We start from the raw sequence: 72089 nt of genomic DNA on the forward strand, positions 1-72089 counted from the left end.
CCCCCTATGAAACCTTATATTATAAACCTCCTGATTACTAGCTTCTTAAAGTGTTTGGCTGCACTTTCTTTCCCTTCCTTCGATTGTTTAATGACCATAAACTTCAATACCGGTCTCATGAATGCGTATTCTTAGGCTACTCTTCCTTGCACAAAGGATATCTCTGTCTCCATCACACAATAAGTCGCATTTATGTCTCCAGGCATGAAGTTTTTAATGAAACTGCCTTTCCTTTCCTAGATAGCTCTTAATCAATCACTTTTCCTCCACTCTCTTCTTCTCCTATCGTTTCCATTCCCATTCTTATCAGTCCCGTTAGCCTATCCTCCCTACATCAGGCCACTGCCAATTCTCACAGCAACTTTGTTCATCACCATGATCCCTCCCCCTCCCCCCCATCTATCTTCTTCCATCCCATTTCTATCCTTCTAACCTACACCCGAACCTACACCACCTAACCAACCTACTCCTCACCTTCCTTAATCACCTGAATCATCAACCAATCCACCAATTTCCATCATTCCCTCGCCTTTACCACCACTCACCTCTACCCTCCCAACTCCCTTTGTTTCCCCACACCTGAACCTTCCCACCACTTTAGGCCTACCAGAATCCCTACCTCTCACAACCAATAACCATCCCATGATTACACGGTAAAAAATAGGCATTTTTAAACCAAAGGCTTGGTTATCCGAGGTCATTGACTTGGACAAAACATAACCAAGATCCTACAAGGAAGCCCTTCTTCATCCAAGATGGAAGCAAGCAATGCTTAAGGAATATGAAGCTCCCATACGAAATAATACATGGTCTCTCACACCTCTGCCCCAGGATCACAAGGTAATTGGCAGTAAGTGGGTGTTCAGACTCAAACAGACTCCATCAAGTGAGATTGCTCAATTCAAGGCTCGTTTGGTTGCTCAAGGGTTCAACCAAGACTATGGCATTGATAACTTTGAGACCTTCAGTCTAGTTGTCAAGCCTACTACCATTCGACTTGTTCTATCCATTGCTTTATCTCATAATTGGATCATTAGGCAACTTGACGTACACAAGGCCTTCCTCAATGGCGACTTATCTGAGGAAGTATATATCAAGCAACCACTTGGTTTCATAAGTGATCAACACCTCGAGCATGTATTACTTCTGCATAAGGTGTTGTATGGTCTCAAACAGAGTCCTTGCGCATGGTTTTCAAAGCTCAGTACCTGTCTGATGCAATGGGGCTTCTCGAATGCAAAATTTGATATGTCCATGTTCATTTTCCACAACTCACATACTTTAATCATCTTTCTCATTTATGTTGTTGATATTATTGTAACTGGCAATAGTTCTGCAACCATCCAGCACTTCATTACCTGTTTAAACACTCAATTTGCACTTAAAGATCTAGGTGACCTATCCTTTTTCCTTGGCATTCAGGTAGCTTGTTCATCAGATCATTTACATTTATCTTAGTCCAAGTACATCCAAGCCTACTTGAACGTGCATAACTCACTGACTGCAAGCCCATTCACTCTCCAATGGCCGTTAGCACCTTCTTGTCCCTCACTGATGGACAATCACTGGACAACCCCTCTGAATACAGAAGCTTAGTCGGAGCCCTCCAATATTGTACGCTGACCAGACTAGACATCAGTTTCAATGTCAATAAGCTCTGTCAGTTCATGCACGCCCCAACAACTTCACACCTTCAAGTAGGAAAATGCCTCATTTGGTACCTCAAAGGCACGACCAATCATGGTATTCTTCTAACAAAATCCTCTATTTTGGCTTTAACTTGCTACACAGATGCCAATTGGGCCAGCTTCCCGGATGACAGACGAAGCACAAGTGGATTCTGTATCTTTCTTGTTTCCAACCTCATCTCATGGAGCTCTTCCAAGCAAAAGGTAGTCTCTCGATCCAGTGCCAAATTAGAATATCGTGGTTGGTCCAATGCTGCCGCTAAGGTCTTCTGGATCCAATCAGTTCTATCTGAAATTGGTGTCAATCGCATCTCCACCCCTCTGCTGCTCTATGACAACCTTAGTGCCACATACATGGCCGTCAATCTTGTGCTTCACAACCAGACAAAACATCTTGAGATTGAACTTTATTTTCTCAGAGAAAAGGTTGCATCCAAACAGATTTCAGTTAGGTTCCTTCCCTCCGAAGATGAACTGGCCGACATCATGACAAAAACTTTACAAAGTCCTCGTTTTCTTACTTTGAAGACCAAGCTTACAATCGCGGCAACTCCTCGTTCGCTTGCGGGGGGATGATAAAAGAGTCGTTCACGTCTACTGATTACAACAAATTCTTCCTTCGTTTTCTGCTGCTTTCCTTTAGCATTTCATGTTCCATTATTTTGGTTGTTATTTTCTACTTTCTCTCTCATGGTTGTTATATTAAACCAGTGTTATTATGCCATGTGGCAATATATACGTTAATAAATAGCTACTACATGACGGGCTCTTATTATCACGAAAGGTCGATCGTATAGTAAATTTCTTTCTTTTCTTCTCTCGTTTACTCTCTCGACTTCTCGTATAGTCGCTTGTCTCTATCGTCTACACTCTATCGTTTACACTCTCGGCTCTATCGTATAGTGTCTTGCCTCTATCATTTACACACTCAATTCTGTCGTGTAATCTCCTTCTCTTATCATCTACACTTTCATCTCTGTCGTGTAGACTTCTGCTTCTGTCGTTTAGTCTCTTGACAACAATCGTTTAGTCTCCGCTTCTCTTTATCGTTTACAATTACATCTTACTACTTACGTACCACTGATCCCTCTAATGAACAATCCATTTATGGTCCTACCATAACCAAGCTCCTCTTAGGTCAGTAAGAAGATGGGTACCCTTTGTTCAAGACTCGAAATTAACACTTAAGAGAACTATTATTCTACTTACCCTAAAGGCAAGGAGTGAATTCAATCTTGCGTAGTTATGCTCCCAACTTCCTACTCGAACATGTCCCTAAAATGATAGGCTTATTGAGTCGATGACTCGAGCCACCCTTGATGGAACTCTTTTAAAAGAGTACCTATGAGCAGAAGCAAAATTTTCAAATTTATTATGACAGAATTTCCACAATATATTCAAACATACAGATATGCATTCACAACGCTAAATTACTGGCACACTTAGAGGATAAATAAATAAGAGACCGAGAGAACATACCAGTTTAAGATTTTTCTTCACTTGAAATCTCTCTCTCGCTAGAACAGCAAGTAATCGTTCAGCAATTCTACAATCATCTACCACGAGCGACTTCACACGAACACAAGGAAACAGGATCGACACCACTACTCGGAGCCCTCAGTATTCTTGGAGTGAGAATCCAAAGGGTAGGCTTTGTTCGGAGTTTTTAGAGGCGAGGAGGAAGAAAGATCGTATACAATGATCAGGCAAGTGGGAGTAAGACTCGTCTATCGTATAGACAAAATGCTTGATCGTTTAGGTAAAGTATACGAACGTATAGGAAAAGCTAAGTGATCATCTATATAATCGTTTAGTAAAGCTTGGGCGCTAAATGATGCATTGTGAATATGATGAAATAATGGTGTACATTGCGATGGTGATGTATGCGTTGTACATGCAAGTTTTCCTAACAAAATCCAAGTATAAATCCTACTAGGTTTCCTGAAAAGCCCAGGGTCGAACACAGGGACTATGGAGATAGTATGTGATGGTGATTTCTGATTCCTTTGCAGCGACAAATAACACAATGAGTTAGTTTGTATGTTTGTTTAAGGTATAGATTCTATGTGGCAGAATTGAGAAAACAGTTAATAACAACGAAAGTTACAATGAGTATGCGGGGAACGGGTTGATAAGGGATTTAGTTAACACTTTTTAAGATTGCATTCAAGTTATACGATCATGCTACACACATACAACAACAAGTCATCTCTCAATGCAAATGCTATAGCTCCTAGTTTTAGGACACATGCGATGTATACGATGATGTCTATAGGACTTACCTCTAAGCCTCTATTCTTGTCTATGCGATGATGAATGACACACACATACACAAGACGACCGCATACTACCATAACCTATTCTAGGGTGCATGCGATGCATGTTAGCAAACAAAACTTATCTCTAAGTTTCTATCTCTTGCTTATGCGATTCTAATCTAACTTTCTCAAGTCTAGATTCTAACCTAGCTCTCTCAAGTCCAAGTTCTTTCTTTATACTCTCTCTCGAGTAGCTCTAGAGGGGTGATGGGCACATACATAAGACAAGATCGCATAAAATGAAGATCTTAGGTCATGCTAGCTAAGTGCTTCTCAACCCATTCGGAAGTTTAGTTACTCATACCTAATGTAAAGAGAGTGAACAGATGTAGAGATGCAAATTCCACTTTATAAATAAAATCAGAATACAGAATGACAATGGAAAGTAAGAATAGGGAGCCTGGTAGCAATGTGTTGCTTCCCAAGGCTTTTATACTGTGTTTTTCTCTACTCTACCCATAAGAATATTCTTGCTTTCGTAAAAGTCGGCACTCTCTTCATTCTCTACGCTTCCTGGCACTCTCTTGAGCTGACTAGGAACGATCTTTCGGTGTCTTTTCTCTTCACTCACCTCTGCCTCTAAGTATATAAAATTATAGACTATGACTATCTATGTATATGGTGAAAAAGAACTCCAAAATTCTAACTTCTGAACTCGAACAGAACTTCTTCAACGAAGGTGGCCTTTGGCATTTATAGAGCTTCAAGGTGCAGGGTTTTTCTCTCAAATGATTGCTTTGATAGGATGTCATTAAATCTCTGTCTGATGCGTCGATTAATTGTCACCGAAAAGTTAAAGTGTACTTGCTACAGTGTGTCGTTAACGGCTTGTCAACTAAATTCGGATTCGACAGTCATCAGCTTTCTGTCCCATCGTGATTTACTAAGTTTTTACCTTGATGCATCATCTTTATGCGACCACCTTCTTGAGCAGATCTTCGCAAACGCATACAATCGCATAGCTTTGCGGTCGTAATCCTCTAAGGCACTCGAACACCGAATTTCTTGGATCACAATTCTGCCTTGCGCCAACGCATTTTCCTGCACAAAATACGTAAATTAGCTGCTTTAATGCGATGGGCGCATGTGATCGCAATGTTCTCAACTTAATTCTTTTGGACACGATTTTACATATTTTTACTGTCGCAATCCTACATTGTTTTACATCTTTGCGTTGTAATAATGTGCATTTCTGCCTGTTATCATACCCCCAAATTTAAAACAATGCTTGTCCTCAAGCATAAACTAAAGATTTTCTCTAGAGAGTCAGCCGCCTTTTTCTTTCCTAGATTTCTCGAGGTGCCTCATTCAAATCTTATGTACCCAAGTCTCCTTAATTCCTATCCTAGTCTTTTCTTAAAATATTTCTAAAATTTAGGGACCGTAAGTTTAACCTTCAAAAAGACTTTACTAGTTTCCAGGGCATCGCATGATTTATTTCAAAAAAAACTTTTTTCAACTGGGGTGTTCTACAATGATTTTTATCCTTGCGTAGTTTAGATATTCTTTTTATGACCTTGCGCTGATCCGAGTGCTTAGCCTTCATTTTGGCTTGCCCCCACGGGTGTTATGCGAGCATCCAACTACGAGCAAGGCGCACTTTCTCAGTCTAAACTCATGCCCATTTGGCAATGGAGTTGCGATCATTTTATTTATGTGTTGATCACGATTCCTACCTTCGTTCTGGCTTTCCCCCATGGGTATCATGCGAACATCTAACTACGAGTAGGATTCGATCACAACGTTATACTTTTTTTTTTCTTAGAATGCCTAAAAGTAGTAAGGTTGAAAATAAATACCGCACCCCCAAATTTAAACGCAGCAATGTCCTCATTGCTGAAAGATTGAAAGAATACATGTGATGCTCTTAGGAAGTTTCGTAAAAGTCAATTTGAAAGAAAGCTGGTGGACTACTAACTTTTAGAAATATTTCATGAATTAATTGTCCTAAACGTAAGTTGATTTTAGTACATGCGATGAGAAATAGAGACATGCATTTCATCATTGAAATCATAATTGGCATAAAAACAATGCGGTGACTTACTAGAGTAATCAATATTTAATGATTGCGCCGACTAAAGAGGATGCGATGATAAAATTATCAAAGTTAAAAATGAGATGCGAGAGTGCAAAATTTGGAATAAACAGAGTCAAAGATTGATACAACCCCCAAATTTACTTTGTTACCCGCATCATTTGTCATTGCATCCTTCTTTGCGACAAGCTGATTTCTTTGATTGCAGTGGTTGACCGAACTAGTCGCGTCTTTCAGTTATCATGTAGCTCCTCCGCAATCGTTCACCACGATCATTGAAAAAGAAAAACATTGAGAGGGTAAAAAATATAAATGACAGAGGTCTCTCTCTCTTTTTTTTTTTTTTTTTTTGAGATGCAAGGAGTAATAAGGATATAGAAATGATAACAGATATAAAAGATAGATTTAAGTTCATGAAATGAAGATTTCAAAAGGATACTTAAAAAAGATTGCGTCCCTGATGAATTTGAATTGCATGATTGTGCAGGGATTGCTTATTTCTTTCAATCTGGCTCTTTACGTCCAAGGCAATTTTCTCTTTTTTTCTCGATCTTCTGGGATCTTGATTGCCTCAATCCGGAGCTTTTTTTCATTAACGTTCATCACGATTTCTTCCTCGTGCACATCAATTTGAGCGCGACCGGTCGATAGGAATGGTCGTCCCAATATGATGGGCGCATCTTCGCTTATTTTATGGTCCAGAATGATGAAGTCTGCCGGTAAAATGAATTTTTCAATTGTGACCGCGACTTCCTTCAATTCTCCCTCAGGGTGTACACGGGATCTGTCCGTAAGAGGAGAGTCTCCGTCGTGGGCGTTAGTTTTCCCATATTCAATCGTTTGAAAATTGATAGCAGCATTAAGTTTATACTTGCCCCAAGATCGCATAGTGCTTGACCAATGTAGACCCTTCCAATTGCACAGGGTATCGTGAAGCTTCCTGAGTCACACATTTCTGGTGGGATCATGGTATTAAACCTTTGCGTTACTGCCAATATAGCGATCTTTTCTTCATCATTCTATTTCTTTTTCAATCTTTGGGGGAATGGTGGTAGCTGTACTTCTTCTGTTCCGTGTTCTAGGGGCTTGAGGGTAGACGCAACTTCTGGGTTCATCTTCTCGAGCTCTTCTAAATCATATGTCAACGGGTTCTTGGTTTTCACTACATTTGGGTTGGTTCTGGTGGGCTCTTCCCCTTCTTTCGCTGTCGTTTTTTCGCTTAGCAAGGAGATTGCTAGGCATTGTTCCTTTCCTACACCCCCAGAGTTGCAAGAGAGCTCTGTTGAGCTCGACAACGCTCTTTATGGTCTACTTTTGAGCTCATCTGCAATCTGTTCTATCTGAATTTCAAGATTGCGGATAGACATTGCTTGATTCTGGAGTACTGTTTCATCTTTCTCAATATATTGTGGCGCCTACGAACTACTGGCTTGATTCTACATTTGACCATTTATTCGTGGAAAAAATTTTGGCGGCCCTTCCTTTTGCACCATAGATTGATAGCTTTGTTATTGATTTTTTCACGTGAAATTGAGATGGTTTCTCCACCTGGGGTTGTACGTATCAGAGAAAGGGTTATTCTTTATGAAGCATACTAACTGCAAATTCCTTGGGCATTCTTTAATCGGATGTGCTTCTCCATAGGTGACACAACTCGTGGTCGTTTGAACGATTGCGTTGACCTGCCCTTTATGTGTTCCCGTACTATTGTTTGCGATGTCTTGTATTGGATTCATCATCGCATTCATTTTGTTTTGTAGGGATGCGATGGCCCCACTACTTGCGTCACTATCTTTAATTCTCAGTCGTTGATCGCTTTCTCTTCAGTCTTTCTGATTTTTTGAAATACAATCAAGTATATTTTTTGCCTCGTCATATGTCTTGTCGAGCAGACTACCAGCTGTTGCTGCATTGGCAATTGTTTGCGATGCAGGGTTCAATCTGTAGTAGAAAATTTTCATTTGGAGACAATCAGGTAAGTCATTGTGCGGACTAGCTTGCACCAGTCTTTTAAACCTCGCCCAGGCGTCACTGAGTGATTCGTCGATATCTTGTTCAAAATTAATGATCAGCTTCCTCCGTCTTGAATTTTCTATCGAGGGGAAGTACTTCTTCATGAACTTTTCAACCACCTGTTCCCACAATGTAATCTCCCCTAGTTCGAGAGAATAAGCCCATTTTTGTGCTTGGTCACACAATGAAAACGGGAACAACATTAGTCGAACCTCTTCAGCGGAGATTTTTGGGAACACAAACGTATTGCAGATTTCAATAAAACTTCGAAGGTGGGCGTGCGGATCCTCGCCACGCCTACCACCAAACTGTTTGGCAGTTTGAATCATTTTCAGCATCATCGGCTTCATCTCGAACTTTAATCCGTCCAAGGCTAGCCTCATGATTCCTAGTGAGAAATCGTAAAGGTTGGGCGACACACAATCCTGATGGGCCTATTGCAGTCGTTTGCCATGATATTATTTACATTTCTTGCTTTGTCTTCCAGTTGTACCGCCATGTTGGGATTTCTCTCTTGTTGTTGATATAGGTGCTTGTCTCTTCTTCTTTTTCGGAAAGTTCTTTCAATCTTTGGGTCATAATCAGGCTCAGGAACTTGTCCTTCACTCATACGACGCCTGCTTCTTCCCTTACCAAGGGAGAGGCAATGCACAGAGATGGAAAGTCTGCAAAGAAAATCAAAAAGTTACCGTTAGCACAATATGTACTGCCGTAGTCTCCGACAACGACGCCAAAAACTTGATGCGTGGTGAATATGATGAAATAATGGTGTATAGTGCGATGGTGGTGTATGCGTTGTACATGCAAATTTTCCTAGCAAAATCCAAGTATAAATCCTACTAGGTTGCTTGGTAAGCCTAGGGTTGAACATAGGGACTATGGAGACAGTATTCGACGGTGATTTTTGATTCCTTTGCGGTGACAAATAACACAATGAGTTGGTTGGTATGTTTGTTTAAGGTATAGATTCTATGTGGCAAAATTGAGAAAAGAGTTAATAATAATGAAAGTTACGATGAGTATGCGGGGAACGGGTTGAGAAGGGATTTAGCTAACACTTTCTAAGATTGCGTTCAAGTTATACGATCATGCTACACACATACAACAGCAAGTAATCTCTCAATGCAAATGCTATAGCTCCTAGTTTTAGGACACATGCGATGTATACGATGATGTCTATAGGACTTTCGTCTAAGCCTTTATTCTTGTCTATGCGATGATGAATGACATACACATACACAAGGCGACCACATACTACTATAACCTATTTCTAGGGTGCATGCGATGCATGTTTGCAAACAGAACTTATCTCTAAGTTTCTATCTCTTGCTTATGCGGCTCTAATCTAACTTTCTCAAGCTTAGATTCTAACCTAGCTCTCTCAAGTCTAGGTTCTTTCTTTAGACTTTCTCTCGAGTAGCTCTAAAGAGGTGATGGACGCATACATAAGACAAGATGATCGCTTAAAATGAAGATCTTAGGTCATGCTAGCTAAGTGCTTCTCAACCCATTCGGAAGTTTAGTTACTCATGCGTAATGTAAAAAGAGTAAACAAATGTAGAGATGCAAATTCCATTTTATAAATGAAATCAGAATACAGAATGACAAGGAAGTAAGGATAGGGAGCCTGGTAGCAATGTGTTGCTTCCCAAGGCTTTTACATTGTGTTTTTCTCTATTTTGCCCAAAAGAATATTCTTGTTTTCGCAAGAGTCGACCCTCTCTCTATTCTCAACGCTTCCTGGCACTCACTCGAGCTGACCAGGAATGATCTTTCGACGTCTTTTCTCTTCATTCGCCTCCGCCTCTAAGTATATAAAATTACAGTCTACGACTATCTATGTATATGGCAGAAAAGAACTCCAAAATTCTAACTGCTGAACTCGAATAGAACTCCTTCAACGAAGGTGGCCTTGGGCATTTATAGAGCTTCAGGGTGAAGGGATTTACTCTTAAATGATTGCTCTAATGGGACGTCATTAAATCTCTGTCTGATGCGCCGATTAATTGTCATCGAAAAGTTAAGTGTACTTGCTACAGTGTTTCGTTAACGGCTTGTCAACTAAATTCGGATTCGACCGTCATCAGCTTTCTGTCCCATCATGATTTATTAAGCTTTCACCTTGATGCGCTGTCTCTATGCGACTACCTTCTTGAGCAGATCTTCGCGAACGCATACGATCGCATAGTTTTGCGATCGTAATCTTCTAATGCACTCGGACGCTGAATTCGTTGGATAGAAATTCTGCCTTGTGCCAACCCATTTTCCTGCACAAAATACGTAAATCAGCTGCTTTAATGCAATGAGTGCATGCGATCACAATGTTCTCAACTTAATGCTTTTGGACACGATTTTACATATTTTTACCGTCGCAATCCTACATTGTTTTACATCTTTGCGTGGTAGTAACGTGCATTTTTGCCCGTTATCACTAAACGATCGTTAGTAAAAATAAGTGTTCGTTTAGTGAAAGATAAGCGATTGTTTAGTAAGTAGCGTGCGCGGGTGTAAGTGATCATTTAACACTATCGTATAGGCTCTGATTTACTATGCGATGACCTCCTCGAATTGCAATACACTGTGAGCTCTTTAAGCGTCTCAAAACGATTCTTCATCTTACTCATTAGTTACGAAAACAGAAGAGACACCGGCCAATTATACCATAACTGTCCAATTAATAAATAATAAATATAATCACATTATATTCATAACCTATGGTTTAATATCATATATTAACCATAGTATTTTTCCTCCACTAGATATAAATCATATTTATATCCAAGTTTCTCCAAATTAATATATCTCATACATAAAGTCAATTATATCATATACAATTGACTAGTTCAATTATATCATATATAATCGAACTCGCTCTTGTCAATTTGAACATTTCAAACTGACTAAAAAATTGATTCTCAACTTGTTTCCAAGCTACCAAGAGAACCTTATGGATCTATGGCTCGGAGCTCCAATGGTACATGAATAACTGACTAAACTCTTTAGCCACGATATCCACCATCTGTTAACTGCCAGACATTCCACTAAAGACCGACAACTGAACTCTTCTTACCACAGATATATTTCTATGTCCATCGGATATAACCAATCATCAGTACGATGACCTTTCACAGATGCTCGTAAGTACAACTGGGCCAATTTACTATTTTTCCCCTGTAATTACATCTTACTTCTTAAGTACCACTGATCCCCCTAATGAACAATACAACATAGTTCTAATATGTGTGAACACCTCGCGGGCCATGAGAAGGTGTATGGCGCCATATTGTTCAAGCCTCAGGATCAACCCTTAAGGGAGCAATCTATCTACTTACCCCTGCTTTGGGGAAGGAGTGAACTCCATCTTGTGTGGCTGAGTTCCTAGCTCCCAAATCAGACAAATTCTCAAAGTGGTAGGTTTGAGTTACTGCTCTGGCCACTCACACCCAAGCAAATCAAAGGACCGCCCTCAATGGTAGGAGTTCTCAACTCACTCAGGATTGAGGTCATGTTACCTAAGGTCATCCTAGTGAAATGAAGTCTCTGTCATGAATGAGGTTATATGACGAGACGTTAACACTTCGTGGTCAGGTTTTATACAAACTTTTTGTATAGGACACCTCCACTCGCATGTCCTTTATACGAATATTTAGGATCAGATCATCTGTGACAAGTCACAACACTTGTAACTATTCCACAAAGTGGGCTGCATCCGTAGCATTACAAGGATAAGGTTTTCCTCCTATATCCATATATTACAGATTATTTTGGTTATCACTTAAGTCATGATCCACCTATATGTCACCACATATATGTTTAAGTTACATAAAGACAACTTGGAATTTTAAGTTTATTGATTTGTGGTAAAGCAAATAAAACATCCAAATGTGCAAAGTCAAGAAGTGAAGTAAATATCATATATTATACATCACAAGCGTTCGTACAAAATGTGTTTACAAACTACAGGACACGAGACTTTAGGGCATCAACCCCAACAACTCTCACCCGTACAAATCAAAGGACTGCCCTCATAGATAAGAGTCCATAAGTCACTCAGGATTGAGATTGAGTTACTTGGTTCTCCTATGAAATATTAATCTCTTCAGCCAATACCGTTACAAATAGAGATTAAATATTTCGCGATCCAATCTCATACATCTCATTGTATTTTGCGATCCAGTCTTATACAATCTCATTGTATAGGATACTCCCAGTCGCATATCTCTACACGAACGATTCAGATTACATCGTCTATAACACTTACATAGTGGGTCGTATCCATAGTGTTACCAGGATAAGGCACCCAACCTTATCCATATACTATTGACCATTAGGTTATTACTTGAACATTATCCATTTGTATGTCTACTACATACTGTTTACTCTCAGGAAATAACCTTGAATTTGGATAACTCATTACTGCATATTTAAAATAATACATTATTATCAAATAACTAATTAAAGACGGGGCTTTAAGGCATAAATCCCAACATGTGAAAAGGAAGTAAAGCTAAAACATCATTCAACAAAGATAATTGTTTAGGTGATGGGTGACCAAAATGTTGATGCCAAAGGTCTGCAGAAATCGAGCAAGCAGCTGCAACAGGGACGAACAAATAATCACTAGGGTCAAGCAAATAAAAGCCATTGGAATAATTAGCCTTGCCAATTGTCTTCAATTGGTAATTGTCATGTATGAGGCACTGATTAGCAGAAAAATCAATAGAAATTTCACCATTGTTGAAGTAAACAACTCAATGAGATGAGATTATAGGAGAACTGTGGGATGAATAACACAACATGAACTATTAATCTCATAAATTAATGGATTTACAAAGAAAGATTAAATATTTTGCGGTCTAGTCGTATACAAACTCTTTGTATAGGATACCTCCACTCACATGCACATGAACGGTTTGGATCAAACCATTTGTAACTATTACAAAGTGGGTTGTATCCATAGTGTAACTAGGATAAGACAACCAACCTTGTCCATATATTATAGACCGTTGGGTTATTTCTTGAACAAGATCTACGTGTATGTCAACTACATATAATAATCTTGGATTTTTCTAATTAATGGATGGATTAATATTGCATAATTACTTATTAAATTAATAAACTAATTAATTACGAAGCATTAGGTTACAAATCTTAACAAAAAATGTTAGAGATATTTTATTGATATGATACTCTTTTAAGTATATATTCATAGAAAACAAATCATAACATAATATAGTTGTAACTGATATATCACAAATAATGGAAAATACAGTATTTATTAATCACTATATATTTCCACATTTTTTTTTTTTTTTGACAATATAAAAAGTGGGAAAATCGAATCTCAAATTTTAAGATTGACAGTTCAAATTCATACCAGTTAAGTTATTCAATTAGTATCTAAGATTCTAAGTAGTGTATTTTTTCATGTCTAAAACATGTTCATAAAAAACAACTAGATTTAATGTTAACAAATTAGCTAGGGAATATATTACTCAAATAAATAATAAAGCTAGGAAACATTTTATATATTAATTTAGTCTTTACAATACTTTGTGTTGAGATTAAAGACAAAACAAGACTAAAGAGGATACATATTTGAGATGGTAATTAACCTGAAAATGTTTGTAGTGATTGAGAACATATTTTAATTGTTGGAGAAAAACTAAAGATAAAATCACAATATTCTAAAGCTTAGAGAGATTCGATTGTAATTTTCAATATTATATTATAGTAGAACATGCAGTTAAAAAGAGAGAAAAGAAAAAATATATAAATAATTTGCAAATGCCCATATCTTACTTGGCCACACATACTCATTATTTTGGCAGAGATGAACTCAGACACAAACAAGAAAGAAACATAAAAAGGCAAAGTAAAAGAAAAAAAGACAATGCAAAAAGAAGATTATACATGATGGGAGAGTTTGAGGAGGCTCGAAAGAGAATTCATATTTTGGTTCTAAAGTTGCTAATTTAGTATTAATTTAGTTCTTTTAAATAAATATTGCAATTTTACCATCGTTTCAATTTTCGCTAACTCGTCGATATTAGAAGTGATAATTTATTGAAAAGATTAAAATTGCAATACTTTTTCAAATTTAAGATTAAGATCGTAACACTCTTCTAAATTACTGGATGGAACTCAAAATTTAGTATTGAAGTTAATACTACAACTTAATGATCTGTTTGGTAGAAAATCTGAAAACATAAATTTGAAAGCAATTCATTTAATGAAAACATAAAAATATTGATTTTAGAATTTGCAACGTTTTTGTATCACATAATCTAAAAACAGTCTTAATAGAATTTAAATTGTCTGTCAAATACATATTTACTGAACTAAGTGAATTTGAAAAACATAAAATAAAATTTGGATTGTCATCTTAATGTGTTTTATATGTGTATATAATTGCTGTGTGTTGTCTCTATCAAGGGCAATGTACTAAGCATTTATTATTTCCTTTCAAACCTTACAATTTTTAGCTTGCTTCTAGTTCTATCCAACACGCTACCTTCCATTCTTTTTCTCTTCTTTTTCTCATCCTTTCATTTTCATTTTCTTTTCAGCACAATAGGAAAAAAAGGGTTCAAATTTAGCTACAATTTGGTTTTTAAAAGCTTTTTTTTTTTTTTTTAATATCTATTCTATTTGATGGTGTAAAAAAAAATTAAGATCTCGTTTAGTAATAATTTTATTTTCTATTTTTATTTTTAAAAATTAAATCTATAGACACTATTTCCGTCTCTAAATTTCTTCATTTGTTATCTAATTTTCAACAATAGTTTTAAAATAAGTCAAATTTTGAGAATTAAAAAATGTAGCTTTCAAAAGGTTATTTTTGGAATTTGAAATTTGGCTAATAATTTAACTATTGGACTTCATAAATATGTAAATTATGGTAAGAAATGTGGATGAAATAAATTTAATTTTCAAAAATAAAAACAAAAAATCAAATGGTTATCAAATGAGACCTAAAAATATGGTTTTCTTTTCCTACTCATGGGTGGGGATGAGTATGGAAAAACTGAATCATGCCATCAAAGATTGAAATCAAAATTTATGTAATTTTAAAATTTTTCTTTCTCTAAATAACCATGGTTTTTTATAATTAATTTTGGAAATACTATTTTCACAACAATTTTTTTTCCACCTAAGTGTTTTCAATTTTTTTTTTAAAAATAATTTGGTTAAGAAATTTAATGTTTTTAATTAAGAGAGGGTGAACCCCATAGTAAATAAATTGTGACTAATAACAATGCTAATTTGAGATAAAGGTCACACAAATTAACATTCTAAAGGTGATGGTTCAGTTTATCACCTTAAATGATTGAACTAAGAAAATATTTAAATACACAACAATCTCTCCAACTTATTAATTACTTAATCACACGTTAATTGTAATGAGTTTACATTCATGTATTAATTATAATGACCTTCAATCTCAAAGAGAATGAAATTCTTTTAATTATATTTACTAGACATTGATACTACTGTAATAAAAAAAAATCCATTACCGTTGTATACTTCCATAGAAAAACGTAATAAAAAGAGTAAATGATGAAAAGTTGGTAAAAAAAGAGAAATGTGGGTTCCACATAATAATAAAACATAATTGGATTGATAACTTTTTCCTCCTCAATAGGATTACTGAGGATTAAACGTAAATATAAAAGAAAAGTTTGTCACGTGACAACTCGTTAGAGATACCTAAATAATTTTCACCTATTATATATATATATATAATATGAGAAAAAGTTGGATATAAAAACAAGGATAAAAGCAGGGTGATGTAGGGATATATAAAAAGGTTGGATTTTGAGGCTTGCACTTTCATCAACAATTCCCTAAACGCCAATAACATTCTCTCTCTCTCTCTCTCTCTCTCTCTGTCTCTACTCCGATTAACCTCCATGGAAGGCAGCGGCGGGAAGCAGAGCTCGGACAGGTACCTGCCACCGGGGTTCCGGTTCCACCCGACGGACGAAGAGCTGATCGGGCATTACCTTTTGAAGAAGGTGCTGAACTCCAATTTCTCTACGCCCGCCATTGCCCATGTGGACCTTAACAAGTCCGAGCCATGGGACCTCCCTGGTCAGCCTCTCTCTCTCTCTCTCAACGGATTTCTTTTAGCCTTTGACCTCATCTATGAATTTTGAACCTCTCTTTCAAAAATATTCTTATTCTTTCCAAAATTATGGAATTATTATTGTTTTTTTTTTTTTTATCATTCAGCTCCATTTAATAATTATTTCGTTTTTTTAAAAAATAAAACCTAATTTTAAAATAAGTTTTTAAATGTTACTTTTTTTAGTTTAAAAATTTTGGTTTAAATTTTATAAATCATTGATAAAAAATTAGATAACAAATAAAAAAAAATTTAAAATAGAAGTAGTGTTTATATGCTTAATTTTAAAAAACAAAAGAAAACGAAATAGTTATGAAATGGAACTTTAGCTTTTTATTTTTAAAATCAAGTTTATTTTCTCTCTATTTTTTTAACGATACTTTGTATTTTTCTTAAAGGAAAAAAGTTTGATTCTTACTTAGATTCTATAAATAATTACAAGATAGTTTTCTTTATTTTCAAAATTTTATTTCTGTTTTTCTTTTTTGAAAACTTTGGTAAAAGTTAGATAACAAAGAATAAAATTTAGAGGTGGAAGTAATGGTTATAAATTTGAATTTACAAAAACCAAGGTATCGTTTGATAATCTTTTTATTTTTGAAAATTATTATTTTCTCATTTCTTTAAAATGGTTTGGAGTTGAATTCTTAATCAAATTTAAAAATCTAAAACTAATTTATAATTTTTTTAAAAAATTTTCAAAAATTTATTTGGTTTTTGAAAATATTATATTGATTAAAAAATAAAAACTAAAAGTTAGGGAAAAAAAAACTAAATTGGCTGTTAGAATTTTGTATGGAAATTGAGATTCCCAACGATAACATAGCGGTGTGGCGTAATCCAAAAATTTATTTTAACAGGCTCCGAGTCCTAATTTTAGTAAGAAATTTTTAAGCATATTTTTACTTCTACCACATATAGTTTTGAAATGAAAGTTTCAAGACATAATTTTGTAACTTTTGAAAGAAATATAATTTGTTTGTCGTTATTGAGATGAAAATAAAAATAAAAATTAATAAAACATGTTGTAAAGTTAATTAAAAGCTGTGAGGGGTTAAACAGAGAAAGCATCGATGGGAGAGAAGGAGTGGTATTTCTTCAGCTTAAGAGACCGGAAATACCCAACCGGGTTGAGAACGAACCGGGCGACGGAAGCCGGGTACTGGAAGGCTACCGGAAAAGACCGGGAAATAATGAGCTCAAAAACCAACTCCTTAATAGGGATGAAGAAAACCCTTGTTTTTTACCAAGGCAGAGCTCCAAAAGGCCAAAAATCCAACTGGGTTATGCATGAATTTCGTCTCGCCGGAAAATTCTCTTACCATTTTCTCTCCGCCGCTACCTCCAAGGTTCTCTCTCTCTCCTCTTCCCAGTCGCCGTCGACGTTGATAGTTTAATTAATTCTTTTTTATTTACTTTAAATAAATTTTGATCATATCAACGTCCACTCACCCATCTCTTTCCACTGTCTATTTTCAATTTCATGCTTGCATTAATGAATCAATTTATTGGTTTTTTTTTTTTTAAAAAAAAAAAAAAAACTAAATCCATCCGAATAGGACACTGATAAATATAACAACCAAACTCATTAACAATGCTGTTAACGAGAGTTTACTAATGATAGATTTAATTATATTTATAATTTTTTTAAATGTGTTGTTATATATTTAATTATTAAGTCTAACAGTACTCTCCATTAATTACTCTTGAATTCGTTATAATTTATGTAAGAGGGTGGGTTTTGATTTTGTTTTCTAAATATATAATTAATTAACTTTTTTTCAAATAGAAATAAAGTTTTTTTTAATTAGATGCCGATTAAATTATAAATTTAGTTATTGATTTGGTATTTTTTTTTAGCATAGTACCCATATTTGATACCTAAATTTTTAAAAATGTTTAATAAATTCTTAAATTTTTAATTTTTGTATCTAATAGGTATCTGATTTATTCAATTTTTTTTTTAAAAAAATTGAAAACCGATCTATTAGATTTACATTTAAACTACATGTGTCTAATGGAACATAAAAGTTTCAATGTTATGTATTTTATAGATTCGTGAATTTAAAAATATATATTGAATAAGGGCGCATTTGGATTGACATTAAAAAAAAAAATTCATTTTTATTTAAGATCTTTTAATAAAAACCAGTTTACAAAACACTTTAAATTGGTTGTCAAAACAATTCAATTTTTTTAAAAAAAATAAAAAATCACTTATTTTTAAAATTAAATACTTGAAAGTTATACTAAACAAATCTTAAGACAATAAACTATTAGATACAAAATTAAAAATTTTAGAAATAATTACAAGATTAATGGAAAGTTTAAAGATTTATTAGACACTTTTTAAAAATTACAAACTTCGGAAAGTATATAAATCTATTTTTTACTTTAAAGCTTATAGATATTTAAAAAATAAAAAATAAACAAGTTTACTTAATTTACTAAAGCAACCAGTAAATATCGTTCTAGTAGGTGAAGTAATGATAAAAAATTTTAATTATATTAATGGTTTATAATATATGGTATTTCAGAGCATTTATTGCACCTTATTTTGATGGAGGACCAATTTCAATGGTGTGGTTTTAATTTCTTTTATATTGAATATGGTTTTAATGTTTGAGAATAATAATAATAATTTCATAAATGAAATTTATGTTATGTCCCATTCCATTTATTTTCCTCATCAATTTTATAGACCTATGAGTGGTGTGTATTTATTCATCTATTTTAATTCTTTTGAACCTTCTTAAATTTAGCTACATGAAAGGAAACGTACTCATCCTTGTTTATTATTTATTACTTTTTTCTTTTCTTTTATTTTATTTTCTTTTTTTTAAGAAAAAATCATTCTTCTTTATATATCTTTGAGTTTATCTTTATTTTAAAATGTTAAATTTACACTTTAAAATTTTCCCATGCAACTAAATCTTTATGATAAATATGAAAATACATAGATAAATTCGACTAAAAAATTATTGTTTCATATTATACAAAGACTAAATTACATATATAGTTTTTTTTTTCAAAAAATATAAATTTAATTTTTGAACTTTTATGCATGTGTTTGTTTAGTTTGTGAAGTTTCAAAAGTATTAATAGATTTCTAAACTTTCAATTTTGTATCTAATAAATTCCAAATTCAAAATTTATCAAAATCATTTGATCAATGAGATATATATATATATATATATTTTTGTGTATGATGAAACTTTGAAATGTCGAAAAAAATTGTCGATATAGTAGATTTGTGAATTTTAAAATTTTTTGAAAGTTAAATTTATAATGTTGAAAATTTAAAAAGATTAAATAGATATAAAACTCAAAGTTTAAAGACAAAATTTGTAAGTTAGGTCTCATTTGGTAACCTTTGAGCTTTTGTTTTAAATTTTTGAAAATTAATCTAACTTTCTCTTAATTTCTTACATGGTTTACGTATATATTAAGTAAAAGAGTTAAATTTTTAGTCAAAATTCTTAAGATAAAAATAAGTTTTCATTTTTTTTATCTTTTATTTTTAAAAATTGAAAATAAAAAGTCATACGATCACAACAAACAAAGGTCTCAACTTTTTCAAAAATGGACGGTCCTTGATTTTGATAAAAGTTATTTATGTAGATTTCCTTTTGCACAAATTTGGCATTACATTTATGCACCAAAACTTGAAAATAAGAGCTCTTCAAAGGAAAAGAAAATGCATATCAAGATTATATTCATCCTATGTCCACTTTTCCTTTAAGAAAATTGCATATCTTTTTAGGAAAAAACTCCACTGTACCATCTCTTGTGTAGCTTCTATTGTACTCAATGAAAAATTGATACGTGTCAACTTCTTTTAAAATTTTAAAACAAAAAATTAAAATATATCTTTTTTACTAAAAAAAAGGAAGTATAAATCTTATGTGCAGCCTAGGTTACATTTAATATTACTCATCTTTTTGTTCATATTACATATGTGTGTTTTTGTGATGTACTATTTAATTTTTTTTTCCCTTGAGTTCATGATAATTATTTGGATGGAACACAAATCAAATTACATTTTTTTTTGTTTTGACATTTTGTAACTTTAATCTTAATTAAGTTTTTATGTTTAGAAAAGTTTTATAATAATCAATATTCCTAGAATAAAATCAATTACCAAACATCACTATCATATAAAAATGTGTTATAAGCATAGTTTTGTACATATCAACTGCAATTTCAATTAATGTGCAAATGATGTTGAAAATTACAACATTTATATCTGATTGAGACAGATCCCAAAATACACGATTATTTTGCATAATTTTACAAATATTTTGGCTCTATTAAATTTTTCTCCACACAAAATTTTGAAAATACGATAACACTGGTTGTTCGAATGGAAGTTTGATAAACTTTAGAAATTAAAAAAAAAAAAAAAAAACCTACTTTGAAGATTTATTAAAAATTTAAAAATTTAAATTAATATCTTTTTGGTCCCTAGATTTTGGGTCTAGGTCTAGTTTCTATTAGTCTAGAGTTTAAAATATTGTCCACTTAGTCCTTGAGTCTTGAATTTAGTTTTAATTTAGTCACTAGATTTTAAAATGACGCAATTTTACCCTTGACATTTGAATTTTGCTTCAATTTGGTCCCTATGTCTCGAAATTTATTTTTCATTAAGTACTCATTTTCTATCTTTTAGAGTTTATTTATGTTAATAAATTAAAAATCGTTAAAGATTATAATTAATTAATTTTTATTATTTTTTTTATCAATTTTAAAATTAAATTTAAAATTTCACTTCTAATTAATTTTAATTAATTAATAGAAATTGACGTCAATAATTGAAAGTAAGTATTTAATGAAAAATTGATATTAAAATTATAAAATCTTGAAATCTACCAAATTGAAATAAAATTCAAATCTCAAGTGTAAAATTATAAGTTTTTGAAATTTAGAGACTAAATTGAAACAAAATTTAAAGATTGTTTTTTAGAACTTAGAGATCAAATAGAAATCAGAGTCAAAATCTAGAGGCTAAAAAGTATTATTTCTTTATTAAAAAAAATGAAATAAATCTTAAATATTGGATCAAAATGATATGTATAAATTTTGGATATTAGAGAAGAAATTTATGACATGCACTGCTTGGGAACCAGGATGAATGGGTGATATCCAGAGTTTTCAAGAAAACAGGCTCCGGCAACGGCACCGCCATGCACGGCGGCACAATGAAAAAGACTCGCCCAAATCCCGAACCCAGTTCTCCTTCCTCGGTGTCTCTGCCTCCTCTTCTCGACTCATCCCCCTACCCCTCCGCCGCTGCCGACGCCGCCGACGGCGACAGCACAAGGGAGCACGAGCTGCACGTGACCTGTTTCTCCACCAACAACCTTAACTACTCCGGCTTGGCCTTTCCGAGCCCCCAGGAGAATCTGCAGGCTCCGTTCTTCTCCCCCGTGGGTCCGTCGCTGGTTCATCTCGTCGCCGGCACCGCCGACTTGGATGGTCGTGGCGGTGGTCCGACACGGGACAGTTCTGCCGACATGACTTCTTATATGTGGACATATTGAAAATTCTCTCAGTAGAATCTGATATTAAATGACCTTTTAAAATTTCCTTTTATCAAATAAGTTGTGGACAAATGAAAAAAAGGACCTTTTCTTTAACTAATTTAAAAAAATATTTGTATATTATTGTATAATTCATTCAAAAAGGGGAAAAATACTTAGATGCAGTCGGGGTTGCATCCATATATTGTGTAGCCTCTGCTGTACTCAATAAAAAATTGACACATAGTAATTTTTTATTTTAAAAACCATTTTTTTTGTGTGTATATGGAACTGGGAGTATGAAGATTAAGTGCAACTTAACAATTCCCCTTCAAAAAAATTTGTGAACTTTGCCATTGCTCTCAAAGGTTGAGAGATTAAATTAAACTTTTAATAAATGTTCAAACCTACCCTTAATCCCTGCTATATTAAAAGACGCTATGTGGGGAGAATCTTTACATGTCCCTCTTGTCCTTACATTTTTCATAAATTTCCATATTGCACTTTATCGAGTGGTTGTGACTTTCTAAGTGTAGATATCCATTTGAAAGATAGAGGTGGTAATTTTTTCAATCTCATCAAGGAAGAGAGCCAAAGAGAGGGAGGAGATCGAAAGTGAGAGAGAGTGAGTGAAAGGCCCAATCTGCATCACAAGGTTCCGTTCTAGTAATTTCACCCACATATGACATAAGAAAAATGATAAAAATGTTAAAATTTATAAAGTAGGTAACATCTCATTTCAACCTAATACTTTGAGTCATATGTACGATTATACCATTTTTTTCCAAAAAAGAAATAATAACATTTTCAAAATTTAGAAATGAACAAAAGAAAACCATAAATAAAAAGATCAAATTATAGAAAACATCCATGATTTTTCAAGAATTTTATTAATACCCTTAATCTTTTTACGTTAGTTTTGGACCAAAACAACTTTTAATACTTTGCTTAAAAAATACCTATAAACTTTCTTTCTTTTTTCTTTTTTATTTTTTTATTTTTTATTAATACCCTTAATTAAAAAAAAATGAAGGTCAAACATACTTATATCATTATTATATGGACAAAGATCGTGAATAAGTTATTTCAAATATATTCATGAACTTTCAAAGTTGAATCACTACCATTAACCTTTAACAAAAGTTAAAAAAATATCATCGTTGGACGAAATCCATTTATCTATACCTCTTTAGCTCCCTATTCCATTTTTTACCATTTACTTCAATCTATAGTCTAACACCTTACCATTTGTTTATCTTTTTTCCTTTCTTCGATCTCTAAAATTTCCCTCACTTGTTTTTATTTTCCCCATCTTTCAAAATTTTATATAAACAAGATAAGCTTTCTCATTTTTTAGCATGCCAAACATAATTAGCAAAAAAATTTAACACAAAAACAATCAATTATTTTCAAGTCATCTCTACAAGAAAAAGAGGCTCTTCCGACACCTAAAATCACCGTCCGGAGATTCGTTGTCGGGGGAGAGGGTCTCGGCCGACTACGTAAGTAGCATCAAGAGTTAGCAATAACTCTCGACGCCATATATAAGTCGTTGGGAGATATTTTTGATCTCCCGATGAGTAGACAATATGCTTTGGAAGTTAGCAATAACTCACGACAGCTGGACAGTATGCGTTGGGAATTAGCCAAACTCCCGACGAGTTAAATAATTCATCGGGAGTTTGTTAGAAACTCCTGTTGGATCTCCCGACAGCTCACGATAACCGTTGGGAGATGAGTTCTAAAATTTCCAAATCTAATAAGGCAGATCAGATCTGCCTTCTTCTTCAAAACCCTAGGTTCATCTACCAGATGAAAGAGAGAGTAGCGCGTTGTTCGTCTTCCGCTGTTGTTCTTTCATAACTGTTCACAGGTTCGTCGTCCATTCGTCTGATCGATCTTCGTTCTATCATCCATTTGTCCACTGCCCTGTTGCTACTGTTCTTTGCCTGTTCGTCGTCTTTGCCGGTAAATTCGTTCCTTATCCGTTGGTCGTCTTCTGCCGATAATGTCTTCTCTTTTTTTTTTTTTTTATTTAAAGAAATTGATATCTTAACTAAAATAGTGTTTTTCTAATAACAGTGGAAAGTTTACTCCATATGATAAAAATTAATTATTCCCATAGTATTATTTACATGGAAATTTAGGAATTCTTATCAGTTTTTTTTTTCCAAATTACTTTTTTCATTTTCTCTTTGTCTTCTTCAAGTTATTATATTTTGAACGAATTAGAGACTTTTTATTATATCTATTACAAGATCACTGTGACACAGAAGATTTAAACATTGGACTTTTTTTTATTTTTTATTTTTTTAATAATAACACTTTAGCCAATTGAACTATATTTGCTTTAACTTTTACTATCATGATTTAATAAAACCGAAAGATCAACCATAGTTTTTTTTTTTTAAAAAAAAAACCTTATATCTAATTCAAAGTATTACTTTAAAAAAAATAAATAAAGAATTAAGGTAAAAGTATGTGTTTCTTTTCATCATTTGATTCTCCATAACAACACATAGAGCCAAAAGTAATAAATATATTTGGGATCTTTTTATTTCTTTCAATTTTGCTTGTCAAATTTGAATTGTCAAACACTTGGATTGAAAACACCTTGCTTGTCAGAGTCACTAACATTAATGTAAGAATTCCTAATTTTTCATAGATGGAAGTAACATCCATGAGCTTAAATTTCAAAATCAAATAGCTATTAAGATACTTTTTTTAAACAAAATCCTTTGTGCTAATTGTATTCCTCCACCAATTTCAATTATTTTTAATGCATGACGAATGTGATGATATGAACTTTCGACATTTTAGTTAATACAAGTTATTGTTTTGGATTACAAGTTGGTCAGAAAAGGTTTATTTTTAAGGATGAATAAAGAATTGATCAAACTAAGAAATAAGTTATCAAGTATAGAGAAGAAGTATCCCAATTTTTAGATGTGGCAAAGTTTCATGTTAATGATTTCAGACGAATAAGATGTCCATGCAAGAATTGTATGAATTCAATGTGGGAAACATTAGATGTTGTGGAGCGACATCTATTAACATATGAAATATCTCCTTCATACTGTGAATGAGTATATCATGGAAAGTCAGCTAACTTATCTAGAGGTTTTGAAAGTCATACAACTCATTCAATACATAATGTTGAAGTAAATAGTATAGAGGGCAATATTGTTGAAGAAAATGAGATGTTGAATCATATAAACGATCTACAAGTTCCAATTGAAAATGAAGATGTAAATGTAAAAGGCCTAGGATGGGGCCTTAAACCTAAGTCAAGAAGGGGTAGCAGCTCATCAAGTTCGTCATTTACTAAAGGAATGGAAAGTAGGGAGGTGAGGGAATTGAAAGTCAATTTCGAACAGTCTCAATTGAGGATTAAGAAACTTGAAGACGTTAAAAAATGAATGAGAGAGGATCATGCAAAACAAATGGAAGAAATGAAAAAAATGATTGAAGACATGATACGATTACAAAGAGGAGGACCATCAAATTAGGTATGATTACTTCATTATCTAGTTGTCTAATATGTTACTATCCTGCAGTTATGGTAGCAAAGTAGTTATGTTTTACGAGTAGCTTTATGATAAAGAATTGTTGGCCTTCCTGCAGTTATGGTAGTCAAACAACTGGATTTTGATGTGTTTTTTGTTGTTATTGTGTGCTTACGGATATTTATGAAGTTTGAATGTTGTGGAGGGTGGGTTGAGTTTGGTTATAATTGTTTTGGGGGGGAAAGTTAGAACTTTTTATGTGCTCGTGGATGTTTATGAAGTTTGAATGTTGTGGGGGTAGGTAAAGTTTGGTTATACTCATTTTGGAGTTGAACCTGGAGTTTTATTTTTTATTTTTTTTCCTCCCAAATGTTTATGAGCGTCAGGAATATTGTGAGGGTGGGTAGACTTTGGTTATACTTGTTTTGGAGTTGAACTTGGAGTTTTTGGGGGTATTGTGGATGTTTATGAAGTTTGAATGTTGTGGGGGTGGGTTGAGTTTGATTATAATTGTTTTGGGGGAAAAGTTGGAGTTATTTGTATGTTTGGGGTTGTTTATGAGGTTTGAATGTTGTGGGGGGTGTGTTGAGTTTGGTTAAAACTTTTTTTGGGGAAAAGTTGGAGTTCTTTGTGTGTTTGTGGATGTTTATGAAGTTAGAATGTTGTGGGGGTGGGTTGAGTTTGGTTATACTCGTTTTGGAGTTGAACTAAGAGTTTTTGTGTGTTTGTGAATATTTATGAAGTTTGAATGCTATAAAGGTGGGTTGAGTTTGGTTATAATTGTTTTTGGGGGAAAAGTTGAAGTTTTTTGTGTGTTTGTGGATATTTATGAAGTTTGAATGTTTGAGGAGTGGGTTGAGTTTGGTTATAATTGTTTTGGGGGGAAAGTTAGAGTTTTTGTGTGCTCGTTGATGTTTATGAAGTTCGAATATTGTGGGGGTGAGTAGAGTTTGGTTATACTCATTTTGGAGTTGAAGTTGGAGTTTTTTGGATGTTTATGAGTGTCGAGAATGTTGTGGGGGTTGGGTAGAATTTGGTTATACTCTTTTTGGAGTTGAACTTGGAGTTTTTGTGTGTTTGTGGATGTTTATGAAGTTTGAATGTTGTGGGGGGTGGGTTGAGTTTGGTTATACTCGTTTTGGAGTTGAACTTTGAGTTTTTTGTTTGTTTCTGGAAGTTTATGACATTTGAATATTTTTGTTTTATTGTAGGATGTTGTTCGGAGATGAGGTTGGAATGTTGTTATTAGAGATGTTATGTTCCAAACATTGTTTTCATGTTCTTTCTTTTATGTATTTGTAAAAACATATTTCTTGACGTTGTTTTCATGTTCTTTCTTTTATGTATTTGTAAACACATATTTCTTGATGTTGTTTTCATGTTCTTTCTTTTATGTATCTGTGAAGACATATTTATTTCGTAAACTATCTTGTAACTTTTCTCTATTTTAGGTAATAAAGAATAGTATGGACTTTGTTTGTTTGTTTTATTTATTATGTGAATATGTTTGAGTTGCTTAATAATGTTTTATAGGTTATTTAGATCAAATTAAGAAAAATTACAAATTAAAATTTTTTAAAAGAAAGCTGACAGGAGTTCAAATTTCAATTTATGAAAAGAAAAATTATAAATTACTGAAATTGAACTCCCAACGGCTTACTAGTCGTCGGGAGTTATCAGAACTCCCCATGATGGAAATATACACGTCGAGAGTGCACAAACTCCTAATTCCATATATTACGTGTCAGGAGAAAAAGAAGAGTAAGAGGACCCTGAGGAAGAAAGAAAATAATAATAATAATAATAATGATAAAGAAACACTAGAGAAGTGTTATAAACATAAACGGAAGTAGAGTAAGGAGAAAATATAAATTTGAAACAAAATATTAATGATAGAGATATTTATTTACTTATTTACTATATAAATTTAAGGGAGGTAATAAAATTTTTAAAAGTGATGAAATAATTTTGAAATAAAGTATAAAGCTTACACGTATTTTGTATAATTTAGGGAAATAAAAATAAGCAAACCGATTATGAAGAGTATGAAAAAGAAAGAAGGGTTCATTTTCATGGAAGATGATGGCGACAACAATTCAAAGGTTTTGTTTGGACTTGGCGATTTCTTGTGGAAAAAGGAATCGATTTCTCAGTGATTCTGCGTCTTCAGCTCTTCCAAACTTAGTCACTTTCAACTCTCTGTCCTTCTCTGCTGCCCTCTCGCTGAGCGTCGTTCCCAATATCAAAGGTAATTGCGAACATTTCATCCAAAATCATCATCACAAATCCATTCATCATACCTCTCTTTAATATTTCTTTCTTTCTTTCTTTCTTTCTTTTTAATCTATACAATCATGAGACAAGAAAGAACGGGAATCAAGAGCGAGTTTCATAATCGAGAATCTCTTCTGGGGAGAATTTTGTTTGCTGGGGTTTGTTTTAAAGTTTCTTTCTAACAAACCAAACAGAAGCCGGAGAAATCTAACATTTGGGGGTCTGTTGAAATTTTCAGGATCGTTGTCACAGAGGGCTCGGGAGAGATCAATTCGCTATGAATCCGTAATTTGCATGGCCAAAAGATATGCTCCTGACACTACAAAGAGAAAGGTACAAAAATTTTATTAGTTAGTCGTTTCTATTGGATAGATTGGTTCTGTATCTCGTTTTAGCTTCGACAGTGTGTGTGTCTAGTGTTTACCCCTTTTATGTTAACCTGTATCTGAATGATGTCCTTCGAAATTCCCACATTCTGCCTGGTATCAGTTCCATATGGTATATTTATTTGATTGAGTTTGTATCTTCGAAATGAGATGATGGTGAAAATCTGATAAATCTTCTGTTGGGATTATTCTGTATCGAAGTTCGGTATGTTTTCTCAAAACTTTAGTTTTTACAATAATACAAAAGTAATTGGGATTTGGGAATAATATTGTGTAATTTGTTCGTTAAGTTAATGTGACTGTTGATTTGATCATGTAACCAACTTGTCGATTGCATTCAAATGCAGAGGTTAAGTAGGAAAAGGGGTGGTGATCCAGCCAAGAAAAAGAAGACAAGGAGGAAAGGGGGAAAGAAAGATTTCAAAATAGTCAGACTCTCCTCGACTGCTAGGACTGGTTTTTTTTATGCCAAGAAGAAAAGCAGGAAGATGGCTGATAAGGTTGAGCTCAAGAAATATGACCCTATTGCAAATCGCCATGTTCTGTTCATTGAAGTCAAGTGAGTCAGATTGTTCTCTGTGATGGATATATGTGATAGATAGATACACAGCTGGATGGATGGAAGATAGGTAAAACTTTGTTATTATCAAGTATAGATGCTTTCTGATAGCATGAAACACTGGTTGTCTCACATTTTGAATCCAAAGCTGAAAGTTAGGAAAGATATTATTGAATGCTGAGTACATTGCTATATTTTGGAACATACAATCAAAGAAAATATAGAAGAAATTTTTGGAGGCCGTATTAGAAAAGAATCAATGTTTGGTATTGGTTAGTCGACTCTTGGATTTTGTTGGGGGCCATAAAAGGTCGAGAAATATCTCGAGTAATTGCTACTTTGATTATAGTAATCTTTTGTGGTTGTTGAAATGTGAACTGTTGACAATTGAACTTAGTCTGGAAGATTCTTTGCTGTGAAAATGTAATTTCTGAGATAAAAAAACTTCCATTTCTAAAATTGATCCAAATGAACTGGTTTAGTGGGCACCTTCTAAACATGTCTATTCTAAATAGTAAAACATGTTAAAGAAAAAACCTTTGTTTTGGACTCAGTTACAAATAGTAAAACATGTTAAAGAAAAAACTTTGTTTTGGACTCAGTTACAAATAGTAAAACATGTTAAAGAAAAAACTTTGTTTTGGACTCAGTTACAACTGTAAGTATATGATACCCCCCCCCCCCCCCCCCCCCCCACCCACCAAAAAAAAAAAAGAAAGAAAGAAGTCACCAAGTTATGAACAGCCTCCATCAATTGTACCTACATCATTTGATGGTGATTCGTTGTGCTTCATAGACTTCAATGGTTTTGCTATACATAATCCAGTTTTGATATGAGGATGAAATGCAAGCCAATATGAGGATGAAATGCAAGCCAAACATTTAGTGTTGAAAAACCTACAACGTGACACCATCTAGCCATGAAGAAACTTCTTCAATCGAAGGTCTCTTCCTTGGATCTTGGTCTATGCATTTACAAGTAATACCAAGAACCTCTAAAATCTGTTTTTTGCTATTTGTATCCCAAATTGCAGGATCAATAATCTCCTCTTCTCTCTTTTCTGATTTCTTCTGAATCACCCAAGACACCAGATCCCTGCAGGCTTTACCTTTGCATACCTCTACAGGCCTCCGACCAGTAAGAAGCTCAAGAAGAACAACGCCAAAACTGTAAACATCACCCCTGCAAGTTGCAGTTAATGTCTGGCTGTATTCAGGAGGAATATAACCCAAAGTCCCAACCAAGTCCGTGGTAACATGAGTGTCATACGGCCGGAGTAATCTTGAAAGACCAAAATCAGCTAAATGAGCTTCAAATCTGTCGTCTAGAAGTATGTTGCTCGATTTTACATCTCGGTGAATTATGTTGGGCTGACATTCCTTATGCAAGTAAGCCAATCCATGAGCAGCACCCTGAGCGATTTTGAGTCTTGCTTCCCATTTTAGTGTTGAATCATCATCAACAACCTCATGAAGCCAATAGTCCAAACTTCCATTTTCCATGTAGGAGTAAATTAATAGCCTGTCATTTCCATGTTTGCAGTATCCTTGAAGAGAAACAAGGTTCTTATGCTGCGCTCGAGAAAGAGCTTCTACTTCAGCTTGGAATTCCCGTTCCATCTGACCACAATCTCCTGTAAGCCTCTTGACCGCAGCTTTTGAACCATTGGGAAGGCTGGCCTTGTAAACCAGGCCAAATCCACCACAGCCGATTATGTTTGCTTGGTTGAAATTGCAAGTAGCTTTTAACAACTCTGCAACTGTAAGATCCTTGCATTCTGAATTCTGAAAGAGCACCAACTTTGACGATCCAAGAGCTCCAGATAGCCTGTCAGGCCTGTCAAATTCCTCATCAAACCTGTTATTTCGTCGGTCTCCAACATCTTTCTTGGACATTTTGAGTAGAACCACTGTGAGGAGCAGGAGAATTGCTGCAGCTGCACCGACTGTAAGGCAAAGAATGATGCTTCTATTAACTTTTCTCTTTGAGTAATTGTTGGTTTCGGGTTTTGTTTCTAACCCATCAACAGAATGACAAGGGTTGTCAATTTCCCCACAAAGTCCTGTATTACCATCAAAGCTGGAGCTGGGAAAGCTTAGGAATTGCCCCCCATTAGGAATTGGTCCCTCCAAGTGATTATTTGCCACACTAAACTTTGACAAGAATGTGAGCTTGTTCAGTGATGCTGGAATTTGTCCATAAAGATCATTATTTGACAAATCTAATGTTTCCAAGTTCTCCATCTCTGATATGGTGCTCGGGATGGAGCCAGTAATATTATTCCTACTCAAATCCAAGACGTGCAGCCATTTTAATCTGCCAATTTCAGGAAAAATAGTTCCATTAATTCTGTTGTAGCTCAAGTAAATCGATGGTGGAAAGCTTGACGCTTGGTTGTATTGCAAACCAGTGGCGCTTTGGTTTCGTTTGACAAAAAGGGGAATTCCAGCAGATGATGTCGAACCCGACAAGCTGCCATTTTTGGAAATTAGTGCTTTCATCTGTGTCAAGCTTTTTGGGATTTCTCCTGTCAGAGAATTATTGGATAAATCCAAATAAAACAAATTCTCCAGCTGACCAATCCAAGCAGGGATACTTCCATTTAAGTGATTCCAAGACAAGTCGAGGATACTTAATTTCTGGCAACCTACTAACCAACCTGGAATTGGTCCTCTCAGACCACAGTTACCAAATGCCAAAAGCATCAAGTTGTTGAAAACAGTTTCACTCTGTGGAATTTCCTCATTACGAAAGTTCTTTGTAAGAATAAGGACAGTCAGATTTTTGCAATTTTGTAAAATAGATAATGCACCACTCAGGTCTATAATACTGTTGTTCGACAAAGATAGAAAGGATAGAGAGGAAAGCTTTGCATAATCTCGAGGAATTTGACCACTTAACTTGTTTTTGGCAAGGCTAAGAGTTTTCAGTTCATGGCAATCAGATAGAGAATTTGGTAGGGGCCCAGAAAAGTGATTCGAGGCTAGATCAAGCATTTGGAGATTCGGTAGCCTAGAAAAATTGAGATCTATAGTACCAGTTAAAGAATTATTTCTAAGATCAAACACTCTGAGCTTTGAGCACAAGGACACAGATGAAGGCAATAATCCAGAGAACAAGTTGGAATGTGCAACTAACTCCTGTAATTCTGAAAAATTACCGAACACATTTGGAAGTTCACCAGAAAACTTGTTTCCAAATACTATAAAGGATTTAAGCCTAGAAAGCTTACTCAGTTCCATGCTTAATTGGCCAAAGAAGCTGTTCCCAGGGATTGAAAAATACTCCATGGATGATAATGAATACAACGAATCTGGCAGATGGCCGGTGAGTAAGTTACTATCTGCGCGGAAATGTTTGAGAGATTTGCTGCAGTTGTCCACACCTTGAAGATTGCCGGATATTCGGTTCAGAGAAATATCAACAACCTGAATCATGTTGGAGGAATTGCAAATCTGTGAAGAAAACTGGCCTGTGAAAGAATTGTTACTTATGTTGAAGGCAACAAGATTTTGAAATCCTACAAGCTGGGGAAAATCCCCAATGAATGAATTGCTGGAAATATTCAGAACATGAACAGATTTCAATCCTGAAGTTGCATTGATGACTGATCCTGACAGTTTATTGTAACTCAAATCCAAAACCCGGAGTTGCTTCAAGCTTGAGAATTCCGTTGGCAATACACCTTCAAGCTGATTGTATGATAGATTCAGCCAAATTAACTGATCTAAGCCACCAAGTGATTGTGAAATCTTCCCTTTCAGATTCATATTAGGCAGTTCTAACCTGGTAACTCTGTTAGTGAGCGAGCTGTTGCCATCATATCCACAATCCACACCATCCCAATTGCAGCAGTTGGATTCATTTAACCATACAGAGAGAACAGAACTATTTGCAAGGCTACTCACAAAGCCTCTCAATGCCAGTAAATCTTTTGAATCACAGACTTGATTAGACTGTTTCAAACCCAGAGAGAAAGAAAGCAAGCAACTCAACAATATCCATTTGAGGAAAGACGGTTTGACAAGATTAAGCATCATCACCTCTGAGACCAGTAGAGATCTCATGTTGAAATAAAAAAGCAGAGCCACTGTAAACTCAGTCAAAACGCCATCTGGTCATACTCAGCTTTTCAGAAATGAGAGGAATCCAAATAAAGAAATCTTGCAAACTCCAATATATGAGAAGGAGGAGAATCCCAAGTTGGGCAACTTGCAAAAGAAGCAAAAAGAGAAAAGGTAGAATTGAAATAAAGCTGGAATCACCGATCCCTATTAGATACCAAACCCTTTCCCAATAAACAAAAACAAATGAACCCAGAATTGAACTTCAAACTGAAAGTCTTTTGTTTTTATGTATCAGGGAGAAGATAAATGAAGAAAAAGACCCTTCAGCAGGCAGCAACACCAGAAAGCCAAGAAACAGAGAGGTATTCCAAAAAGAAGAAACATGGGAAACCCATAAGCCAAGACGATCTCAGATCCCAAAGACAAGAGTAGAAGAAGAAGAAAAAGAACCTTTAAAAGGAAGAAAGAAGCAAATAAAGAAATGATTTCCCAGTTTCCCAGTAGCAACTCCAGTGGAGATCATGACTTACAAATGAAGTAAGTAAAGTAAGTAAAGAGGGAACAGTGTCAGAAACGCCTTCTTTTCTGGGTTATCTGTTTAGAGAAACAATGTCAAATCTGGGTTTGGAAAAAAAAAAGGGCAAAAAGATTTCCATACACTGTCCATATCAGGAACCCAAAAGAGAGGAAAAGATTAAAAAGAGTGGCTGTTGAGCAGAGCAGAGGGGAAAGCTGTGTACTTTACGATATATAATTGGAGAGGCAAGTAAGTAAGGAATTGGGTGAGGCTTTTTTTTCCTTTATTTTTTTTTTTCTATTCTTCTTTTTACAAATGAAGACAGAGAGAGCTGACTTGAGGGAAATTTGTGTCTTTTTGGAGGTAAAATTTCATCAACAGTTTACGAATCTCAAAACTTGTATTATTTTTCTCTCTCTTTGTTAGTTTCACTTAATTTTTCTTATTTGGTTTGTGATTGTCAGCACCTACGACGTTGATCTGCTTTCTTGTTTTCTGTCTCTCTAGAAGAAAAGGCAGAGAAAAAGAGGAAAGGTTGAGAGTGGAGTTGGAAAAGTTGGGAGCGCAGCGCAAGGACCGATGTGAGTTTTTCTATTCTTCACGCCTGCTCCATCTTTCATGCACGTGTTCACACCAATTATTTCCCTTCTAATCTTCTTTGTGGTTAATTTTAGTTATGCTACTTTATAATAATACTAATAATAATATTTCAGGTAAGAAGTGCAATTCGTGATTTTAAAAATTTATAAAAATGCTAATAGATAATTAAAGGTTAAAAATTTAATAAAAAACTAATACTATAGATTAAATTTAAGGTTTTTATTGAAGGTTTGGGAGAGAATTGAATAAATTTGAGAGTACAGAGAAAAAACACCATTAACTTTTTATAATGAGCTTTTTCATTTGAATTTTTGCTTTTTTTTTTCTTCTTTAATACCATACAAAATCGATGGCTGAATTTAGTGATTTGTAAATACTTACATTGTTTTTTTATATTAAAATTATTTGATATTTTAGTTGAAGTTGAATTTAAGGTATGAATTGCGACCTTTAATTAAGCTTAGGGGCAAATTTGAATAAAAGATCGGTTAATTTTGCTTGATTAAGGATGTTAAGCAGTCGATGATTGGAGTTGGTTTTTCAACCAAATCACTACCCGATTATGGTCATTTAAGTAAATCTTCAAATTGATCTCGATTGTCGAGGAGTGCAAACCTACCGACAACTGTCGATTTTGGTCAATTTTATTTTTTTCATTTTTTTTGCAATCGTTTGTTTGGAAATTTCCTAAATTGATACCAACCGAGTCTCTTCTCTTCTTCAATCAGCCGTCTTTGGTTCGGTCGATTTTGGTTTTTATGTTCACCTCTATTTTTGACAATTAAATAAAAAATAAAAAAATAATAATCATTAATAGACCATAAAAATGATTGTTTGAGAGTAATTTTGAAATGATTAAATTACTAGCCTTGTTAAAAAATATTTGATAAAATTTGTGATAAAAACCAACTAATTAATGAAAGAATCCGTCAAAGTGAACTTAGTTTAACAATAATTAGTATGACTTTCTATCTTAGAGATAGAGACTAGGTATACTAAAAAGAATAATGAAGTAACTAACTAATTTCATGCCCTTTATTAAAGTTCAATATTCAATTTAATATAACTCGAAAAGAAAATCTAATTTAATATAATTAATGTAAAAGTTGAAATTTCTTTATTTTACACACGGAATAGGAAATGATATGTTTGTTTGTTAATTAATGGCAATAATGTGTCCCTAGTCACAGATTAATAAAAAAAAAAAAGAAATTCAAATAATAGAGACATCATAAAGATCTCTCGACAAACTTAAATTAATATAATTAAATGATTTTATATAAAAAGGGTTATTTGGTGATTTGACGTGATGCGCACGCGATTCGAAAGCGCGAGTGGCGGGACGTTCGAAGAGGATAAAAAAGTCAAAAGAGCTTTTTAGCGGTGGAGATTGACCGGTAATAGCCGGTGGCGAAAATTGCTTTAGGCGGGTATCACGAGCTATCGGCCGTCGCTCACTAAAAAGTTTTAGGTGAACTGCCACGCACTTCTCTGCCCACCCATTTGTCCTTTCTTTCTTTAATAATAAAATCTCTACTTTCTCTCTCTTCATGTGACCACACCAAACCCCTCCCCCTCTCTCTCTCATCATAATTTGAAACATCTTCCAGATAAAGAGTGGATTAGTTTAGTCGAAAATCTTTTTTAGTTGTAGAGTTTGCAGTAGGGATGGTCATTCAAATTGTAAAAATTGAACCGTTTCTAAAAACCGAATCGAATCGAAAACTCGGTGAAACCGAAAAATGCGGTTCAATCTAGTTTAAAGAAATTTTGAAATCGAATTAATTCGGTTCGATTTGGTTTCACTTTCGAAAACTGAATTTGAAACCAAACTAAACTATTTTTAATTAATATACATATTTATATATTTATATATTTAAAAAAAAAAGTAAAACTGAATTTAAAATCGAACCGAACCAAACAGTTTTTTAATTTAAAAAGAATATAACATAGATTTTTTTTAAAAATGCCAAAATCGAATTTGAAACCGAACTGAACCGTATCGTATTGAACCAATAAATCGGTTCGGTTTGGTTTCACATTTTAAAAAATTTGGTTTGATCACTAAACTGAATCGAATCGTTTCCACCCCTAGTTTACAGTATAAGAAATTATAAGTCATAGAGTTTATAGTAAATTTAAAAACTCTTCGAGTCAAATAAGGAGTAACATTAATAATCTCATATCAGGTTGTAACTTTTAAAATAATCATTAGTAGACTTGTTTTTTTTTAAAAAAAAATGGGTTGTGAAATGAATAAATAATTTTTGGTAAATTTGAAACTTATAAAGTATTATTCCATGGAATAAGGATAAAATAAGAATTTTAATAGTTAGTTGAAGAGGTGTGAGATTTTTTGGGATTTTTTAGAAAGTTAATCTTAAAAGCTACTCAAAGATTTCTAAGGAAATTGAAAAAAGTGATTTGCTTTAAATTATTTTATAATTAGAAATTTCCACATAAACACTTTAAATTTCTCTAAACTCTATCCCAAGGGCAACTCCATCTCTTTAGTCTGGTACGTATTTTCGTTGGAGCTATATCAAACATGAAGAATAAATCGAAATTTTCATTATATTGTAAAAGAAAGTTACCATGAAACATAAAAAAAACAAGCAACAAAGTATTCGTAATATATATATTATAATTAATAATCCTATTAACTTGTTCAAAAGAGGTAAATTGATTTTTTTTTTTGTTTTTTATATTTTTTCCAAATATCCATTAACGTCAATTTTATCTATAATTTTATCAATATTTTTTATAAAATTGAGACGTTGACATTTATGTCGAAATTTCAAAACAAACCTAAATTTTTAATTTTACTTTATTGCTGCATTAATTAATATTGATCAACTTGAGCAAAAGTTTGATTGAATTTAATTATAGTTTGTCCCAAACTAATATTTAACTTTTAGGTTTAGAGAGGAATATCCAATTTTAGTTTTCAACTTGGTGAGATGTATTAATTTTTACTACAAATATCAGTTCCACCTAATTCAACTTTAGATCTCTACTTTACTGAAAAAAAAAACAAAAAGAAACTTTGGATGTATATAAGTGTTACAATTAATATTATTATTTTTATTGTTTAGTTTCACTATAAGATAAAACTCTTTTTAAATTTGTTGTTTCTCAACCATAATAAAATATTGCACATAATTAATTTTAATCAATGCACAGGATTTACCACTCAATCAAAAAATTAGAAAATTTTAATTCTAATGTAAAAACCTTTTTTATTTTTTTATTTTTTTATTTTTTTTTCTTCAAGTTATCAATTTTGTATAAGATATATGTAAAGGCAAGAAGGGTAAAAATTGGAATAATTATTAATAAGGACCAAAATATAAATTTTCAAGTTTATGGTCTAATTTTATGTAATTAATGGTTTAGGGTTAAAATTGATTTTTTTCCTCCAAATTTTATTATCATCCTTATCTTATAACTAAACTTGATTGCTAATCAGACACAAACATTCTTATTATTATTAAAATTAACAAGAATTCATTGTATGAAAAAGGTTTCACAACATGTCGATTTTATTTTAAAGTGAGCATAACTATCATTCCATCGAGATGGGAGGTTCAAATTTGCATACCTTCACTCATGGTAAAATAATAATGACGGCGTTAATAGTAAAACTAGCACTAATATTGTTCTAAAATATCAACATTACCTTTGTTGGTATTAATGTAGCTTTTACCATGGAATTATGAACAACTTATGTTAATGTTATAATTAAATAGGCGTTTTGTATATATAACTAACTATACATGTTCTTTAAAGTTCAATTTTGTGGTTTAAAGTATAAAAATTATAGGGATCTTTTTAAATATAAAAAATATTTAAAAATATTTACACGGTATAAAAAAAAATTCTAAAAATGTAAGCACTTTTGAAATTTTATACTATAAAGTGTAAATATTTTTGGAAATTTTCTATTTATAAGAATTTCCCAAAATCCTATTTGTCATTATTTTTCTTTTATATAACATTTCACAAAATTGGGATTCACACATTTCACTTTTAAGAATACTTACAAATTCCATAACCATTGAACTAAGTTGTCTTTAATTAGCCAATTCATATTGAAATTTGATTAAATTGTTTAAATCTTGTGTCACACTCTTGTAATTCTATTTCAAGCATTGTTGAAGAGTGACAATATTTTAGAAAACTAAACATTGATGGTAAAAATTCAAGCTTTTATGAACAAAATCAATATACACTTTTTAGAGAGTAATTAAAGACTAGTGAAGTTTATCAATTTATACTTAAAATTCAAAATCATAATCTATTCTCTTCAAACGTCTCTAGTTTTAGACATTGAAAAAGAAAAATAGTTTTTAAAACGATGTGAAGTCTACTAGCGTCAAAATATTATTTATAAAGATAAAATTATAGTGTAAATAAAAGAAGTAAATATGATGGAAGAGCGTTTTGAGTGAAGGTAATGATAGGTATGATCACAAAAGAAAGGCATGGGTGAAAGAAATTGATGAAAGTTAGGCACTTATGGTACATGCCACCCCCACTTTCCACTTAAATCCTTTTTTCCCCCTTCTTCTTCTTCTTTTTACTAACTTCTTTACTAACTTTTCATTTTTTTATCATTATTCATCATTCAACCTTTTGACATCAATGTGCTACCTCTCATTTTCTATTTCCAACTTAATCCCATTTCCTATTATGCTTTCATGGTTTCTTGTGAAGAAAGGATTTTAAATAGATAACAAATTTGACTATTTTGTAGGACTTGAACATGAACTATTACATTTTTCTAACATATTTTATTCTCATTTATATAAAAATTTAGGAACCCTTTTTGTCTTGAGAACTCCTAATTATAAAGTACCAAAACTCCCCGAATCCATCCATATGAGTTAGAGAAGCTTAATTAGCTTGTGATTGAAGATCAATCCCCGTTTGAACACTCTACAAGTTAGTTTATCAATCTTACTTGATCAAAAATTGCAAAAAGGATAAAATTATAGATTTTTATAAGACGATAAAAATACCCTTATTTAGCATGTCTCTAACTCAGGGAACATCTGACTGCAATTCTTGTGTGGTATCTCTGTGCTTCTATAGTTTTCTTTACAGGATAGTTTGAGCTCTTATTTTGGGGCTTTCGGAAATTACAAGATTTTAGGGCCATTAAAGATAAGGTTTGGAAGGCAGTGCAAGGTTGGAAAGATAAATTCTTTTCAATTGGGGCGAAGGAATTTTTGATTAAAAGTATTGACCAGCCAATTCCCACCTATGCTATGAGCTGCTTCTACCTTCTCAAAAGCTTATGAAGCTTTGTGTTCGTTTTCCAAAGGAAAATTCAATGGATGCCATGGGAAAAGTTATATTTCCTAAAAGAGTATGGAGGATTAAATTTTGGGGATATCGAATTATTTAACCAAGGCTTGGGTGGATCCTTAAAAATCCTCTTTCTCTAGTGAACAGGGTCCTGAAGAGTAGGTATTTTCCAGTGTGTTCAGTTTTGGAAGCCACTGGTTTAAGACATACTATTTTTTCTGAAAGGTTTGTGTGGGGAAAAGAGGTGTTAAGGAGAGGTTCAATCCAACTCTTGCTTTAAAAGACCATTGGATTTGGATGAAAGAAGCTGGATGGCAGAGTTGGGATCTGGGAAAGTTGAAACTATATAGCGGTGTAGAAGCAGTGGATTGAGTTCAAATCAGAATTATGGGTGGTGGCGGAGGTTATAGACATTAAAGATTTGGGGTAAAGTGTCCATTTTTGTATGGCAGGTATGTCATTACTGCATTCCAACAATGGCTAGCTTCAGAAGTAGGACTAAAGATGTTAGTCCTAAGTGGCCAGTTTGCAGAAAGAAGGAGGGAAATTTGTACGGATGACCCAATTTTTTAGTCCAAAATGTCAAATGACCAATTTTTAAAAAATAATGTCAATTGACCCTCTACTTACGTCACCACGGTATGAGATTATACGAATTGCCCCTGATAACCGTCTCGCTCTCACTGTCTGTTTATCTTCCATCGTGATGTGATTGTTTGTCATTGTACGATTGATTTGACAATTTTCACGAAATCTATCTACAACTTAAAATCGTTAACACAACAAAATATGTAATGGTGAATTCTTTGAAATCTAAACTTCATTTGAACTGTCATTTTGTTGAACGGAGATTTATTGAACGAGGTTTTCTAAAGCGGAGTTTTTCACAACCAAACGGAGTTTTCAGAATAGGTTTTTAAGAACGGAACAGACTTTTCTTGAACTTGGTTTCATTGGTATTTGTAGAAACGTGGTCTCAAAAAAGGTATGTAAATAGACATTGTAAATAGTATAACGAAAGGGGTGTGAGAAAGAGCGACAACAAGAAAGGTGGAGAGAGCGACATTGAGCGACAGCGAGAGAGTGAGATTGAGCGACAGTGAGAGGCGCGAGAGAGTGAGATTGAGCGACAGCGAGAGAAATTGGGAGCGAGAGTCACGAGAGCGAGAGCACTTGGGAGTGATAGCGAGAGAGATCTATGTGTATTACTATCTGCTTAATAAAAAAAATGTTTTCTTGCTTTGTAGGATGACAAAAAAGTGTACTAATTCGATACGGAGGTCATTGGGATGAGAACCAAAATTTGTATATTGGGGGCGAGCTAACCGAAATCGTTGTGCCTATTACCTTGAAGTATGAATAACTTCTCACATTTACAAGGTTGCAAATGTAAGTTGCTTAGAGTTTGATGTTGTTATGAGAGTTAAATATAAGCTTGACTTTGAAGCCCCTCCACCGTACATACAGAATGACAGTGATGTTTACTTCCTTCTTTGCCGAGACGATCTTTCTAGAGTTCAGCTAAGAGTTCAACTATATGTAACGCTAAAATCATACCACGACGAAAATGTGAATATGAGTCATGATGGTATAGGTGTAGACAAACAATAAGAGGCATCATATGAGCTTAATTGAGAAGAGGGTGATATTCCATTGTCTATGAACACTCAACCATCAACATTATTAATAGACAATGACAGCATTCGTGTAGTGGACTTGGAAAGAGAAACTCAATGTAATAGACCTGTGCTTGGTAATGAGAGATCAGCAGGCTTGAATTTTATGGATTGTGATACTTCAGAAGAGTGTGATCCTTTCGTGGTTGATAATGAAATATCAGTAGGATTGAATTCTATGGACTGTGGTCCTTCAGAGGTGCATAGATCTGCAGTGGCTGTTACTGAGAGATTAGCAGGATTGAATTCCATGTCTTCATGACGTAGAGGAGAATTGATTATGTCTGGCACCTCTTCATCCGAGACAGATGTTGAAGTTGGTCAAATTTTTTTGAGTAAGAGTGATTGAAAAATGAGATTGTCTATTCTGTGCATAAACAATAATTTTGAATATAAGGTAAGGAAGTCAACTAAGTCTTTGTTTACTGTTAAATGTATAGAGGATAATTGTAAGTAGAGCTTTCGTGCAGTTAAAATTCCAGGGTGTGATATATTTAAGATCACGAAGTATATGCGGTCGCACACATGTTCTATTGGAATTTTAAATCATGACCATAGACAAGTAACGCTGCGGCAGTTAGTGAACTAATCAAAGACAAGTTTACAGGCATAGGACATGTTTATAAAACTCGTCACATCGTTGAGGATATGAGGAAGTACGGCGTAAACATAAGTTACGATAAGGCGTGGTGTGCAAGGGAAACCGCTTATGCTCTCGCCAGGGGTACTCCAGAAGAGTCGTACGCTGTTTTACATGCATATGGTAAAGCGTTAAAGATGGAGAATCCAGGTACAAGGTTTGAAATCGAAAGTGAAAATGATGTCCATTTCAAGTACATGTTTATGGCATTAGAACCTTGTATTAAAGATTTTTAAGTTGTCGGCCTGTGATAATTGTTGATGGATCGCATCTGAAAGGAAAATACAAAGGGACCATGTTGATTGGCGACTCCATGGATGGCAATAACCAAGTTTACCCACTAGCATATGCCATAGTAGACAATGAAACTGATTGAGCTTGGAAGTGGTTTATGTCAAATTTGAAGTGTGCTAACTTGGTGTTCGTGTCCGATCGAGCGGTATCTATTGGCAATGCCATTTGTGCATTTTTCCCACAACATTTCATGGATTGTGCACCTACCACTTAGAAAATAATATTCTTTCCAACTTTAAGGACAACACAATTGTTGGGATGTTCAAGGATGCAGTCAGGGTATTTCGCATGTCAGAGTTCCAAGCACACTGGGACCAACTATGTACTTTTCGAAATGGTGCAGTATCGAAATATTTGGAGGATATTGGTCTTGAAAGGTGGGCGCGTGTTTACCAAACAGAACGAAGATATGATAACATGACGTCCAATAGTGCAAAGTGTTTCAATTCATTGATCAAAGAATATCGACAACTTCTCATAATGTGCTTGTTGGAACATGTTCGAGGCCTCATCCAGTCATGGTTTTATGAATAGAGAAATTATTGGGCATCTTCAACGACGTCACACTCGGACTACTGTGAAAATCGATTAGCAACTGAGTATGACAAGGGCAGACAATATCGAGTTGAGCCGATTGATTGTTACAGGATCCATGTGCGGGACAATTGATTGGATGATATTGTGAACCTCTATACGAAGGAATGCACATGCAAGGAATTTGACTCACTCGGTATCCCATGTTCGCATGCAATCGTAGCTGTGCGAGAACGAAACATCCCCATCCATGGTTTGTGCAGTCCATTCTATAACGTTGACTCCTTCATGGCTGCTTATGCAGAGCCCGTAAATCCACTCGGTTACATATCTTAATGGAAGAGACCTTCAGGAAATGTGGAAAAACATATTGCACCTCCTAAAAGAGTGGTACAAGTCAAGCGACGAAGAGTAAAAAGAATACCATCAAGAGGAGAAAAATGAAGACAAATAAAATGTGGTAGGTGTGGGAACTATGAGTATAATCGGCAAAATTGCAGTGAACTACTCACATCCGGGCGACCTACTGATTCTAATCCAAATGATTCAAATGTCGGTTGATTGTAATTGTCTATGTGCCACCTGTGTTTGTAATTGTCTATGTAATTGTCTATGTGGCACTTGTCTATTCACGAATCCTCAAAACTGTAACTTTCTATGTGCCACTTTAATCCTCAAAACTGTAATTTTCTATATGCCATTTATCTATTCACAAATCTCTTCAAATGTATCGCTTATCTCGCTCTCCCTTTTATAAGGTTAATTAAATTGTCGGCTATTCGTGAACAATTCTGGAAACGTCTCGCTCTCGCTAATCTCGCTCTAGCTAATCTCACTATCACTTGGAATCCCTTTTAAAATTTCTCGCTTATAAGTTTGATTACTAAAGTTTGTCTATTCATGAATCTCTTCAGATGTCTCGCTTATCTCGCTCTCCCTTTTATAAGTGTAATTAAGTTGTTAGTTATTCGTGAACAATTCTGGAAACGTCTTGCTCTCACCAATCTCGCTCTCTCTAATCTCGCTCTAGCTAATCTCGCTATCACTTAGAATCCCTTTTAAAATATCTCGCTTATAAGTTTGATTACTAAAGTTTGTCTATTCATGAATCTCTTCAGATGTCTTGCTTATCTTGTTCTCCCTTTTATAAGTGTAATTAAATTGTTGGCTATTCGTGAACAATTCTGGAAATGTCTCGCTCTCGCCCATTTCGCTCTCGCCAATCTTGCTCTCGCCAATCTCGCTCTCGCTAATCTTGCTCTAGCTAATCTTGCTATCACTTGGAATCCCTTTTAAACTGTCTCGCTTATAAGTTTGATTTCTAAAGTTTGTCTATTCATGAATCTCTTCAGATGTCTCGTTTATCTCGCTCTCCCTTTTATAAGTGTAATTAAATTGTTGGCTATTCGTGAACCATTCTAGAAACGTCTCGTTCTCGTGAATCTCGCTCTCGCTAATCTCGCTATCACTTGGAATCCCTTTTAAAATGTCTCGCTTATAAGTTTGATTACTAAAGTTTGTCTATTCATGAATATCTTCAGATGCCTCACTTATTTCGCTCTTCCTCTTATAAGTTTAATTTAACTTGTTGGCTATTCATGAATGAATCTTCTATACTCATGGTAGTTCTACACTAACAATTTAAATAACATGTTAGTAAAATTACATCAATAATATACATGTGCGTCAATAATATGGAGTGTTCATCCACAATTGACATGCCAATTGCATCATATAATCAGTCATTTTATTCTGAGTTATTACAGACGGGGCACTACCAGTCGCCAATCTTGCTCTCGCCCATCTCGCTTTCGCTCGTCTTGCTCTAGCCCATCTCACTTTCGCTCGTCTCACTCTATCCCATCTCGCTTTTGCCCGTCTCGCTCTAGCCCATCTTGCTATCGCAAAACTCGTCCACTACCTTGTCTGACTCTAACTATATCTTCTTCGTCCTCAACCAATGTAGAACACATCGAAACCCAAAATAAAAAATAGACGTGACCGATTAGACCCCGAAACCAGTTATGAACGTGACGACCGATCAAACGAAACCAACCTAAACAGACGCAACACAACATGGAAGACAAAAATTAAATTCACTAACCCAGTAGAGAACTTCGATTACAGCAGTAGATGGACGATGGTTTTGCAGAGCGAGGTTGAACGACACTTGCACAATAATTTTGAGCGGAGTGGAACGACCGTTGAGTTTAAGCACACGAGTATCGTATAGACTAGAGAGGCATTTTTGTAATCTCATATCATGATGATGTAAGCGAAGGGTCAATTGACATTATTTTTTAAAAATGAGTCATTTGACATTTTGGACCAAAAACTTGGGTCATCCGTACAAATTTCCCAAAGAAGGAAGAGACTATGACTTATGTACTGTTTAGATGTCATAGAGCTACAGTAATTTGGTCCTCTCTATTTTGTGACTTTTGGCCTTTTGATCCAAAGCATAAGAACATTTTAGACATCTAGACTCAGCTTGTCGGGCTTCTAAATGATGTTGAGCTAGCGCGGGCTTGTATTATGGCATGGGTTATTTAGGGGATAGAAATAAATCTGTGTAATCAACAACTTGTTGCATATGAGGAAAATAGATGTCACTGGATTATAGAATATGCTTGTTGGAATGTCTTGAATTTGTTATTTGGCAATTCGAACGACCTAGTGGAGATTCGTGTGCAATGCTTCTAAAACTTAAGTTAAATTCGTATTTGACATATCTAATTATTTATGGTTATTTACGATTATGACTCTAGGGTTTAAGAGGAGTGCATTATATAAACTCTAATCTTAGAGAGACCATTTATTTTATACTTTGTAACCTTCTCTCTAATAAAATTGTTCTCCTTCTGCTGCACAGATGTAGTTATCACACTGTTAGTGAACGTATGTCGATTCTCTATTTTTTTTTTTTATCTTTCTTTTTGTATTTCTTAATTGTCAATTTCATACCAATGTTATTGATGCTGGTGCCGATCTTCAGGAGCAAACCATTATACCACCAATGCACCCCCCAACCTATGATATCTCAGAGAGTGAATCGAGTATACTACATGTGGATGCAACATGTAAAGTGGGATCCTCTATGTTTGGTTTTGGTGGGGTTATTGGGTCCATTAAGGGATTTATAATGGTCTCTCTTTACATGGTTAGAGTAATTTGTCTCTGAATCCTACACGTGCTGAAGCCCTTGCTATCTATGAGGAGATTGGCGGCAAGATTGGATTTGCCTCGCATACTCGTGCTGCCAAATACTCTTAGTTGTAATTCAGATGATCAGCGACATAATGGATGTTCTGTAGCAGTTATAAAGATCGTAACTTCTTTCTGTTCCATTACTTTCCAACATGTGCCTCAATCCAACCGAACTCGTTCAATTCTATCGAAAGGAAAACCATTGAGTCGAGCTTATGGGTCAAATACCCTGCAATCTTGACAACTCCTATGCTGATACCACCAACATTGCACGTGTTCCAAGTAGATGTTAGGTCATAGGTTCAATAAGTAGTCTCATCGTGCCACCTCAAGGGTAAACGATATTTTGTGTACTTAGCCGAACTAAATAATGAGTGACCTAAGTGTATCTGACTCAACACAACATTGGTATAAAATTTTTTATAAATTAATTCAGATCGGTGTGTGATAATAATGAATGACCTAACGAGATCCGCGTGCTAACCATGTGTATTATTAATAAGAGACTTTAATATATAAGTTGCAGAATGACACTATCATCAAAATAGTAATTACTCTTTCGTAAAAAGAAAAAGAAAAAAAAAAGTGAAATGTATACATTTAATTAGGATTAAAATATAGCTATAATTCCTAATGTTTATCCCAATTTTCAATTTGCCCCTAAAAGCTTAAAAGTTAGAACTTGTGATATGACTTCTCATTATCCTAATCCTTTTATCTTCTAAAAAAATGTGGCCTTTTTCTTATTCCCAAAAGATAAAGCGGACTTTTTTTCTTTAGACTGTCCACAGTTTTAAATGTTTCAAATTTTCAAACAATATATTCTTCCATTTTCCAGCATTTTTCTTTGTCTAGAACAATTAGATAATTTTTTTTGTCTTCAGCTCAAATTCTAATAACCATAAGAATTGAATTTAAAACTTATTAAAATTTTGAGGGACTAAAATAAAATTTTAAAATTTCAAGAACCAAACAAAAAATTTAGTACAAACTATACTAAGAGGCTGAAATTATATTTTAAGATTTAAGTGTCCAATTGCTACCACTAAGTAAAAGATTGGCCACATTAAATATTGTTTATTTAAAAAAAAAAAAATTAAAGGTCACATTAAAATATTGTTGTGGATAATATGAGCTTGTGAAATTTATTATGAGAGCTCATGGTTTTTTCAACTCAGGCTTATGAGTGACAGCAACATTTACCTACCAATATTTAATTTACTATAAAGTTCACTACCATAATGGCTCATCTTTTCATCATTATTGGAGCATTTTTTTTGGTCAAGATGGTGTTGAAAATAACCGATTAGTGGGGGTAACAATCCACCAAAATTAGAAAATAATTCCTCTAAATAATTTTTCTTTTAAAAAATAGATCGCTCTTCATATAGTAGTTTCATATAACACGTGTGTTGCACGTATAATACTAATAATATTCACATTATATATAAACAAATTTGTAAGCAATCTTTGAACTTAACGTTGTTTTTATCCATTGAACTATGTCGAGTTAATTGGTTTTCTAAAAACTACTCACGGGTTAAATTTAATATAAAATATATGGTGTAATAGAATATTTAAATTAAACAAAAATTTTGATTTATTTATTTTTTTTTAAATTCTATTTTGAATTGTTTGCATAGCTATGTGCCCTTTATACGGTATTGATCCTTATTATTTCAGTTAGGGTTATTATTAAACATATCTAGATTAATAAAAAATTATATTACTTTTTATATTCACCCTTAATAATTAAATTAAATTAGAGTTTTAAAAATATATCACATATTAAAAATGATAAAAGGTTGACATTTATAGTATAATTTGACTAGTTAAAGGATTGTATGGGAAAATTGTCTAAAATAACCTCCTTTACTTTTCCCATTTTAAATATTGCACGCTTTTTGAATACTCGTTAGAATGGTTTTTCTTGGGTGAGATTGGGCATGAGATTGTGTTAGTTTTTTGAACGTTTGAATATCAAATTTGATTGATGGGAAAAGAATTTTATGAATATATCCTCAGTAGTAAAAATATTATTATATTATTATAATATCTCATTTCTTGAAAAGCCTAACAATTGGCTTGCTCAACAAGTTTTTTAAACAAGTTACCCAAAAATTTTCCTAGTGTTTGGAAGTTCTCAAACACTTACGTCTCATCTTTTTGCATACAATCAAGAAAAACAAGGTATATATATCGATATTGTCTTTTGTAAATGTGTTTTAGTTGTTATTTGCATACTATTGAGCTCAATAATTTATGTTTTTGTGGTTGTATATCTAATCTCAGTAGAAATTCAGTAATCTCGGTCGTGATTAAGTATATTTACCTCGAGATGTAGTGTAGAGTTTGAAATCTCAGGCGAGATATTTATATAGATGCACCGAGATTACGCATTCTCCCCGAGATTTTAAATGATTTTATTAACTTTTTGTACTTGTGTATGATTTTTTTCAAGGATGACTCATATATTTGTTTGTTTTAGGGGTGAATGGAAGGATGATGAGAAAAAATATATAGGGTTGTTAATTGAAAAGGTGATTGTCGACATCGGAATAAAGTACGAGGAGTTTTTACGAAAAATATATAGAATTAGTGGGATAAATTCCGTTAAGTTTGAATTGGTTATAAGATGTTTGTATAATGTTAGGTTGAATGTATTTGCTTTTGTGATCAAAATCAAGAAGATTTTCATTTTTTCTTAACTGGTGACAATGTGTCTCAAGTGGCTCTTTTAGTATCAAAGTTACCCGTAGTAATCCATAAATCTAGGAGAACGGTACTGTCATATCCAGTTCAAATGAAAAAAAATATTCTATCATTCGCATCTGAACTTGAGTTTATTCTTGAATACAATATGGGTTCCAATGTGGTGCATTATTATGTCCATTGAATAATAATGCATGTCTGTTAAATTTGGGAGACGCAGGGAATATATGGACCTATTTGAGGATGTTGTTAACGATGAGTTTGTATATGAAGTGATCATGTTAGTGGATTCTACTGTCGATGTTAATGTGGAGGATATAGATATATCTGAGGCGCTTATTAATGCTAATCATGTAGACTCGATGAATGACTAGAACTCGATGACTACAAAGATAGAATCAATGTTGAATGTAGAATCAAGGGTTGGCAGAGAACTGTTTGGTGATAGTAACCCGATGAGTGATGATGAGTAGTCTATGGATTCAGTAGCAAGTGGTGAACCCTGTGTCAACCATAACAAGAGGAAGCATATTGACAATTTAATAGCGAGCACCATTGTCATCTCATCCGAGTCTACTATAGAAGATGTCCATGTTGGTAATATGTTTTTAAGCAAAAAAGATCTGGTTAAGAAACTATCTATCTTTGACATTAGGAAGAACTCCCAGTATCGTTTCGATAGATCTACTAAAAAAGTATATATTTTAAGATGCGTAGAATCGTCTTGCTAATGGAAGGTCAGAGGCATTAAAATGAAAGAATTTGAAATGTTCAAAATTATTAAATATGTTAGCCCATACATGCCAGAAGATATTAAGAAAATATGATCATAAACAAGCTAAGAGTTGGGTTATAGTTTAACTAGTTAAGTCGAGATACTAGGATGTTAGTCGTGGTTATAAACCGAAGGAAATCATTCAATACTTTCGCAAGGAGTACGGGATCATTAGTTACCAGAGGGCGTAGCAGGCTAGGGAAATTGCATTATCCTTAATGAGAGGGTTCCCTAGAGAGTTATTCTGTTTATTACCACAGTATGGGGAAGTGCTGAAGACTTCCAATCCTAGTACCCAATATGAGTTGGAGATTGATCCTAATAGGTATTTTAAGTACATGTATATGACACTTGGGGCTACGATCAGAGGTTTTCTAAACTGCATCAGGCCAGTCATTGTGGTTGATGTTGCACACATATAAAGGAAGTATAAGGGTATTATAAGTTCTTGGGAACGATATGGGCCACATTTACCCCGAGATCGTATACAAAATGCCGAAAACTCAATGATCATCTACCCAATCTTGAGACACATTCAAACGATATTGGGCCCACTTCATCAAACCTTGACCGAGATTCAAACATATTTCAATCAAAATAAGATGAAGTATCCAAAAAATCATCAACAACATACAACAAACATAAAAATGGACAAAATATTGAAAGAAAGATAATATCCAACATAGATTTTTCACATATTTTAGATAGACTCTAAAACCCTAACCAAACTCTAATTTAAGATGAAACCATAGACTAAATGAACAAAATAGTGAAATACCTCTATAATAAGGAAGCTTCAAGATGCAAATAATCATGGAGAAAGAAACTTTCAAAGCGAAAGCAAGGATATCTCGGACGAGGTGAGGAGTTGGAATGTTTCCGTGTATATGAAGGATTTTTTTAAAGTAGGGGTATTTTTGTCCTTTTAAACGATTGGATAATTTGAATTCATAACGTTTCAAATTCAATATCGGGCCCGATCTTGCCCGAGAAGGTCCGAGAAAAATCATTCTAACGAGTATTCAGAAAGCCTGCTATGTTTGAAGTGTGAAAAATAAAGGGGTTATTTTGGACAATTTTCCGATTATATGACCAACATTTTAAATTTCATCGGTAAGAAGTCAATAAAGTAAAATAATTTCTTTAATAATGGTTGTGGCTAGTGCTTAGTATAAACTAACATTTCAAATATGTATAAGTATTAGGCATTCGGGCTTCTTAATTTATTATTGAAAGTAAAAACTATTTTAATAGTATTTAAAAACTATTTTAATACTATTAATGCTAAAGATGAATCTATTAAATATTAATTTATAGGTAGATTTAAGAGATAATATACCATGAGAAATGTTGGGTTATAATGATATTTACTTGTACTCTAAATTTTTTCATTGTTCATCGCTCAAATTATACTAACTTCCAATCCGTCAATAAAATTGGTATTTGAAATCGTTCACCATCCAATCTATTAAAAAAAAAAAAAAAAAAATTCAAAATTAGTTGCTTCGAATGAATTTTATGGAAACGAGTTTTCATATTTTATTATATTGCTATTATATAAAACAAATTTAAAAGAATAAAAATTAGTTAAAATAAATTTGGTGGAGATCATGTAATCTTTGAAAATCAAATGAACATTATTGAGATGTGTCGATGACAAAATCTAGACAAGAAAACTCATCTAACTTTCACGTGGCCTCAACAGTAAATTTATAATTTTGGGAAAGAAAGACGACCTTCAAGACAAAGAAGAAGAGAACTAATAATATTTAATAATATGGATAGCCTAAGTTAATTAACGTTTCTCTTTGAACCTAAATTAATCTTTGAACCTAAATTAAGCATGCATGAGTGATCTACGGGTAACCTATATCTCAAACATACATGTATTCAACCTTGCTATTTTGGCAATTAAAACAAGACAGAAATGTGGGGGATAATAAATCCATAGTAAAAGACATGCATTGGTGATTAGAGCGTCAATCCATTCACATATACAAATCTAATTTAACCAAAACTCAAAGATGCAAGGAATCGAAATGTAATTAATCAATAAAAGTTCAATTCTTACAAAGTTACATAAGAATTCTTACTCTTAAACTAGGGAACTAACTTTAATGACATGCTGTGATGATGTAAACGAGATTAAGCATCATTCAAAAGAAGATAACAACCAAAAAAAAAAAAAATTAAAAACTAAAATTAAAAAAAAATAGAAGAAGAAGAAGAAAAGAGGTCAAGCTTGGGTGGTGGCCACTCTCTTTCAAACTCTAAAAGAAAATAAATTATTTACAAAAAGTTGCCACAACACTGTGGCACCATTTAACAGTGTCGTGACGTTGTCACGTTTACCTCTGTTTACAGGTCTGATTTCGGGATGGCGTTGTGGCATTGTTCGTTGTTTATGCCTACTACCTTGCAGCCCTGCGCTAGCACCCATCACCAGTTTTTCGACGATAATTTGGTTCATTTTCCTATCTTTTGATCCCGATTGCTTTGGTTGACCTATAAATGCTCCATTTTTAGCCTCTTTTGTACCTGAATCGTCTCGAGAGTCTCTAAAACTTGATATCTTGCATATATTCACTTTAAACATTAACTTCTTAAGAACTAGCCGATAGGGAAAAATATCTTTGTATAGAGCTATTATGGTGTCTGTCATAGTACCTTTGATGCTTAAGTCAATATCTGACCGATCAAGTATAAGTGATGACAATGAGAATAAATATGGTCTAAGTGCAAGCATATACTGTCGATGAAGTAATAAATCTTGAAGTATTCTAAGAGTCAATCTCACAAGACTATTTATGAAATTGAATTTTTCTAAGAAAGAGTTCTTCGATGCAAACCAAGGGGTAACCAGTAAATAAGTGATTTTAAGGTTGAATGTTGAAAAAAATCAGTAAACAAAAGTGTTGAATAGGGATACAATTATATTTCAACCAGAAAGACATTGTACCTTAGGCAATGCTATTGCATCATACCAGGACAGTGACTTAAAATGGATAGAAAACATCTCCTACTCGATCTTGTGTCAAGTTCCTTTAGGAGCTCTAAGAAACTGCTGCCTATATTTCTATGGGTACTTGGATCTTAGAATAATTTACATCCAAAGTGATATGACAATCATATTTCTAGGCTCATAGTCCCACATTCCTTTGTGACATCAGTTTATATTCTAACCTTTTTAGCATTAGAACTCCAGTAAATTGCTAGATTAATGATCAGTTTAACTTAACAATATTTATCCATAAACTCAACAAAAGAAATGTGCAAAAGTCAAAGAGGTATGAAGCATGAGCATTGGTCAAGCCATAAAGCCCTAGGGTATTCATATAGCTTAACCCTTTAAAGAATTTAGCTCATGATTAATAATAAATGACTAGATTTCATTAAATAAAAAATCATGACTATGAGGTAAATGTTCAACAAATGAAAAGAAATAGAGAGATAAAATTGTAAAGAGAAACCATAAGAAATGATGAAAATATAATAAGAATGGCCTTGTGACGATCTCTCCTTCATCCAATCTTTTCTTAGGGTGATTCTCCTTTTTCAAAGACGAATCTCACTAATCCACAAGTTTTCACGAGGTAGAAGTAACCTAGAGCACTCAAGCCTTAGAGGGACTTTTGTTCTTGAAGCTTGCTAAGTGTTAGGATGAGATTTCAGCCAAGGGATGACTAAATTTCGTTGGTGGAGGGTGGATGACGTTTGATAGAGAGTTGATGTTTGAAATGGGAGGCTTCTCCTCCTTTATATTGGCCAAAGTGGTTGAGAAATATCGTAAAATCATGCTCTGGACGTTTACCCATCATTTTAGGCATTGAATAACAACTTTTACTAAGAAAATAACGACTAGAATGGCTGGGCACGAATATGATAAGTTAGGGCTTAACAAGCATCTTGGTCAACTTTAACTAAGAAGCTTGTTAGTTATTCGATGCAAAATTTCAAGAGGATTTTATTACTTTTAAGGCATGGAATTGTATTGCCTAAAGAACAGTATCCTAAGACTCCTCAAGAGGTTGAGAAAATGAGACGGATTCCCTATGCATCGGCTGTGAGTAGCCTTACGTATGTCACACTATGTACAAGGCCTGACATTTGCTATGCAATTGGGATACTCATTAGATATCAATTCAATCTAGGATATGATCACTGGACCGCAGTTAAGACAATCCTCAAGTATCTTAGGAGAACAAGGGACTACATGTTTGTGTATAGGGCTAAGGATTTGATCCTTATAGGATACACTGACTTTGATTGTCAGACTGATGAAGATTCTAGGAAATCCACATGAGGATCAGTGTTCACTCTTAATGGAGAGGTTGTAGTCTGTCGTAGCATAAAGCAAGGCTGCATTGCTAATTCTACCATGAAGGAAGAGTATGTAACTGCTAAGGAAATTGTCTGGCTCAGGAAGTTTTTGATAAACTTGCAAGTTGTTCCTAATATTTCAATGCCTATCATCTTTTATTGTGATAATAGTGTTATTGTGGAAAATTCCAAGGAGCCTAGAATACACAAAAGAGAAAAACATATAGACTGCAAGTATATATGATACAAGAGATTGTGCAATGAGGAGACATGATTGTCACAAAGATTGCTTCAGAGCACAATGTTGTTGATCCATTTACAAAGGCTCTCACAGCTAAAGTTTTTTAGGGCCACCTGAAGAGTTTGGATCTATGGGACTTGTATCATCTTGTCTAGGGCAAGTGAAAGATGTTACTAATTATAGTGTATGCCTTAGTTTATTATATTGTGTACTTTACTTGTATTATACCTTATATTGTACAAACCACTAGCTTTAGGACAAGTAGGAGATTGTTAGGGTTGGTATTCTAAATCTCATGGTTCTCGTAGTTTGTATTCTGTATATAAATTATTTATTTAGTAAAATAATGAGTTATTTTATTCAACGTTTAGACTATATTAACTCGATCCAATAAACTAAAATCTGAGATTATTTTATGTAATTCAAACATGTATATGGTTAACATATAGGTGGATCATGTTTAAGTAATAACCTAAAGGGTTTGTAGTATATGGATAAGTTTGGGTCCCTTATTCTAGTGACACTACGGATACAACTCACTTTGTAATTATTATAATAGTTATAAAGTGTTACAAACAATGTGATCCTAATTGTTCATGTGGAGACGTGTGAGTGGGGGTATCCTATACAAAGAGTTTGTCTAAGTCCAGACCACGAAATGATTAGTCTCTCTTTATAACGTCGTTAATTGAAGAGAGTAACATTTCATAGGATGACCATAGGTGACTCAACCCTTAATCTTGAGTGAGTTATATACCTTAGTCTATGAGGGCAGTCCTTTGATCTGTACGAGTGAGAATGGCTGGATCCAGCGACTCAATAAACCTACCATTTTAGGGATTTGTCCTAGTAGGGAGCTAAGAACATAGCTACACAAGATGACATTCACTATTTCCCATCTTTAGGGTAAATAAATGACTTGCTCGCTTTTGGGCTGATTCCGAGTCTTGAATATTGAGGCCTCACCCTCTTACTGGCCCAAGAGGGATTAGTTTTAATTGAACTATAAATTGTTTGTTCATTAAAGAAGTCGGTGGTACTTAAGAAGTTAGATGTAATTATTGAGATATAATGGTAATTTGACCAAGCTGTAATTATGAGCGATTCGTGAAGGATCAACTTATTATTGGTTGGTTATATCCATGGACAGAAAAATATATCTACAATACGAAAAGAGTGCAGATGTGGGTTTTTAGTAGAGTGACATCCAGTTAATAAATATCGATTAATTTATAAAGAGTTTAATTAATTAATATTGTATCATTGAAGCTTCTAATCTGTAGGTTTATTAGATCCTCTTGTTAGCTCAATAAGGGTAAAACAAGAATCAATTAGTTTTGGATTGATTTAAATTGTTCAAGTTAAACTGGAATTAATTATATGGGATATAATTAATATAATGTATATGGATACATTATAATATAAAGTTAATTTTGAATAAGATTCAAAATTATATTTTATGAGAGACATATTTGAAGATTCAAATATTATATGAATGAGATTCATATAAAACTATAGCTTAATTAATATTAATAAGATTCATATTAAACTATAAGTTATGTGAGAGAATATTATTTGAATATGATTCAAATGAAATTAAATATCTGATAATTAATTAATTAATTAATATTATTTAAATACATATGTATTAAATTTGATTTAATATATACTATTAAATATTTTTTAAATAAGAAAATAACTTTCTTGGGAGTTATTTGTGAAGTAGTGGATGAGGAGTTATAACCTCCCCTCTAACTATTTCATCTTCACTCATGAAAAGAGAAGGAGTAGTTTTTTCCTATTGATTCATTCATACACATCATAGAAATAGAGGAAGAGTTTCTCTCTGCACAAATTCTTCTTCTCCCTCACACAAAAGCTTTTTCTCACAATAACTCTTCCTACCAAATTAAGGATCCCACAATCCTTGATCCTTGTCCAGAGAATAGATAGGAAACCGAGTAGTAGTGTCTTTCTACGGATTTGTGTTTATTCGTGAGTTTGGGAAGAAGCTCTGGTCTTCATGAGTTCGTGAAAATGAGGAGGACTGCATTGGACAAAGTCTTCAAGACGTATTCTTCTATTTCCCTTAAAAGCATGTCGTATGTATATATGTTTATCCTGTATATATTATATGATTTCCTTGTTTTTTCAAACATTTCTAAAATGAATTACATTGGCATATGCGTTCACACACTTCCACAATGGAATTCCATTCCTTCACTACAGTCATCATTGAGACGACCTCCCAATTTCAACCTACATGGTCATCTCGCCAGTCCCAAGCTGCAACCAGGAACTAATTCCCTGAAAAAAAGAACAAACGTGATTAGTGGCCCCTGAATCAACTATCCAGGTCAAATCATCATTCTCCACTAAACAAGTTTCAAAACTAGTAAATCATATTTACTTTGTGTGGCCTTCTTTTTCTCTGCCAAATACTTGGACCAGTTTCATTTCTAGTGCACCTCCTGATTGTAATAGAAACAATTTCCTTTTGCAACCTTGGCTTTTTTGCCTTTGTGGGCTGCAACTTGATTAGCTTTATTCCCTTTATCACCCTTCTTCCATTTCTTTGTGCCAGAGGAAGAAGGCACAAACTTAGTTCCAGAGGTCGAACCTCTATAGAAATTTTGAGAGGAATTAGCAATATTTGCCTCCCCTTTCTATCCTTTGACTTCATCAGACTCATTAGTATATAGTTAGTTTAGGAAGGTGGTAAGGTTATAATCAAGCTTGTTCATAACAGCATTGCTATAGAACTGTAGTAAATTGTTTAGTAAAGATTCCAGAATAATGCTCACTTGATTGGACTCATCAATGATGACCCCATTCATATCCACCACATTGAAGCGGGCCATCATATTGAGAACATGTTCTCACACTATGGTCCCCTTGTTCATACAGGCATTGAAAATGAATTTCAGAGCATCATACTTAATCTAAATGGACAGTCGTCCAAACATCTCTCACAATATGCCCATGATCTTGCGTGTAGTGACCATGTTCTTGTGTTTCTTAGCCAAGATTTCAGTTAAGCTGGCAAGAATATAGGTTATGGTCTTGTCGTTTGCCTTCATCCACCTTTCGCATGCATCTTGAACATTTCGAGATGCAATGAGAGTGGGACTTGAGGACACTCCTCCAATAAGACAAACTTCAAGTTGTCAATGATTAGTATAGTGTTAATCGTACTTTTCCAAGTCGTATAATTATCGCAGTTAGTTTATCAACACTAAGCAAGTTTATAGTAACGGTAGTCATATTGAAATTTGCTGAAACCAAACAAATTATTTATGTTAGAAAATGTTTTAGTTTTTAAATCCAATCAAGTTTAGAAAATTTTAATAAACCCTATGTGACATTCAATTTTGTAATGATGCTTTAGTGATTTAGGATAAAAGCCACCGAAGGGTGGTCAGTCATCCCTTCATTTAATTAAGACACTCTCAACCAATTATTACACCATAATAACTCTTACTCCTTAAAAAAGCGCTAGGGTGACTCACCACTTGATATACGAATGTTAAATTGAAAGCACTGACAACAATTGTGACAACAAAAATACTCATAACAAATAAACAAGTAAAAACACACAACAATTTGTAACCTAGTTTGGTGGTAAACACCTATGTCTGGGGGGCAAGACAATCCACTAATATTAAAAAGTTAAGAAATTTACAGAATAATACTTATCTGTAATACACCAACTACTACAGTGGCTCACGTAAAGCTTAACTCATACTGCACTTAGGCTCTCTCTAGATATGACTCCATCTCAACTAAACTTAGGGTCCTCTTAAGTATGTTAATATTAGCATCTGATACTTCGGCACCCGACAGTGTGGAGACTTATTTTAACTTGATTATCTTCCTCTTGAATTAGTGAACTCCTTTCATCGACAACTCTTAGGTCCCCCTAAGATAGAAAACTCCTCCTCTGAAGCTGAGTCTTAGGCTCCCCTATGACTGAGAATCCTTACTCTGGCAGCAATGACTTAGACTCCCCCTAAGACCTTAAATCTCTTCAAAGTGTTTCACCCAATGAATGAAGAACATGCACAGCGGAATAGTGAGCAAACAAGCAAGAACAAGATGTAGAATAGTTTGGCTGGAGTATAGAAAAACGAATTGATCAATTACACAAATGCGAAAACTCTAAATGATATGCAACACTCACTTTAAATAAACAAATCCAATAAAGAAAATAAGTCATCATATGGAATCAAAAGTCGTGCTTAAAAAAAAGAACATATCAGACTAAATATCAAACCGAATATTTCTAGATATGGAAAAATATTCTGCAAGAAAATACTCTAATGTCACAACTAGATGTTGATACTTTATTTGAGACATCTGTAGAACCACTACCTTAAAGCAAATTATAAAGCCAAAAAAAAAATCTCCAAAAAGCTCCCCCTTTAGCTTATAATTTGTTTATAGGTAGAACAAAAACAAACTACCATTCAACAATAAGCAAAGATGCTGAAAAAAAGTCTTGCAGAAAACAATAATATCATTAGAACAATAAAAACAAGCTAAAACATATCAGTCCTTAGAGTAAAAACACATCATAATAAGGGAAAATAGTTAGAAACCTCTATCAAACCAAACCATAAATAACTCCCCCTTTCTCGCTGTATAAAAAAAAAAAAAAAACATCAACGTCGTTATTGAGAAGAGAAAGCACCCACATCCCAAGATAAAACAGACCGCATGATCTGTAACAACTCCATTTTCTAGGACTACTAAAAAGGGGATCGGTACTGCATGCATGCATAAATATTCTCATTGATAAAGTAAATTAAAGAAAATAATCATAATCTTAAACTGCATTAAGTATATAAAAAAATGTTCTAACATATCTCAAAATCTTAAATTGTTCAACTCAGACATCCTTTTTAACAAGAAACAATTTATAAAAAAAAAGAATAAATAAATAGATAAATTAATTAATTAAATTATGATAAATCCATGAATGGATAAAAACAAAACATACAAAAATATAAACAGTCAAATCCGGAAGCGAATTCTGGTTCCTTTGGCACTATCATGGATTCCTCTTGTCAGTCGCCCGTGTGTCCTTGCCCTTACCTGAAAAAAAATAAGGATAAAGGTTGAGTATAAAATACTCAGTAAGTGATCCAATTATCGGGATCAGACTATGCATCCACGAGCAAAGAAAAAAAATAGCCTGTGGCTCATACAGTTACATCGGTTTTTTATGATGAAAGGGAAATCAAAAGACGTACTATCTTGCCTTGAAACGCATGTCTAGCGGCTCGTAGACACACCGTCAAACATGATAATAACATGAACGTGAACTCGTCGACCCATGCATGTCTAGCGGCCCGTAAGCACACCGTCAAACATAATAATAACATGAACGTTAACCTGTCGATTCACGCATGTCTAGCAGCCCGTAGGCACACCGTCAAAACATGAAACATGAAAATAAAAGTAACATGAACATAAACATATCGGCTCACGTATGTCTAGTGGCCCGTAGGCACACCGTCAAACATGATAATAACATGAACGTTAACCTGTCGGTTCACGCATGTCTAGCGGCCCGTAGGTACACCGTCAAACATAGTAATAACACGCGTCAAGGCAAGACAATAAACCACTCTACTGGTCTATTCATGCATCACATACATAATATCAGTACTGATTATAATTTTAACATGCTCATAATACTTGTAACCATCATGCAACTAGCAAAACATAATATCAAACAAAATCATGTTCCAGAGTCAACCAAGTAACTTGATAAGTCTAATCTAGATCGCCTGGCACGAAGGCACCAGTAATAGTATCACTTACCTCAACTTGGTCACAAAAATCCATGCAAATAATTCCTTAAAACCTTTGGAAAACTTGAATCAACCCAAAGTTGTGGCTTGATTTAAGACAAATTCCAAAACTTGATTCAAGTAGCCAATCTGATCAAGAATTAATTCCAAAATCAATAACTTATTTTTTTTTTCCACTATCACTCTCAAGCCCAAAGAATAACCAACCAACTTACACAAAACTTACCAAAATTGAAACTCTTCGATGAAGAGAATGGTCCTTTCTTTGTTAGCAACGCCTCGAAATCCAAATCCTGAAAGTCGACACCATGGGTAACACTAAAATCGTTTCCAACACCAAAAGGCACTTTAAAAAGACTCAACACCAAACCTTGCCCAAAACAATCCAATTCTTACCCAATCTAAAAAAGACAGAGGCGGCGAACGGAATGGCAAGGAGGCGGCGCTACTCGCGGCGGCGAGAAGCTCACGGTGGTGGCTGGAACTCACGGCGGCGGCGACGGAACAGCGAGGCACTGCTTGCAGTGGCGCTGGCGAAGAGATCCGGCGAGGTGAGGCTTCTTGCAACGGCGTTGGCGAGGAAATCCGACGATGTTGCTTGAGGTGGCGTCGGAACGACAAGGCTGGCGGCTGGAAGGTGGATGGCGGCAGTTGAAAGGTGTTGGCGGCTAGGGCTGGAAGTAAAAGAAGAAGAAGAAGGGAAGGAAAAAGGGTTGCATGCGTGTGGGTTGAGGAGAGAGAGATAAGTAAATTTAATTTACTTTTTTTTCATTCCTTTAACCCTTTCCATAAATATATATAACCAAATTAAACTCTTCCTTTTCCCTTAAAAAACAAATTCCTTAATTATCTCCCAAAAATATATATACTTATATATATATTTTCCTTTTCCTTAAAAAAAAAAAAATCTAATATACACATTTAATTATCTCCATAGATAACCAAATCTCCCAAAATATAAGCCAAAATAAAGCTCAATTAATTCCAAATAATTAAATCATATTTTAGCTTAGCCCAAAAACATAAATCTCATATAATTTATTCAAGTAGCCAACAATAAAAAAAAACTTAATTACAAAATAAAAAGTCAGGATGTTACATGATGAGTAAAACCTCATCCACTTCTGTTTTTTTCTTTTGAAGCTGGTGCACCAAAGACTCCAAATCACAGGATGTAGTGGAAAGCAACTGAAGAATACGACCAGCAAACATAGAAGCTATTAAATCTCAACTTGTACCATGAAGATGATAAGTAATCGTGGTAGTATCCAGATCAATGTTGGGTTGTATGTCCTAAACTCGCAGTTTGTAAAGTGAAACATATTCTATTATCAATAAAGATGTTACTTGACATTACTTCAATAAAGTTGTTATTGAATCTATAAATTGCACTTATAAAGTCTAAATCCAATAAACTAAGATCCATGGCTATTATATGAATACTTGAACATTATGTGGAGACATAAAAGTAGATTATGTTCGAGTAAATAGTCAAAATGATCTATAGTATACGAAAAAGGTTGGGTGCCTTATTTTGGTAACAGTATCGGATGCGGCTCACTCTATAGTTGTTACAGTTTGTTGTCAGATGCTACAAATGAAATGATCCTGATTCATTCATGTATTGACATGAGGAGTGGGGGCGTCCTTTGTAATGAGTTTGTATAAGATCAGACCAAGAAATAAGTCACTCTTATTTTATAACACTGTTTACTATTTAAGACTGACTATTTTGCTTAGATGACCTAGGCAACTCGATCTTAATCCTGAGCTAACTATGAACTCCTGTTTATTCAGGATTATCCTTAGATTTTCATAGGTGAAGGTTGGCTCAATAGCGCCGACTCAATAAGCCTCTCATTTCAGGGGTAAGATTGGGTAGATAACTGGAGACATATGGTGCAATAAGGAATTCACGCCTATTTGAGTTAGGGATAGGAAAAAGGTTGTTTTCTTAAGTACTGTATTTAGGTCATGAACAAGTGGCTCTACCCTCTCATTGGCCGGAGAAGGATCCAGTTTAATGATTGGATCATAAACCAATTGTTCATTAGAGAATCAGTGGAACTTAAGGAGCAAGATGTAATATCGGGGGTAAAACAACATATTGACCCAGCCGATATTATGAACAACCTGTGAAGGGTCGACTTACTGATTATGGTTAAATTAAGTGGAAACAAATATATCTACAGTGAGGAGAGTGCAACTATCGAGCTATAGTGGTGTGATTTGATAGTTAACGAATACTGATTAATTTGGTCTAAAGAGTTTTAGCCAATTAATCTTAAATCGTTGGAGCTCACAATTTGTAGGTCCATAACGTCCTTCTACTAGATCGTAAAACATAAAAATCTTGAATTAATAAATTGATTGAATTTGGAATGATATCAATTTGAAGTATTCAAATTGAACTTCTAATTGAAATGTTCAAATAGAAATTAGGGTTTGAATTCAAATAAGTTCAAATTCAAATTAGGGCTTGATTTGATATAATTAAACGTTTAATTTATCAAAATTAAATAAAATTGGAGAGTTTATAATATTTAAATATTGATTACATGAATAATATTTATGTTTAAAATTAGGTGTGTGATTAATTTAATATTTGATATTAAATTGTTATTTAATTAATTAAATATGTTTAATTAATTAAAATCAAATTAATTTTCAATTTCAATTCAATTTGAGAAATTTAATTTTGATGTTTTAATTAATTATGAATTAATTAAATTAAAATTTAATTAATTTTGGAATTAATTAAAATTTGATTTTGAAAAACAAAATTTGGAAATTTATGGCTTAGTGGGATTTTCCCACAAAATCATTATGAAGAAGGTGTTTCCTCCTAATCACACCACTTATCCACTTGAACAATCAACTTTGGTGCTAGCATTCAGATTGTCCATCAATGCTTGCAAGAAGGGAGTTGATAAAAAGCTCCCCATTTTTTGTTGAAGAGAGGTTAAGGTTGCTGGAAATGGTTTCTGTTACAACTTTTATCTTCACCTGAAAACTCATCCAATTCCCTTAAAAAATTCACTCCATTTTTTGAGTTCCACCACTCAAATTCAAGGATGAAAATAGTAGAGAAGATCTCTTAGTGATCTCTATTGCATAACCCCAAAACGAGTCAGGTAAGGAAGCGTAACTCATCATAGACCGAACCATGTCCAACAGGGTTCGATTTCTCCTTTTTGATACACCATTTTGCTGAGGTGTACCAGATGCTGAGAGTTAGGATACAATTCCATTTTCTATCATGTAGTTATGGAATGTTAAATCCATAAACTCTCCACCTCGATCAAATTGACATGTTTTAATCATTCTATTTAATGTATTTTCAACTTCAACCTTGAATTCTTTGAACTTTTCAATAGATTCAGACTTATGTTACATTAAATAAACGTACCAATATCTTGAATAATCATCAGTAAAAATGATGAAATATTCATAACCTCCCCTAGCTTTTACATTCATTAGACCACAAAGGTCTGAATGCACTAGCTCTAGAGGTTCTTTGGCCCTATGACCTTTTCCAGTAAAAGGTCTTTTAGCCATCTTGCCTTCAAGGCATGACTCACACATAGGTAAAAAAAAATTTCTAACTCACTTAGAAGTCTATTCTTCACCAATCTCTCTATCCTATTGAGATTAATGTGTCCTAGTCTTATGTGCCAAAGTTGTGCATTTTCCTTAAGAGAAATTCTAAGTCTCTTATGTTGAGTTACAACAGTTTTAAACATCTCTATGTTATAGAGGGCATTTATTGCTAACAGCCTTAGCACATACAAATTGTTTTCTAATTTTGCAGAACATATATCAACACCATTATTTGTAAGAAACACTTTATTAAAAATAATTTGATAAGAATGTTCTAATAAGCACTTTATAGAAACTAAGTTCCTTTTTAAATCATAAACTACAAATTCATCTCTTAAAATAAGAAATTTGTTATTTAAAGTCAACTAAAGACCTCCCACTGCCACAGCTGAGACGACGTGCCCAGTTTCAACTTACATTGTCATCTCACCAGCATTTAGTTACTGCCAGGAACTAATTTCCTAAAATGAAGAACGAATATGGTTAGTGGCCTCATAGTCAATAATCCATGCAGAATCATCATTCTCCACTAAACAAGTTTCTAAGACAAGAAAATCATATTTATCTTGTTTGGCCTTCTTCTTTTCTGCCAAATATTTGGGGAAGTTTCTTTTCCAGTACCCATCTTGGTTTCAATGGAAACACTTTCCCTTGTCAACCTTGACAGGTTGTCTACCCCTTGTACAACAACTCCTAGGTTAGCAGCAGCTTTCCCCTTTCCACCCTTTTTCTTCTTCCACTTTCTGGTGTCGAAGAAAGAAGGTACGGACTTAGTTTCAGAGGTCGAACCTTTGTAAAAAATTTTGGAAGGTGAAGGAGCATTTATTTCACCCTTCTTCTCCTTGCTTTTCAATAAGGATTAGGTTGTAGTCAATCCTATTCAAAATAGCATTACTATGGAAGTGCAGAAAACTTTCAAGTAAAGATTCCAATATAATACTAAGCTAGCTTGCCACATCGATGCTTGACCCGTTCATCTCTGCCACATTGAAGTGGATCATCATGTTGAGAACGTGCTCTTGAACAGATGCCCCCTCTTGCATACGGGTATTAAAGATGTACTTAAGAGCATTGTGCCTGAGTTGTGCAGACGGTTGTTTAAACATTCCCCTCAGGGACTACATGATCTCACGGACTATGAGCATGGGTCTCATGCTTCTTGGCCAAGACTTTGTTAATACTTGTCAAGATATATGCTCGAGCCTTTGCTCATATGGTTATCGAACATTTCGAGGAGCATTGGGAGGTGGAAGGGGAGGACACTCCTCCATGAGGACAAAACGAAGGTCATCGATGATTAAAATAGTGTTGATCGTGTTTTTCTGGCTAGCATAGTTTTCGCCCATTAATTTATCAGCGGCTAGTAAACTAAGAGTAGCGGTAACCATTTTAAATTTGCTAAAAAAAAAACAAACTTATTTTAGTATACTTGCATTAAACCACTTTTAAGAAAACCAATCAAGTTTTAGTAAAATAGTCTAGTGTACCCTAAGTGACATCTATTTTGTAATGATGCTTCAGTGATGCAGGAAAAAAGTCACCATAGGATGATTAAGTGCCCTTTCACTTAAATGAGACATTCTCAACCATTAGACAGAAACAACTATTTATCCCTGTAACTAATAGTCACCATTGTTCGGTCCAAAATTTGTTAACATCCTTAACAACTCTGTGCAAATGTAGCCCCTCATTTTAGGTTCTAGAGTCCTACCCCAATGAGCCAACCTTAGAGAAAAGCCGATTGGAACATGAGACTAAAACAACCATATCCATTTCTGGAGATCAAATAAAGCGTCATGCAATACTGTCATCCTTTAGGGGGACACCCACGATGCTTCGAGGTGATGCATGAAACTTTATCCAACCTAATGAGAGAGACCGAGGGATGTGTTGTCACACGTCCCTCTCCCACTTACTATAAACACTATCTCCAGTCACCTTGTTATTGACCTACCCAAATACCACCCGTAGGGGGACACCCATGGTGCCTCGAGACCGAGAGTAGATCTCATGGTGTGAACTTTTAGAGAGAAATTTGTAGAGGTAAAATTGAAGTATCATATACCCCAATTTCCTCCCACTGAGTGTTCTACCTAGAGTTAATTAACTTAGAAAATTTTAGCTACTGATTTTATCTAAGTGTTTGTTTAGTTTGCTAAAAAAATTTTTTTGAAACAATTTTGATTCAAGTCTCATTAAATTCTTTAATAGACTTTCATCAAACTTACATGCATGTAACAAATCTATCTAATTCACCTTTCCAGGTAGGTTCCTAGGTAGGGGTGCGACGTTTCCATCGACTTAAGTACCCCAACCTAGCCAGAACCCGTCTTAGACAAAAGGTCCCTTATAGATACATTTGTTACATATTTAATCTTTTATTAGGAATCAATTTAATCCTATTAAATCGATTTAAAAGATTAAACTTAGATTTCTAATCTCATTAGAAATATGATCTTAGGTCTATCTCAATCATATTTTAAAAAAAATTTAAAAAAATGATTATAACTTAAGGTTGCATGCAACTCTTTATTATTGATTTTAATTCTAATTTCATTTATTATAACAATTATAAATAAATGAAACAATTAAAAACCAACCATTGCATGATAAACATACATTAGTTAATTATAACATTTATAAATTAAGCTAAGGTAATGTCATGCTTAATGAAATATTCATTCATTGCTAATATATAACATTTATATAACTAAGTAATGAACCATGCTATAGCATACATTCCATACTAGCCTTATATTATAACACTTATAATATAAATAATGCATGCATACATATATTATAACATTTATACTATATGATGCATGAGCATGCTTTATGTAATTTAAATCATGCATATTCATATATTATAATACTTATAATATAAAATAATGCATGAACATAAATGCATAACCTATGGTGGGTTTTAAAGCTATATAACATACATTATGACATATAATAAAACATACATCACATGTATATTTATTTTAAAAAATGATGGACCGGGATAGAACCTCTTTAAAAGAATAACAAAGGATAACTATTACAAGATTTGAGTCAACCGGTTCGGAACAGGTGAACCGGGCCTAATCGCTTGAACTGAACCGCCTTTCAAAGAACACCTTGCAGTTGATCGTGTACCAAACACACTATGCGTCGAGTATGAAATACTATGCGATCGCATAGCTAATGACTATACAATGAGCATGATAGTCTACGCAATCGTGTAGCAAGCAAGTGTTGAGTATCAAAATACCGTGTGATCGTTCAGCAAGCGAGCGCTTATGTGATCTTGTAGCAAATGCAACACGATCGTGTAGCAAACTCTACATGATTGCGTAGCATTAGCTATGCAATCGTTTAGTAAAAGCTACACAATCGTGTAGAAAATTCTACATGATCACATAACAAAAGCTACCTGATCGTTTAACTCTAGCTACATGATCCAAAACCTTTGTTTCGTCTTCTCCATCGAAACTGCGCACTGCAACCCTTCTTTGAAGCCTTCGGAACACCATGAGCGACTTAAAACTTAACAAATTTATAGGCTCGATTGCAATAATAAGGCCCAAAAACGTAGAGGCCCTTTACAAACAAACTTTGTAAAATAAAGAAAGCGTGAAATTGAGAGTTCTATCCTGAAAACATCCATCAACAAAGCCATCCACGAACATCTATCATATAAATAGAATGAAGATCATAAAACCCACCAATATTATAAACGATTCAATACAAGAATGGAATTTGGAATCAGAAACCAACAACCTGGCTTTGATACCAATTGAAGGAACTCGTATGAGGAGAACCTTGAGTAGAAGTGGATCGACCATATTCCATTAATTATTGAATACAAAGTTTATAGTAAACATACAAATAGATATGCATTTAAATTAAACCAAACATGCTTTACAAGAAAAGAGTTCAGGAAATATTACCTTTGAATAACCTTTTCTTCACGAATCCTCCCTCAAACGGACATGAACCTTTTGAAGATCTTCAAAAATTATTCTTAAACCAAAATCTGAATACTACCACAGTGAAACCTCGATATTCTCAAGGTGAAAACCTAGGAGTGGTTGGTTTTGACTATTTTGGTTTAGAGGGAAACTTTAGGTGGAGGATGAAGAAGATTGAGAGCTTTTTCACATGAACACTCAAAGATACATAACCCTTTTGCAAATTTTTTCTAATCATTTTCTACCAATGTCAAAAAAGAAAAAGAAAACGATTTTCTTTTATTCTTCTTACCATAAATAATAACCACCTCACGAAAGTGAGTGGAGAGAAAAGATGGGGAAGGGAGTTATATTATTCAAATAATAATAATATAATATAATAAATATGATAAACAACTTATCATAGTATATTTATATTAAATTATATGTTATATTAAATATAACATATAACCTATAGTTTTAATATTGTATTATATACAATATAAACTATAGTTTCTTTTCTCTATTATATGACATTTAATATAAATCATATTTATATTAAATTTAACAACTATGAATCCCATTCATAGAAAATATATTTGAATCTCATTCAAATATTTATTTCCTCCCATTAAGCTATAATGTACCAAATACATTATGACAATGATATCATATATATTGAAATAATTTAATTATATCATATATAATTAAATCCCTCAATTAATTTGAACAATTTAAATTAATAAAAAATTTGATTCTCAACTAAATTCTTTTGAGCTACCAAGGGGACCTCATGGACCTATAGTTTGAAGCTCCAACGGTTCGTGAATAATTAATTAAACTCTTTAATTACATTATCTACCATCCGTTAACTGTCGGGCACTCCACTAAAGATCAACAGCTGTACTCTTCGCATTACAGATATATTTCTGTGTCCATTGGATATAACCAATCAACAGTACGATTACCTTTCACAAATTTCTTGTAAGTACAACTAGGCCAAATTACCATTTTGACCTTGTAGTTACATCTAACTTCTTTAAGTACCACTGATCCTTCTAATGAATAATAGATCATAGTTGTACTATGACTAAACCCTTCGCGGGCCAAGAGATAGTGTGGCACCACATTGTTCAAGACCCGGAATCAGCCCTTAAGAGAGAAATTTATCTACTTACCCCTGCTTTGGGGAATGAGTGAATTCCATCTTGTGTAGCTATTCCCAGCTCCCCAATCAGATAAATCTCCAAAATGGTAGGCTTGTTGAGTCGGCAATTTGGTCACTCTCACCGATATAAATCAAAGGACCGCCCTCATAGGTAGAAGTTCACAACTCACTCAGGATTTAGGTCATGTTACCTATAATCGTCCTGGTGAAATGTAAGTCTCTATTATGAACGATGTTATATAAAGAGACTAAAAATTTCGTGGTTCGGTCTTATACAAATTCCTTTGTATAGAATATCCCCACTCACATGTCTAATACATGAATGATCAGGATCAGATCATTTGTAGCACTTTACAATAATTATAATACCTACAAAGTGAGCCATACTCGTAGTGTCACAAGGATAAGGTGCCCAGCCTTATCCATATACTACAGACCATTCAGGTTATCGCTTAAACATGATTCACTTGTATGTCTCCACATATATGTTTAAGTTACAAAGATAACCTTGGATGTTAGTTTATTGGTTTGTGGTTAATACAATTAAAATATCAAACTTTTTGTAGACAAATGAATAAAATATCATATATTGTATTAATCACATAATGAGTTTGTTCATACAATGTTTACAAACTATGGGACCCTAGAGATTTAGGACATCAACCCTAACACAATGACCCTTCACAAATTGCTCGTAAGTACACTTGGGCCAAATTACCATTTTGTCCCAATAGTTACATCTAACTCTTTAAGTACAACTGATCTCTCTAACGAACAATAAATCTAGTCTAACTATGACCAAACCCCTCTCGAGCCAAGAGAGGGTGTGGCACCACATTGTTTAATCTTTGGAATCAGCTTCCTAATCAAACGAATCCCCAAAATGGTAGGCTTGTTGAGTCGGCGATCTTACCACTCCCACCCATGTAAATTAATGGACCATCTTCATAGGCACGAGTTCACAACTCACTCAGGATTCAGGTCATGTTACCTATGGTCATCCTAGTAAAATATAAGTCCCTTTATGAACAACGTTATATAGTGAGACTAAACATTTTGTGGTCCAGTCTTATACAAACTCCTTTGTATAAAATATTCCTGCTCATATGTCTCCACATGAATGATCAGGATCAAATCATTTGTAGCGCTTTACAACAATTTTAACATCTACAAAGCGGGCCATACTCGTAGTGTCACCAGGATAAGGTATTCAGCCTTATCCATCTACTACAGACCATTTATGTTATCACTTAAACATTATCCACCCATATGTCTTTATATACATGTTTAAGCTATAAGATAACTGATGACGGGTAGAAATGAACGTCATCATAGGCCTTTTACTTAGAATTATAAAGGCTGTTAAGTAGAAAATGCGGCGATTATACTTAGAATTCATGAGAAAATGAGTTTGCATCTATCAACATTAAGAAGCCTAACCCATTATTATCGTTCGTTCATTTTTGTAGCAATCGCAGAAAGCGAACCCATTATTATGCGTTCAATTGTTCATTTTTGTAGCAATCGCAGAAAGCGATCGCATGCGCGGAAGCCATGCCATCGCAAAGACGATCGCATACGGGGAATCTCTCCATTGCAAAGGTGAACGCATACGTTCGATGCATGGATGTTGCGGCCATTAACCGCATACGTCCATCGTGTAGAAGTTGTAGTTGTCGAGCGAATGCAGTCATTGCATAGAAGTTGCGGCTACAGAGAATAACCATAATAGAAGGGATGAACGCAAGGTTGGTGGAATGCAAGCATGAGCGCATACCTTGGGAGTATCAAAAGATGATGTTGACATTTCACCTACCACGCCGTTACCAGCAGAGATTCAGAAAAGGACCATTGCGTCGTGAGTGTCAGATTCAGAACAGGTCCATTAATGCTGTCGGCGATCAAGCTCTATAAATAGAAGCCGTTAAGTAGAATTTCAAATCATCCAAGGTTTTTTGCCTAAGGGTCCCTGCCTTAGGGTGGATCCTTGTGATCCAGACCAAAACGTGAGAAGATAGCTTGAGAGTTCTTCATTCCTTCAACTATTCCGAGTGATGACCGAAGCCTTCGCTGGAGTTAGAGCTCGAGAGAGTCTACTCCATCATCCATCCATGGCACCACCGGCAACCTTGACACACATCTGCTGGAAGTAAGATATTGCTTCCAGCTGGCCCTCCATTTCTCTTCTTTCTTTGTATTGTATTACATTTTGGTTTAAGGAATTAATACATTATGTGATCAATGCATTTCTATATTTTCCTATGATTCCATCTCCATCTTCATTTACTTAGCATCCTTTACTTTCATTGCATCACTGAGTAAGATTGCTAGAGTATCGCATACTTAATCATGCAACATAGGGATATGAAGCATATAGCAAACCACCGGGAGGTGTGCATTGTATCACGGTCATGCTTGTCCAGGGCCTGTTGCCCATGGCCTCATGCCCGATCCAACCCCCTTCTAGCATACTTTCATATCATGTATTATATTAGCTTAATTAGCTTGCTTTCTTTACATTTTCATTGTAAGTGACCACTCGCCCTTTTGCATATGCAAGGATGCCAGTTGGCTTTTTATTCAGAATGCACTATGTGGGGATAAGACTAATCATCACTTCCCCATACCCGGAGTAGTACTCTATAAAGCTGTTGTTGTTGCTTATTGCTTTCTAGCCTACTACAATCTTTCTTTATTTATTCGCACTCATAAAAACTGCTTACGAAAACCTTTTCTCCAGACCCGTTTTCTAAAACCGTTTTCCCTAAAACGGGGGTGGAGGTTGCGAGAGGCACTCGGTGTGCCACCAGCAGTCCGTATTCAAGTTGGCTGACTTGTTTATGAGCGGGAACAAGTGCCGCACAATTGCTAAGAGAAGCTCCCGAAAGAGCGATTGTGACAGTTGGTATCAGAGCCAAGTTGGCTCATAGAGGGAAAGATCAGTGATCATGTAGGCGACGAAGAACCTGAACAAGTCCTAGGTGGACAGGCTGGTAGAGATGGAAGAGCAAATGCTCTACCTGAGAGAGGTCCCAGATAGTATCCGTTTTCTAGAGACTCGGCTACAAGAAGTTGCTGAGAAAGCCGATGGAATTGATGTGGCAGTGGGCCGCCTAGACGGATTACCCGTCAGAGAATTGATGATGAGAGTAGAGACACTTGAGACCAAAACAGCACGGTCCGGCAGCTTTGAACATGGCGATAGCTCATCGGGTTCTGTTACCCACATAGAGGAGCGCATCGAAGAGTTGGACGACTCCCAAAAAGCAATAATTCAGATGGTAACCGATTTATCTGAAGACTTTCGGACGGCCCTTGACGTCTTCAGAGCCGAGATATCGGATGTGAGCGCAAGGGTGAATCTCACCATCCGAGCAGTAGGGAACCAAGCCCCATCTGGGGGAGCAATGGCAGTAAGCAGAATAAAAATCCCAAAACCGAAACCCTTCTATGGGTTGCGGGAGCAAAAGCCCTGGAAAACTTTATCTTCGACATTGAGCAATACTTCAAGACGACGAACACGGTGACTGAAGAGTCGAAAGTCACACTAGCAACGATGCATCTGGCTGAAGATGCAAAACTGTGGTAGAGATCGCGATTTGCAGACATACAGGAAGGACGATGCATAATTGATACTTGGGATAGATTGAAACAAGAACTTCGTTCATAGTTCTTCCCTGAAAATGTCGAGATCTTAGCTCGACGAAAACTCCGAGAGTTGAAGCAAACAGGTAACATCAGGGATTACGTAAAACAGTTTGCAGGACTCATGTTGGACATACGCGATATGTCCGAGAAAGAAAAAGTATTTTGATTTGTCGAAGGGCTGAAAATCGTGGGCGAAATAAATTTATATGAACAGAGAGTACAGGATCTCCCCTCTGCCTATGCGGCAGCGAAACGGCTATACAACCTTAGCACTGACTCGCAAGATGTGAGGAAATAGTCAACTTCCTCAAATGGGGGGGAGTAGAAACAGTCATTCCAGTCCTCCCAGACCTGGGAGAGGAGACAAGAACATAGGGGGGGACCGTAAACCATCCCAACCGAGGTCAGGAAACAACTGGCAAGGCCCGCCACAACAGCATAACAATTACAATCGCCCTCTATCTTGTTTCATATGTAGAGGGCCACACAGGGTGGGCGAATGTCCGTATCGGACTGCGTTCAATGCTTTTCAAGCCACATTAGCCTTTAGCTTAGAAGACAAGGCTGAACAGAGGGAGACAGTAACCGAGCCAGCTGCAGAGAGT

General features: G+C 34.4%; 3 protein-coding genes and 1 long non-coding RNA gene across 9 annotated transcripts; 2 read left to right on the forward strand and 2 right to left on the reverse strand.

Annotated features, from left to right (window-relative positions):
* Window positions 1-15814: 15814 nt before the first annotated feature.
* LOC120091510 (protein CUP-SHAPED COTYLEDON 2-like) lies at window positions 15815-21865 on the forward strand. Its single transcript, XM_039049582.2, has 3 exons — window positions 15815-16148; window positions 17245-17531; window positions 21309-21865. The coding sequence occupies exons 1-3, from the start codon at window positions 15968-15970 to the stop codon at window positions 21720-21722; spliced, it is 882 nt and encodes a 293-aa protein (XP_038905510.1). The 5' UTR covers window positions 15815-15967; the 3' UTR covers window positions 21723-21865.
* Window positions 21866-27216: 5351 nt separating this feature from the next.
* LOC120072240 (uncharacterized) lies at window positions 27217-35157 on the forward strand. 6 transcript variants are annotated; one of them, XR_016525315.1, is made up of 5 exons: window positions 27243-27455; window positions 27720-27814; window positions 28215-28496; window positions 33519-33592; window positions 34899-35157. XR_016525315.1 is itself a non-coding variant. In XM_039024660.2 (3 exons), exons 1-3 carry the CDS (start codon window positions 27287-27289, stop codon window positions 28428-28430), a joined length of 480 nt encoding a protein of 159 aa, XP_038880588.1. In that variant the 5' UTR covers window positions 27217-27286; the 3' UTR covers window positions 28431-33215. The 6 variants fall into 6 exon arrangements, 1 of the variants encoding a protein (XP_038880588.1); XR_016525313.1 differs by lacking the exon at window positions 34899-35157 and having other exon boundaries at window positions 33476-34036; XR_005480393.2 differs by lacking the exon at window positions 34899-35157 and having other exon boundaries at window positions 33519-34036.
* Window positions 29161-32494, reverse strand: PSKR2 (phytosylfokine-alpha receptor 2). The gene has a single exon (XM_039024649.2). The coding sequence runs from the start codon at window positions 32492-32494 to the stop codon at window positions 29324-29326; it is 3171 nt and encodes a 1056-aa protein (XP_038880577.1). The 3' UTR covers window positions 29161-29323.
* Window positions 35158-58213: 23056 nt separating the features above from the next.
* Window positions 58214-59877, reverse strand: LOC150038402 (uncharacterized). The gene is made up of 3 exons (XR_016526337.1): window positions 59533-59877; window positions 59363-59429; window positions 58214-59265 (listed from the first exon to the last, which is right to left on the reverse strand). It is a non-coding gene; the product is annotated as an uncharacterized LOC150038402 (long non-coding RNA).
* Window positions 59878-72089: the final 12212 nt, after the last annotated feature.

This window comes from Benincasa hispida, chromosome 1 (assembly GCF_027475165.1).
Source record: "Benincasa hispida cultivar pf3 chromosome 1, pf3_genome.v1.1, whole genome shotgun sequence".
Classification (NCBI taxonomy): Eukaryota; Viridiplantae; Streptophyta; class Magnoliopsida; order Cucurbitales; family Cucurbitaceae; genus Benincasa; species Benincasa hispida.

Excerpts from the sequence above, each read along its gene's own strand:
- LOC120091510 (XM_039049582.2), top strand. The coding sequence starts at position 15,968 with ATGGAAGGCAGCGGCGGGAAGCAGAGCTCGGACAGGTACCTGCCACCG. Across the intron at positions 16,149-17,244 it reads CGAGCCATGGGACCTCCCTG|AGAAAGCATCGATGGGAGAG; the intron begins GTCAGCCTCTCT and ends GGGGTTAAACAG. Across the intron at positions 17,532-21,308 it reads TCTCCGCCGCTACCTCCAAG|GATGAATGGGTGATATCCAG; the intron begins GTTCTCTCTCTC and ends CTTGGGAACCAG.
- LOC120072240 (XM_039024660.2), top strand. The coding sequence starts at position 27,287 with ATGATGGCGACAACAATTCAAAGGTTTTGTTTGGACTTGGCGATTTCT. Across the intron at positions 27,456-27,719 it reads CGTCGTTCCCAATATCAAAG|GATCGTTGTCACAGAGGGCT; the intron begins GTAATTGCGAAC and ends TGAAATTTTCAG. Across the intron at positions 27,815-28,214 it reads CTGACACTACAAAGAGAAAG|AGGTTAAGTAGGAAAAGGGG; the intron begins GTACAAAAATTT and ends ATTCAAATGCAG.
- PSKR2 (XM_039024649.2), bottom strand. The coding sequence starts at position 32,494 with ATGAGATCTCTACTGGTCTCAGAGGTGATGATGCTTAATCTTGTCAAA.